The sequence below is a fragment of the Telmatherina bonti genome, assembly GCF_933228915.1.
Source record: "Telmatherina bonti genome assembly, chromosome: 10".
In the NCBI taxonomy this organism is placed as follows: domain Eukaryota; kingdom Metazoa; phylum Chordata; class Actinopteri; order Atheriniformes; family Telmatherinidae; genus Telmatherina; species Telmatherina bonti.
The window spans coordinates 27598734-27670822 of record NC_136628.1 but is presented as its reverse complement, the minus strand read 5'-3'; the positions used below and the strand labels follow the sequence as shown (position 1 = coordinate 27670822).

Sequence of the window (72089 nt, the reverse complement as noted above, 5' to 3'; positions counted from 1 at the left end):
CACCCAAGCATGCTATGTGTTGACAAGCTTTCTGTAATGACTGAGGAAAATATAAATGACAAAAACAACCCCTCTCTGAGGATGGATGACTCATAAGAGAAGAGTGAAGAGCTTCTGACACGTTATGCGTCTTTGTGCTGGATGGTGCCAGTTGAGATGAGCTTGGCCCCAAGGGGAAATTTCTACCTCAAGATCTTTTGGTTCGACTGGAGACAGACATGGAGAAGACTGAGAGAAGAGCACACACGACGAGAATAAAACATACTATTTGGAAAAGTTGCAGGGTTGCTGAAGAAAAAAGCAGCATTCAAGATTCTACCAAATGCAGATTGTCTACGGGACAGAAAATGGATGGATGGATGGATGGATGGAAGGATGCTCTCTACAGTATAATTTGATTCTGACAGCCATTAGTTGGATTGCATCAAAGCAAAATAAAGGAAAACTGTTATACTGTAATGGATTATTGGATCTCACACCAAACACATTTAAAGATGCTGACAATTACACCACATCTTTCTCAAATAATTCTATCAATATTTTAAAGACATTATGAATCTTTGTCTATTGGTTTACATTCTAATTCATGAATTTCTTTTATTTGTGCATGAAGATGCACAAATAAAAGGAACGTCTGTCACATTTAAGCGGTGGTACAGTCTGTGTCCCACTCGCTGCACTTTGCTTTAAAACTTCATACAGACATCGTTTAGATACTTGAAACATCATATTGAGTTGCTCTTTATTTTGACTTTCAGGCCCAATTTTGGATTTATTTGAACTAATCAATCACATTAAGAAGGACATGCTTAAAGTAAGGCATTTAGAAATAATTAAGTAATAAAATTAGAACAGGTATTGTCAAATAACACAATGCACCATAATTCCATTTTCACCTTTTCCCTGTGTACATTTTCTATTTGTGATAGATAGCAGTAGACTTATAGAGTTAAATAGCTTCTGTTGTTTAAAAAAAACACTTTGCAAATGAATTCATCTACTCCTAATTTCATTCATGTTTATCAGAAAAAACAGGTACAGTGATTTAGAAACATGATAAAATATCAACTGAAATACAGGATATTAGATAAAAACACAAAGTGTACAATAGTTTGTACAGTTCTAACAAGTTTCAGAGGACAAGGTTTCTTGTAATTTCTTTAAGTTGTCTACAGGAATAGTTTTTCGGGCCTCTTGAGGGACTTTCCAAAGCTCTCCTCTGGATGCTTCTGCCTTTTGCTAAATTCTCTGTCAAGATGATCTCACACCGCTTCAGTACGGTTAAGGTCTGGGTTCTAAGAGGGATTTATCGCTCCACCTGTCGGCACGGCGTTTCAGTCCAGCTGACATTCCTCAGCCTTTTCCTCCCGTTTCCATTCCTTAAGAATGGCTTCTTGACAGCCGCTCTTCCATGGTGACCATTTCTGACAATGCTTCAGTGAAGAGCAGATGGATTTATAGAAGGGCCAGAATCATCTTTCAGGTCTTGAAACACGCTTTAAAAAAATTTCTCAGGGACATGAATTTCAGATACTGTTCAGATACTTCTTGTAAACATTTTTTTATCTTTTAATTCTGCTACTTCTTTTGTACTCTGGCAGGTGGATCTCAGGAGAAACAGCGTTACCTACAATTGAAGGGTTGGTGACTCGATTGCTGGCTTCCTTTGACTTTATTCAGTATGAATTATCTTGCAATGCCCCCAAATGCATGTTGTCTGACAATTAAAGCTCCTAAATCCGTTAAAGTTCTGTGTGTGAGTGTGATTGGATAAATATGGCACATAAATAATATAAAAAATATACAAATATAAATAATATATAAAGTTAAATGTGTTCACAAAAAACAAAGAAAGTTTCATATACTGTCCAAGTAAATCAAATACTGTCCATGTTTGTCTTTTTGGTTTTTTATGTGTTTTTTCCTGAATACACTGCAAGATATGCCAAGTTTTTGTACAAACAACTCATTTGGAAACACATTGTTGGTGCTACTTTTTTTTGTGTGGATGTGACTAAAATGGGGACAAGTCATGTGTCTAACGAGCAGCAGTAATAAAGAACCCGAAGATACTGACTAAATATTTCATAAGCCAGCTTTAGGAGGGTTTATAAACAAAATAATAAATTCCTTTTTTCACAAAGTTTTTGGGTATAAGCACTAGACTGAGAATAACTTAAACACTGCCAGTTTCTGGCGAGAAATTTAAAGGCTTTTAGCAAGTCTGAAGAACTATTTCTCAATAAAAAAAATAATTTAAATGATTAAAAAAAGATGTCCAACTGCTTGAGACCTAAATATAAACAAATGAGGGGGTGGGCTAAAGCTACTGCATCATGTCTAAAGTGTAGAAACAGCACAGTTGTTAAGTAAACCTAGGACATATGTTATTCGAATTAGCTGTTGAAGTATAAAGACGGAAAAAAAGATTGACATTGATTGAAAATAGACAAGGAGTCATTTGATTAAATTTGCAGACACAATCAGTGTTCTATAACTATATTATAATATAATATGACATTAAGGCAAAGGCATCAATCTGTTTACAATACATTCATTTCTAAGCTATATTAAGAAAGAATAACAATTTTACTCTCTGTGTCGAGGAGCTGAAACTGTCCGTGCTGTTCCTAAATATATCCCTCGTTATTGCTTGAGTCTTTTCACTGAATCCATATTGTGAGAGTATGAGATTAAAACTAATTTAAAAACTTATTTAGCATGGCCACGGTTAAGTCATCTTTGTTTGTCATTCCTGCTACATGCGTTCTGAATAGTTATTACATGTAGCCTTAAGGGAATTTAAAAAGTACACCAATTATCAGTACTTTAGGGGATATTTTAGAGAAAAACTAAAATGAGTTGGAAAATCATTTTACATTGAACAAGCACATCAGCTGTGATCTAAAAAAAAACCAAAAAAACCAAAAAAAACAAACAGAATCGGAGGCCTTTTAACACTTTACTGTGGGTCAGAGAGAACAGAAAGTATTTCTGAGCAATCTTGATGCAGCGGGCAGATCTCAGGTCTTATGTTAAAGTGAGAGTTTAGACACCGTGGACTATAACAAGGTTGCTGCAGCTGCTTATCAGAGCTCAGAGAGGAGATTAAAAGGAACCAACAGCTGCGAGAGTTTCATCTCCTTACTGAATATTATTAAAGGCTACAATAAAGCTGAAGCTGAAGAGAATGTCAGTGAGTGGGAGGGAGTTTTTGTATTATTTCCTAAAGTTGTTTTTTCTGAATTACATCGCAGGATCAAAATTGACTTTGGAGAGTAGTGAAAAATTCTCTGCTGCATTAAACTGTCAGCTGGAATGGCCTCCATTCATCTAATTAAATTTTTTTTATTCTGCACATGTTAATCAAAGCATGCTGCTTTCATGACCTTGGATCAAACTGGGGAAAAAAAAGATAGAAGAAGGAAGTGAAAAACACATCAGTATTCTTCCAAAAAACTGAAAAAAGTCAGTTCTACAGCCACCACTCTGGTACACCGTTCATGTCAAGTTAAAAAATAAGCTTGAACCAACAATTAAAACATCTGCTTGAAAATAACATCACAAACTGCATATAATTGGCTGATCAGTATAAAACTTTATTTGACATGGAATCATATGAGGGTATTGAGCCGAAGGATATTAATGTCTCAAGAGAACAAATGGATTATGTAATGTTATTAAAAACACAGGACTTAATCCAGTATAAAAAAGAGTCATTGGCAGGAAGGAAGGTGCTGCTGTAACCGATGGTAACTTCTGTGTGCATCATGGATATACAAGTCAGAAACAGAGCACTGAATCCAGTTCATTGATGCATCAGGGAATGAGCCCTTGTGTTGAGTTGTTGGAGAATAGCTCCCTCTTCTGGAAATATACTGTTATTGCATTTCAAGGGCTCCAAAAAGTGCCTCACTTAAAAATCCCCAGATATATTTTATTTTATAAGTTACAGTAATGTCAATTCTAAGGTGTAAGGAAAAAATTAATTAAAATAAAATAAAATAAAATAATGAGTTTTTATTTTTTTATTATTATTCTTTTATTGTTATTTTTTTTCACCTGTGTGGGGCAGCTAAAATAATCCTGTGTTATGATGTATGAAACCAATTACTATAATAAAAAGAAAGCTGAGAACACTTGAGTCTGATGCAAGTGTGTTGATAAAGCATTTAGTCCATGAGTGCAGTAGTTTGTAGAGATTAGTCATTAACTTTAAAGCTGGACCCCTTCAGGACAGATCCCATGGTTTAGCTGACCATGAAATCATCCTCCTGATGACACTTTTAGCCACTAAACAAAAAAACTTTTTGAGATTCTTCAAAGGAAAGAGTCAAAGCAGCCATCCAACAAATTCAGAGTTGAACTTTGTTATTCACCAAACAGCATTTACATTCAATTTAATAAATTTTATCAGTAATATACGACAAGTCACAGTTTTAGATATACAATATAATACATGATAAATTGGTAAAAATGTTAAATGAGCAATTCAATAGGCAAAAATAAGAATTGGAATGGCAACTGACCTGGCTTTGGAGCATGAAGATATATTTGATAATACTGCAACAAATTACATGAGATCATATTGCATATTTATGATTTAAACATGGTCTGAGGCATCTGATATCAGAACGGTTCAGTGGGGAAAAAAAAAATGCAAATTTGTCCCAGAAAATTGCAAACTGCAACATTATGGTGTGTGCTGAGGCAGAGATACATATTCTTCATATGACATAGGCTTGTTGCCTTGACAACCGTGCCTGTGTTAGTGTCGTTTCTCACTGTGTCTGAGATATGGCGCTGCTTTAAAAGTGATTACATAAAGAGTCAATTTTTCATTCATTAGGCTCAGAAGCATCAGTGTGGTGCACAGAGAAAAAGAAGCACTTTGTGGACTAAGTGGACTTCTTCTTTCTTACTGTGCAATCATCTGTCTGTGTGTCTCTGGAAAGAAGCCATTCCTAATGCATTTTGTCACCAGTTGCTTAATGGCTAATTATTACACACACAAAACATGTGTAGTATGGCAAAAGACTGGTGCTGAAACCCAGTTATAAAGTCTATGTTGATTTTAATGGAGAGCAGCCGTGTACTCACATGCAACTGCATAATATTAATCCTTGTTAATAAGGACACATAGATCAAATCTAAATACAGTATAATGAAGTAACTCATCTAACACTGAATCATCAGTTACTGATGTTCTTGAAAGGTTTTTATTAGTGTATAGAGCCTGCTACAGCCCATAGCATGTAGTCCATCCCAGATTATGAGTGTATTATCTGGAGGAAAGTACTGCACATAGTAATAAACAAAAGTCTGGGACTCCTGTTTTTGCCTGGCATTCTTTTTTTTTAAAATATATAATTATTTTATTTAATTCTAATAAGCAACAAAAATTAAGTAAAGGAATTAAAAAGAGAACATAAAGTTAATGTCACACTGTCTGAAACTGTGGGTTTTTCGGTTTGCCTGTGCACCATGCCATAATAAACTTGCTAGCTCCAAGTCTGTCTTCCTCGTGCTGAGACTCTGCATTCCAAATTTCAAGATAATGTTTTTATTCTTAAAAAGAGCCTGTAAAATTATACCTTAGTCCATTTTTCTAAACATATCAAAATGAAAAACGTGTGCTTACTGCAAACATATATAAAGAATTGTTTTAACAAGTTGCTAGATTATAGCAATTCTTTATAAATACAGAAACTAATTACAGCCACAAATGAACTGAATGGCAATACTGCTACATATTTGGAAGTCCTGTGTTTTGTCTCAAACTTCACTGTAAAATTAGATATCAGCTCAACACCGGCTAACTACTCAATATATCTTGCATATTGTTACTTTTTGTGAACTTCCAGGAGTTTAATTTCACTCAATGTGTGTCTTCTCAGTCCAAAGACAAAGTTAATGTGCAAAGATCTGATTGGAGCAAGCGCACGTGGGTTAATCTTCTTTTTTGGCATCATGATTCAGTTTATTTTTCTGTAAAACCAAATTTCTTCTCAAAAGTCACCATTCTGACTCTGTTTAGACCAACCACACCAAAGCTAACGAGGCAACAAGAAGAGGCAGATGTATATAGCAGGCATCTCCTCCTGAGATGGTGTTTCTATTTCAACATGGAAGCTGGCATGACCTGGCATACCTTTATATTCACTACAACAAGCTTCCACTGTTAACTCACTGGCCAGCAAAGACATCTGCTACAGTAATGGCTGGCAGGCAATTTCAATTCAATTCAATTCAATTCAACTTTATTTGTATAGCACCACTTCATATCAATGTTGTCACATGACACTTTACATACATGAATCAACATACACATCATTTCAAGCCAATTCATACATATTCTATAATAGAAACCAACTGATTGCATCAAATCATGACTTAAATCCAATCCCCCATCCTGAGCATGCACATGGCGACAGTGGAGAGGAAAAAACTCCCCTTTAACAGGAAGAAAACCTACAGAACGGCTGGCAGGCAATGAGTTGATGTAAACCACATATATGTGAATGGGTTGTGTAGCAATACTTTTTGGAACATGGTATGACTGGGAATGGCTAATATATCAAAGTACTACACTGCCCAACTGTATTGTTTTAGCTGGTGTTCACATATATCATCCCTCCTCCATAAATCCACAGTTCCTGCAAGCTGGACACATTCCAAACTCATGTGTTCAACATAAGACAGGAAGACTGCTGCAGGTGTTAAAACTGCCCAAAGCATTATCGGTACTCGTCAGCCAAATGTCAGAGCCTAAATATTGCTAACCCACTCCCTCCAAACCACATTCAGCTCATGCTTTTTACCACCCAGCAGTGTTCTCCACTCCATCACCATGTGTCAGAGCAGTTTCTCAGCCTGAGTGAATATTACTTCCCAAACAATAACTAATGTTTCTGACTTGACAGTTGATTCATTCGTACAGTCTTTATGTAGGAAGACGTGAAAAGGAAACTAAATCTTCAATTAATCTCGAACAAAAAAACGAGAAGCTAAAGCACACCGAGAATGGCTGTCAAAATAAATCTGACTACCTTGAATATATGGATCAATTTTAACAAATGATAAGGAAGAAAAAGTGAGAAGTATCTTTGACAGTCTTCTGACACCATTCTTGTTTTATTTTGATGGCGACATAAAGAAAGATTGCAAGTAATTAAAGGTCATCTCCAACTTCCAAGGCATGACAACATTTGAAAAGCTGATTGCAGAGAGAGATGGGGCTGGAATGATAATTTATTCTTCTTATTTAACACTCATTTAATCTCTGTCCTTCTCACTTTCCTCTTTTCTCCATCTCACTCAGTCCCCCTCCCTCCCATAGGGAATACTTTACAGTCTTCCTATCCATAGCTCTGTCTTTAATAGGATGAGGGAAATCATGTTAAAGGATTTAAAACCTCTGCAGTGAAACGCTGTAGCTTTGCCAAACTCACTCTCTGTCGTTCAGTTTCTCATTCTACGATTCAAACACTCCTCAAACACTCTCCCCTCACTGAATTACTTAGTGCTGGCTGGCACTGCTCACTCCCACAGATCCCAGCTAATAAAAGAGGTCCAGCAAGGACACCGCAATAAAACCAATGCACAAAAGTAAATTGTCATCTATTTCAGTCTGTAAGTCTTGACACTTTATAAGCAACATATGCCACATCAGAGGTTAATAGATATGTGGAGAGAGAATTAAACACCGGTAAGAAGATTGCTGTGGCAATTTATTGAGAAAGACATAATAAGGAATGATTGTCAGGTTGTGAGGAGAAAGACTTGAGCAGTCTGAGGGTACAGTCTGTGCTGTCCCAGTTTCATCTTTGCATCAGAATTTGCAAAAGATCTTTTAAATCATTTGGGAGGAAAATAACATTTTAACTGAATTGAAATGTGGAACTGATTTTATATTTTAACATACTCCCTTTGAGGGTTGTTATTTCATAGCTATTTAAATGTAATTCAGGAGGGAAAAAGTCATTTGGGTCGCACATCTATCCAGTAAAGCGAATTATATATCATCATTTTCCTCATTAATCGACCGTTTTATTTACAGAGGGAAGAAAAAGACAATGAATAATGGCTACGATAAGCTTATACAGGTCAAGGTGACACACTGAAATTTCTTTTTAAGATCCAACATCTGCAATCAGTTTATGAGGAAAGTCGAAAAAAGCAGCAATCGTCTCAGGGAATAATATGATTAACAAATGTACTGCCATTTAGCACTTTACTGATCTGCTGATCAGTTTGTTTTTAAGACACTGTAATATCGCTTACCCTGAAAACAACTGAACAATATGACACCAGCACATGACATGTTAAAACTTAATGAAAAAAAAAGAATCATTATTAGGGATTCCCAGTCAGGTGGAGACTTGTTATAAAACAAAAGCAAGAGACAGATGTCACATATAGGGTCTATTATGCAAAGCAGATACTAAAAGCATGAAATAAAAGTGAGAACTCTGAAATGATTCACATTCTTATCATAGTCTTTTCCACATAACGGCTGGAACTAAAGGTGACTCAACAAAAGAAGGAAACATATTGATTTGAGAAAATGCCCTTGCTGTGTATTTCAAGGATGCGGCAGACCTGAGAGTCAGTTGCATGTCCTGTACAGCAGGAGGTGCTGGCTCTCCGCACTTGGCTCTCGTCATCTCCCTCTAATCCACAGCGGCTCTGTCAGTGGGAGATAGTCACGGTTTGTGAGTAAGACTATCAAGGATGAGAAGGAAACCAGGATCGAAATGGAAGATTGGAGGATACACTGGGACCGGCACGGCAAATGATGCTTTAGTGAGGTGTTAAGATGAGAAGTGGGGGTACAGGTGTGTAAAAGTGTTGTGAGTACACACACAGATGTGTGTGCATGTGTCACTGTGCGCTCATGTGTGCAAGTTGCAAGTTGGATGGGTGATCCTAAAGGACGCGGTTTGCTTTCGCAGAGTCACTTTTCTTCTCAGTGGCAGCCTCTCCTCTTTCCGTCCTCTTTTTTTTTTTTTTTTTTCCGTCTTCCCTGACTGGCTTCGGACCAAACCTCATTCTAGTGTTACATCCTCTTCCCATGCCCCCTATGTCCAATCTGTCTTCCTCTTTCATCCCTCACTCCTGCTCTGTTTTCCTTCTTATCACGCTGTGAAATACTTCCTTATCCTATTCCGTCCCTGAGGCCTTTGTCTCTTTGAGGTGCAGGTGAAATTAGAGGGTATTATTTCCTACAATCAGCAGAATCTGGTCAACAGCACCCCACCCCCTCCTCTCCCACTTTCCCACCAACCAACCGCCCCTTCTCACATGAATCCCCATCATGACCAGGGGGCCAGATGAAAACAAGCAGTCTTATAGTGGGAAAGCTCCATTTGCACTTTTAACTTTTATGCAGGGGGGAGAACACACCGACCAAAACAAAAAGTGTCACTATTTGAGCATGAGAATGATGCGCAGACCTCGCTCCAGTTTGTTTGATATAATGGTGCAAACGTATGGGAGGGCACAAAAGAGTGGGATGACATACATGGATGAAAAAAAGGAGGATGTAAGTAAATCGCAAAGAAGAGGAGTGGCAGCGATATTATGGAGGAGAATCAAACCTCTTATACACAAGCCTATCTCCACACATTGATGCATGTATGCACACACATAAATGTGCACATCACACATTGAACCAATCTGCCATGGATAAGAAGATTATGCCTCTGAGTTTCCTGGAATGTTCTCTGCTGTACCCCCCCCCCCCCCGTTCACACAAAACACTGTCTCTGTGTACTCACTGTATGCCTCTCTTCCCCATCATGTGGCCTGGACTATATAAGAACGATCCACACTTTCTTCAGTGTCCTGAAAAACGACTACTTAGGGACAGGACTTTGGAGCCCTTCAGTAAAATGCTGTTATTACCCAGAAAGCCGAGAAATCTGTTTTCATACACCGACTTGACTTAATACCTCCAAACAAACAGCTTTTGTTAATTGTGAACAATCTACATCCAAATATTTTATACCTCTTGTGGCTTTTTTTTGGTTTTTCTTTCATGTATCAGAACAGTTTTTTGTGCTTGGGCTGTGTATTGCACAGCACTGACAAGTTTTAGCAAACTACAATCATTTTGGAAAAAGCTTTGTTATGAAGGTGTTCTTTACTTCAGAACTTTGTATTTTCCTTGGCCCATTAATGAAATCTATCCATCTTTCAGTCTGTCCTTGTTCTACCGACATAATATGCTGCAACTCCTCCACATCCACTCATGAAGGTTTTTTTTTTTCTTTCTCTCCTTCATGTCTCTTTGTTGCCTGTGCCCATTAATCTCCATTAAGACACATGAATATTAATAGTTTCAGGAAGAGAAAAGAATAGAGGAAGCTTTGGAGGCTTTAGGGGCAAATCACAACGGTAATGACTGACTGACATTTGGGTTATTTCTTATCTTGAATGCATGTGTGTTAGCACATGTTAGAAATGATAGGGGACAATTCCACATCTGATTAAAATAACTCCATCATTACACTTGTGAAATTTTCCATAATGGATGGTAATGATATAACAGAAAGAAATGGGGGGACAGATGAAATCAAATTTATTTGTAATTTTGTGATTACGACTTTTCTGTTTGTTTTGATGTTTTTTTTTCCTCCATTTATACTTAAAATCGAGGAGATTTGAAAATTGTTAAGTATAATATTTATTTAAGTATAATATTTAATAAGTATGACAATAATAGTATAAGTAAAATAATATAATAAGTATAATATTTCTGCATCTAAAGACATTTAAGTTATATCATGTTAAGACTGAAAGATATTTTACAAATTTTGAATGACATCTGATGAATACCATGAATACCATGAATGAGCTGATAGAGAAAAATGGGATGACAAATAAAAAAAGCAAATGGTAACATCCCTTGTACAGCAAAACAACTGCATGAATCTTTAACAAAGTAATTCTGTGAAGAAAAACTTCCAACAGCCTGGATCTGTCCCTTGTTCTTAAAGCTGATCCTGAATGGCAAATATTCGGGGTTGCTAACTTGCTAAAAGATTTATTTTCTGGCTCTGGCTTGACACGATTAATTAGTATTCTCTTTGACTGTGTTTTTTTTTTTTTTTTCCATTTCAAAAAGGAAGTCTTGGATGCAACATAATTGGCCATGGCTCAGAACCTTTGAAGTAAAATTGCTTGGGTGAAGTCAACCATTGTAAACTGGATTAAGAGTCAAGGGGGTAATAAGTAATCAGTTTTTCACTCTATATCAACTTTTGCTCTTGCTGTTCTTAGACTTCCACTGTCTTTCTGTCTGTTGTGTTTTCTTACCATTTCTTCTTGTGCTTTGCTTCACTGTATTCTGCCTTATTAGAACAGATTTAGCTGGAGAAAATCCCAATCTTTGGTGCAATTTCTCCCCACTACATAAAGTTGGGTCTGCTATATTTAATCATTTATACATAGAGCATGTCATTGTGACATGCTTAGAGGAGAAAAGCGCAGACATAAAAAAAAAAAAAAAAAAAAAGAGGTGAAAAAAGAACAGATTCCTGGTGGTGTGTGACAAATTATTCCTTAAGCCATGATGCAGGAGATGACCTGCAGTCTGAAAACAGGAACAATAATTGTAAGAAAAGGGTTCTCCTTACAAACCATATCTCCCAAAGAATAAAAACAAAACAAAACAAAAAACAAATAAAAAATCAGTACATATGCATGAGCTCAATAAGTAGTGGCTATGAGTAAAAAGAAAAAAAAAAAGAACAGGGCATATAGATATGTATACTTACACATATATTTAGCAATTGGTATAAAGTAGAGGCTGGTAATTATTTTACCATGTAATTTTCAACTATTTCTCATTTCAGATCAAGGCACAATCTTTACTCAAAGTTCACCTTCTGGATCTTAAACTGTTCATAATAAATATGGTTTTTTAACCAAAAGTAGTACATTAAAGACATATATCTCTCTCTCACTCTCTTTTTTTAAAATAAAGATATTTACATCTAAAAAAATGTTTTTACCTAAGGACAGAGTGACTCCGGTGACTAAGAAAGTATGTTTGTTGTTAATTTAACAGACTCTCATGACCTTTTGCAGGCATTTTAGCTGGTATCCTTTTCAGTGAGATCTTGTGTGAGATGTTAGTCAAAAGATGTGCTGGTGGTATTGTTAAAATAAAGAAAGATGCAATATCAAAGCAGTTTAGCTAAAGTATAACATAGTATTGTACTGTATAGTTTAGTATAGTATAGTTTGCACTATAATGTCTTGCTTCAGGAATACATGGAGCAGTTGGTTCATGGGTGGAAATTTGGCACTATTAGGGGGTTTTCAATTTACTGCCATTAAGTAAAGTCTGCAGAAACTGCACATGGACAGTGTTTAAATGTGTTTAAGTTGTCTCAAATAAACACTGACACTGATAACACATGACTCAGGCTTTTATTCTACATACTAAATCCTCCAAATATAATATGTTTGTCTGTGCCTCTGACCACTTATAAGACAGTAAAGTCTTTCAAATTCTAACTGGTATAAATCCTGCTGTAGTGTTAGAAAGTCCTAGGTAGGATTTACAAGAGCTGACCAACAGTAAGATATTGAGAAAGAGGCATGGGAAGAGCTGTTTTTGTGCCTTGGAGTTTATAATTCAAAGTTAGAAGAGGAATATTGAAATAAATCATAGATAATCATTTACTGACGTTAATACTATGTAATTACCTGTTGATGACAGCATAATTTATATAGTGACAAAGATAAATGAATTAAAATAAGAAATGGATGGAGCGTGAGATCAACAGATTGGTGCGGCGTCTGCAGTAATGCGGACTCTGCGCCGGTCTGTCGCGGTGAAGAAGGAGCTCACTGAAAGAACAAGATTTCGTATATAGGCGACTGAAATGAGTTTCCTCCATCGGGTGGTCGGGCTCTCCCTTAGAGGTAGAGTGAGGAGCTCGATGATCCGGGAGGGGCTCAGAGTAGAGCCGCTGCTCCTCCGCATCGAGAGGAACCAGCTGAGGTGACTCAGGCATCTGGTCAGGATGCCTCCTGGACGCCTCCCTGGTGTGGTGTCCCAGGCATGTCCCGCTGGGAGGAGACCCCGGGGAAGACCCAGGACACACTGGAGGGATTATATTTTTCGGCTGGCCTGGGAACACCTCGGGATCCCCCCCTGCAGAGTTGACAGATGTGGCTGAGGGGAGGGAAGTCTGGGCTTCCCTGCTTAGGCTTCTGCCCCCACCACCTGACCCTGGATAAGCGACAGAAGATGGATGGATAGATGGGTCTAGTGTTTCCAAATCCGGCTCCTCAGGACTCCTTCCCTACATGTTTTAGACATGTTCCTCCTCCAAAACACCTGAGTCAGATTATTGTACTTCCACACCAAGTTCTTTGCTGCCTGTTTACAAGCCTTTTTATTTCATTCAGGTCCGTTAAAATAGGGTTACCTATGAAACATGCAGGGCACAGATGTAATCTTTTCTTTTCTTTCTTTATAATGATAAAACAATAATAATAAATAATTAATGAGATATACAATTTTGGTAAATCTTCATCTTCACTTTATTCTTACACTATTTCTCCACTATTTTTAAAAAAACTCAAAATTCATGTTTCGATTAAGCTGAAACTTTTATATTATATGTAAAAACAAAAAAACAAAACTTTATGTCCTATACCACTGAATTGATGCACTGTACTGAACAGCCAGTGAGTGATCTCTCCTTATGACAAACCCAATGATGAATGCACATATTTAACTGGCCCCTAAAAGGCATCAACATAGTCTGACAGAAATAATAATGCATCACACAGTGATTTGATAAGAAAAAAGATGATGCTACAGATGTTCCAGATGGCTAAACATGACATCTCTGAAGGAGTGTATGTAGTCCCTTAATTATGACAAATTGATCATGTTAAGTTTTTTACTCTGTATACATAAAGGATGTATACAAAGTACACAAAAGTATTACTTAGATCAAGTTTGGGGATTTAAATCAGCATTTTCTTTTAAACGAACAGATAACTTTGGTCTGTGTATGTGTGCGCATGTGTAGGTGCCCGTATGTGTGCATAAAAGAACATCTGCACTTTGAACACAGTCATCACGCACCCACTTTTGTCAGTGTGAGACAGAGAGGCATCTGTGGGGATATTGCTGTGCATCCAATGCTGAGAGGAGAAGGTATCATATTCATATTTTAATCACAGGCAGTGTCAGGGCTTCAGTTAAAAGACAAGCTTAATATGGTGACAGATGAGAGTTAGAGGTAAACAAGGATTTGGCTGTCCTCCACGGGAATTGAGAGGACAAAACTGGTGGATTAAACTGCTATTTAGGCCGAAAAGCACCTCGTCCGTTGCTGGAAGAATACAAGGGCTGATCACCAAAAGTATGATTTAAAAAGACCTGTATTTTAATTTACTACACAACCTCAACAAGAAAGTGGGAGTTTTCAGTTCAACAAATGCAAGCCACGTGTCCTGAACCCCGGATTTATAGGAGGCCAAATGCAGCTGGCTAAATGTAGCAAATTTTTCATCATAGGCTGCAGCACAGGTGTTAATTAAGCTGCATTTGATACAACTTGGAGGATCACTTACTTTCCCTGTTGCCTCACAGCATGAAGATGCTGTTTCCACAGAGGTGAGAGCATGACTCTGATGCTGTTAAGCTGTTTTAGCCTAGTAATGGACTGCAAGCCTGCCAAGTTCATGCTGGGATAAGCGCTTGCCCTCTGTGAGGTAAATACAGAGCATGTCTTTGTCTACTTATCATATTATGTGACAAGTGTATTGTCAGAAAACAGGACCAGCTGTGAAAAAAAAAGATCAATCACTTTACAGATGTTATCCATCATCCTGTTTATGAAGTGGGATTTAATTATATAGGAAAGATTGCCACAACTCTCATGCCAAACGCATACATCCTACAAGCACACAGTCAAGTCCAATTTGTGCCCTGCCGTGCATTTTTCTGTACCTAAAGCCGGATTTAAAGTCGGTTCATATTAGATAAACAGCTGGCTCTGACTACTAAATTAAACTTATTTGGCATCACTCCTGTGCACTGCACTTCCCAGTGTAGCACAAGCAAAAGCACATGACTTACAGTTATTTGCACACTGAATAAAACCTGCCACTATTTCCAGATAGGATAAAAAAACAAAACAAAAAAAAAACAAAAAACCATGCAGGCTTCAAACTCATACAAAGCTTCTCTCTAACACAAATGTGAATTTAGATTTACAACATGTCCTCGGTTATTAAGCATTTTATTTTAAAAAATATGAAAAAAACAACAATTTGCTTGCCTGATTGATCAAAGTCCTTCTTAGGTTTCCTCTTGTATGTAATGTAATTCAGCCTCACAGGTGGGGTAGTGCTTGTTCACTGGCTATGTGGATCTGACAGAGCAGTCAAGAATCTATTTTTGCCACTGTCTGAGAATATGTGTGCGGGGCAGTGCATGTCTGCCTATGTTCATATCACAGCAGGGGATTAATTATCATATGGCAGCAATATTGAGGCTGAATAATTTTGCCTCAGTGTGTCTCTCTATTTCATACAAAACTGGTCTGATACTCACAGATTTGCAAATTCCATGAAATCACCTTGGGGTAATGTTATAAAAAAAAAAAGAGACAGGTTGTGTCTAGAATGTTACTGTCTAATGAGAAGGTGTTGCAACTAAATTTCCGACATTGATTTGCAGAAATCCGCAGCATAGTTGTATCGTGTAACCTTAAACATTATCTAACTAACATTAAGATCCCTTGGTATATCCTGTGGCTGGGCCATATGCAGGACGTGACTTATGATAAGTTGATAATAACAAAGATCTGCATGGTTAGCTCACAAAAGCACAAGCCAGCCCCCAGCAAGAGACTTGACTGCAATATCCATTAATCCACTGCAGTTTCCCACTGATTCAAAGGCTGTCTCGGAGCAGAGCTCTACAACATCAAAGAGCACGCTCTTATGAAGGGTAGCAGTGAAATGTGGAGCTCTCAGCTCAGCTATCTACCAAGCTGCAGACGAGTCTTTGCAATTCACGAAGAGACACAATTACAACTGGTTTGATTGAAATGACCTCAGCATTGATGACACGCTAATAGTCAAGATAGCGATTTGCTTCTGTATTCAGTCTTGTCATTTGAGGAAAAGCAACACATTTGTTTTTTGCTGCTTATTGTTGTTTTTTGGTTTTTTTTCAATAGTTGTTTTATGGTTTACAGTCAGGTCATTGCTAAGTTGCTTCAGTAGTTGCTTATCAATACAATACAAGGGACTAGTTATGTTCTACTTGTAAGATTTTTTTATACGTGTAAAAGGCATGTTTTAGATATGTGCTTGAGTTTTTTTTTATTGAATTTTAATCTGTGCACACTGTCAGAGTTATAAACAAATGCACTGCTGAAAGAACAGGGTGTGTGGTACACACACTTCTCCAGTTATTATGTAGGGGTATCCCTCCATTTTTGTATACCCACTTATTCATGTGCAAGCTCACCGGTGAGGCTTTTCCAGCAGTTTCCAGGTGAGAGGCAGAACACAAGTCCAGCGCAGGGCCAATACAGGGAGACAGAGAACCACTCAAGCTTACACTCACTTCAAGGGAGAATTAAGAGTGACAAATTAGCTTAACGTGCATGTCTTTGGACTGTGGAAAGAAGAATAGAGAACTGCGATGCCTATGATTGCCTATGATTATTACATTTATTTATTATTATAACTGCTTTGGCTTTGCAGGGGGCTACATAATATACAGAAAAGAAATGATAACATATAAAAAAGCTGAAGTATCACTGACTACCTGTGATGTATGGAATTTCCTCTGATGAGAAGCAGTCAAACGCCACTTGAGAAATCTGTTTACTATGATGATGATCAACATTTTGCATTTTACAGTATTAACTGTATTAACAGTCTGTTCTTTTTTGTCTATGTCACCTCCCACTATTTATATTCCAATATTTATAAAGAAAATATATTTGAAAGACAAAAATGAGTATCTATTAACTTGCTGATATTGACAACTGAGAAGCAGACGGCTGCTACCTGATTTTATAAGCTGTTTAGTCCACCACATTAGGAAAGGTCGTGTTTGTTTCTTTAGCTTTCAGTTTGTTTATGGCTTTCTGCTGTACCATAATCCCACATATGGTGCCTCACAGAGGTCAGACAGAGAATATCTGCATCTGACTAAAACTGTCCGGTCCACTTAGCCCAGCAACTGCTAAGGCTTTTATGTAAAGCATTAAGTATAAATTCAATTAAAATGAACAAATGAAAAATACTTTCAGATTGCAGTTACTGTATTACATAATGCACTTGTGACAGCCTAGCTCTGCCTGATAATGTGGGAGTAGAACAAATTTATGCCCAGAGGGTTGTTTCCTTTCCATCAGAGCATCTGGCATTGATGCACCTAAGCTATGAAGGCCCAGTCCTTCGTGCGCTCCTCATCTCTCCCAGCTCGGTTTGGTCACAACACTGACGTGCATAAAATTTACACCATTCACCATTCATCCACATTTACATTCTGCACACATTTTTTCCCACATATTACTATTCTTCCAAATAAAACATATTTTGCTGACACTTCTTATGTTATTTCCCCATTTTTCTCACAGTCTTGTGGGAAATATTAATAAATAATGATGGACCACGTGTGACCTAAACTTCCTGTTCTGTAAATCCGCCTGATAAAAATCTGGCAATGATTATATAATTTTAAAAAGGTTTAAGTTGATTTGCTTTGTTGCTGTTGAAATTAAATCAAACTTTATTTCTACAGCACTTTTCATACAGATGCTTGTCAAAGTGCTGAACAACATACAAACAATTGCACACTTATGCAGACACTCATAAAACCACACACACAGCCCAGACATAAAAGCCCACCCTTCCAGACCCTATATACTAGAATAAAAAAAAAACAAAAACTATCAGTTGTGACAAGCCAATAGGTGTGACACATTAGACAGGCTAGATTTTGTTTTTTCCCTATATCTTATATATATATATATATTTATATGTTATGTACACAAAGTCAGTGTATGTACATGTACCTGTATGTGTGTGTATATGTGTATGTGGTGGGGAAAGGGGCTGGGTTTTTTTGAGTGCAAAAAGCAATTTGTGCTTTGGTTTTAACATATGAAAATGCTTTATAAATAAAATTTGATTTCATTTGATAAAAATAGAGTGGAAGGGCACCATTACCTAAATTTTGATTGGCTGTGCTACAACGGAGTATTAGGGCCACAATGAGAAAAAAAATAGTGCTGGATTATTGTTTTTTCCTCTGCTTTACTAGAGAATAAAGTCGACATGACGAGAATAAAGTCGAAATGACAAGAACAAAGTGGAAATGACAAGAATAAAGTAGAAATACAGTTTTGAGATTTAAGTCAAAATGTCGAGAATAAAGTTGAAATGAGAATAAAGTAAAAAAAAAAAAAAAAAAAGACAGAGTGACCGCATGCCGTGTAGGCTACAATGTGTGTGCATGCAACTTCTTGATGTAAAAATGAGTAGGCTACACACAAGGCATTGTGTTTTAAAGCTGTTCAAATTCATATTGAAAACTCGACTTTAATATTAGTACTTCGGTTTTGTTCTCGTCATTTCAACTTCATTCCGGTCATTTCGACTTTATTCTCTAGTGAAGCAGAGGAAAAAATAATAATCTGACACTAATTTTTTTTTTCTCATTGTGGCCCTAATACTCCGCTGTAGGCTGTGCAGAACAGAACCTTGCAACTGAGTAAAATGCAAAGTCACATTTACTAGAGATAATGCAGGGAATCAGCTGTTAGGTGAGTAAAGTTAAGCAGACTTCACAATTAGGCTCAACTACAATATGTTACTTTCCTTTTTCATAGAGAACATGACGCCCCGGCAAATCATCTCTCTTATCTTATTTTAACCCGACATAAGTAAATGTTTGAATTCTTTTGCAAATCACACATTTTTATAATTGTAGGACTAAGTAATGGCAAACCTGTTTTTGTTGTCAACAGTTCTTTAACATGGCAATACTTATTAGATGCTTTCATTTTAGTAATTTGTCAGCATGCCAGCATTTACTCCTTCATGCATACAACCAAAAGCAGCTGAAGTTTGTGGTACAACATCCGTAAACTATTTTTCTTTTCCGTCTACAACGTGGAACAAGCTAAAACAGCACATCCACAGCATTGCACCAGTAGCAACCGCATGTTGGACTGGGTGTTCAACATAATAGTGACGTTATCATTAAAAAATGTCAGAGTTAGACATCAACTCGCCTCCTCCCACCCCCTAACATTGTAGATGGTGAGTTTAAACAACCACAAGTTTAGCTGACCTCAGCATGTAAACACAAACTGACAGAAAGAAATTTAATAGGAAAAGGAACAATCCACAGAAACTTTTTTTGAGAGCAGGTGGGCGGTTTTGTTGCCAGAGGGTAGTTTTGAATGTTATGATCCTAATTCAGCAAAACATCTGTGATGGGAGGTGCCCATCTGATAACCCTGAAGACATCCAGATTTACCACTTCTCCCCCATACAAGCTGACTGCCTTTCACCCTAAGATGAAATAATGTTCGCTGCAATGCACTGTGTGTGTACATATTCATCTGTACCACATGCAGCATGTACTTTAGATATTGTAAAACATACTAAAGTTATTATTCTGATTTAGTTACTGCAAAAATGCAAACAAAGACCAAAAAATTGTGATTTATTATATATATATATATATATATATATATATATATATATATATATATATATATATATATATATATATATATATATATATATATATACACAGCCAATTTAAAACCTCACTTATGTGACCTAATTTTGCTGGCAAAAAAAAAAATTTGTTTCAGTCTTCCTGTTTTCCTGCTTTGATTCTTTCTGAATTCTTTTTACATTCAAAATATTAAATGAAAAAATACTGGAGAATTATCATGGAATCGTGCACTAAAAACTAACGCTGATATACTTTTCTCTTTACTTTTCTTAGCTGTTTGTCAACTGAGAATATTCTTCTGTGGACAACAGCGATAGGTTGAAGCTGGACTTGTCCTTAAATCAAGGTAATTTAAGGCAACACCCCACCCCTTCCTCTCTCTCTCTCTCTCTCTCTCGCTCTCTCTTTAACCCAAACGTTTGATTTCTGTTACTAATCCATGATATAAATGGTCATCCAGATCTGTCATGGACTTATTTATGTTTTCATTCAGTTCCATGGAAATGGAAAATAAAAAACCATGCAGCAGGGAAAATGGGATTGAGCTGTAAAGAGTAGAGATCATCTTTCACTGTTCTGCTCTTTCTCAGTCACAAAGTGTGTTTTCTATCCATCTATCCATCCATCCATCCATCCATCCTTCCTATTGTGTTGTTTAGTGAAAAGTTAAATAAGCAGTCAAATATGCACAAAAATGACAAATTCCAGGTATTTAGATGATTGTTTAATCTTGAGAGGATTCATAACTGCTTGAGTGGGACTTTTAGTGCACCTCCAACATGCATTTAACTACTAAAGTGAATACTTAATCATAAGTATAAAAACTGTTTCTTCCTCAAGAAACTTTGAACTCTTACACACTCTCTTACACATAGGCTAAAGTAATTTAGCTCAAATCATTTTCATGCATTCTGCTGAGAAAGAAAGAAGTGTTAAAAACTCACAATGGTGACACCAAATGGTTCCACGTTTCTGAAAGGCATTAATACCCCAAATCCCAAATCTAAATTATTTCTATATGTTTTTGGGGGAATTTTAGGCAAGCAGTTCATAAAAGTAAATCACCAAGCATCCTGCAGTTGTTAGGTTTCATAGAATAATGCTCAAATCATTTATTTTGTATCACTTCATTACAGTTTAAGTATTGTTAAATACATGAGTTAAAAAAAAAGTTTATTTTCTTAAAATACAACCTTTATTTTTTAACATTGTGTCAAAGAGAATTAGGTATTTTCTAGTCAAGCACAGAAAAAAGAACTCTAGATCAATCTCTTTTGTATAGATAACAACGCAGTTCATTAGGTAACACACCTAATGCTAGCAATCATTATCCAGGAAAGAACATGTCGAGATAAAGCCCCTTAAAAGAGGATATGCCACTAATACCCTGGGCTTGCTTGTAAATTAATATGCATGCAGGGATAGTGTAATGACCCGTGTTTAGCTAAACATCTGCATTTTAATCCTTTTTTGTGTCATTCAGATAATGAGAATCCATCCTGGAACACATGACAGAATTTTCATCAACTATTTCTATATTTTTTACATGTATTGTGTATTCTGCAGCAGTATTTTTCTGCACTGTAAGGAACGGGTGGAGAGAGCAGGATAAGCGAATCTTGCTTATGATCAGATCTGACTTTAAGTACCTGCTGGAAAAATTCAGCAGATGAGCAGAAATGACAACGTTTTGAGCAAGTGAAAAAGTACTGATATGAATAATTGTGGGTGTCAGAGTCCTGGCATAATGGGTGTTTAGTTGTTAGTTTGGCTGTGTTCATATAGTTGAATAACCTTCGGGAGGAATGAGAAGCTGTTTTAGTCTTAATGAGCCAACTCGCTTTCTGGCATGAAAATCCATTACAATGACAGAAACGTTTCGTAACCTTGAGACCGTCTAATAGGCCCAAGAATCCCTACTTAGCTTTCTTTTGGTGAAACTTGGCATGTACTTGAGATTAGAAAAAGTAAAAAGTAGGACAACTTTTGGCAATATGTGTAATGCGATGGCCATTAGGAGATTGAGTCTTAACCCAAAGTAGGAAGACATGTGAGTGACCGAGGACGGTTGGCAAACACTTTGAGAGAATGTCATTAGAAAGGGAGAAAAATAGCTTTCCTGTTTTCACGTCAATACAAACTGCATTATCCTATCTGTTGCTCCTTGTCCTCTGCCCACATCATGCCCTCCACCCTCTACAGAGACTCTGCATCTCCTGTCACCTGTCAATCAAGTGCTGACAGACACCGACCTTGCTCGGCGTTGTTAGAAACAAAGCCAGTTGTCCTTTTCAGATTCCGTCCCCTCCTGGTTTCTCTGGCAATTGGCTTGTAAAAAAAAAAAAAAAAAAAAAAAAAGGTGCCATGCCAAATAAAATTGGATTGATTGGAGGTCGATAAGTAGATTTATTCAGCTCAAGCCCGAGCATTTGCACTATATTGCCTACAGTTTATATCCAACTGCATTTCAGATTCAGTGATAAGCTTTTTTATCAGTCTGTTTTACTCATGTTTTACTCCATTATGTATACACTCATCAGAGTGCAGTGCTTTCATTATATATGTATATGTAGATGTTAAAGTTCCCCTTTGATAGACTAAAGTTTGACCTTGTTAACAAGTGCACAGAATTTTTTTCTTACTATAAAAGACTTTTGAGCAACATCTGCCACCAGTACTAGTACTAGTACATTTACACAAGGTGCAGTTAGGCAACCCACATGCACCATGTGCTGCTTGCTTGGCGGGACTTTAAAGTTAATTTGCAAGCTCAAATAAGATGCTAATATAAGTTATGTGGAGAAGTAAGCAAAAATTCAGAAAACAGGGCTATTTGGTGTGCTTTTCTCTTATTGCAAAGACAGCAGACCTGACATGACTTTTTTAACAGCTATGACAGCACAAAATTAGACTATCTAAGCTTTCATGCCCTACCTAGCGATGTTAAACTACACCTGAAATGAATTTAGTTTATTTAGAGACATTGCAGTGTCACATAAAAATACCAGAGAGGACACAGGTCTGCAGGTGCTTCACAAATTAGACTGAAAAACAGCTGGGTTGTGCCACTAAAGGAATCATAAAGTCTGACAGTATTTCCACCATGTACTTGTGCAACACCACAAAAACCATCAGGCCTGCTGGCCAACCAATAAGTTTTTGGTTTTTTTTTCATTGTTTTTTCTTTCTTTTCCATACTCTTTCAGTCAAGTGGCGAGTCTGTGAGCACGAGGGGCGTAGGCCAGCAGGTACTGAATGGCTGCAGCTCAGTCAGCCATGTGGACAGCTACAGAAAGAAGATAGAAAGTGAACGCATTCCCACTCTGCTACTTCGGCTTACACGTGATATAATTAAGTTCCCGTTTTTTTGTGAACCACTTTGTAGATCAAGCATGAGTTATCCTAGTATTAGAAGTAGACCTTTGCATAGCTTAGTGGACAGGGCAGTGTCATCTACTGATGGCTGGGGAAGTGGGCAGGACCAGATTAGTACATTCATTGCCTCCTATTTGCTAAAGACATGGACACACCCTAAGCCATTTTAAAGCCATGAGAGGTTTATTTGTGGCGAAAGATTTAATTTTTTTTTTCTTTTAGAAACAGGAACAGGAAGTTTTCAGGGGATTAACTGCTGGAGTGGGACTTTAAAGTTTTAAAACCTGCTTTGTAGTCTCTCCTTCTGAAACACAAGATTTTTTCTTTCATCAGCTTAACATTTTTTTACATACTATAAAAAAGCATAAACCTCACAAACCACTTTTAAGTTGAGACATTATCATTTACCATCCATCATCCATTCCCACTTACTTCAATTCAAAGTCTCACCATCAGGCACGAAGCGGGATGTTAGTCGGAAGAGTCCATTGTCCGGTCAACACAAAAACAGACAAGACAAACAACGTGCATGTTTCTGGACTGCAGAAGGGAAATAAGGTGCCCAGAGAGAACTCATGCATAGGAATGTATAGGAAGAACATACAAAGTGAGACATCCATGCAATCCTCCATAACACTTTGTAGCCTTTGTCATTTACAAGCAGCAGCTGTGTGAATGTGCATCAGTCAATTGGTTCTTTGTGACTCTCTGAGAAGTTTGCTTCATCCCAAAACTATAAACGGGATCTTCCCTGCCAGTCATGGCTTCTAAGGAAATACCATGTGAAGAATAAGCTACAAACTGTAGGAATATTATATTTTATGCACATTTTGCTGACAGGTAGAGCTGATAGAACTCAGGACTGATAGAAGATTGAATTCTCAGTTCAACTTAATCTGTCAGCTCATGTTCCTATAAGGGTCAGTGTAAGTCATGATTCATCGCTTTCACTTCATATGTAAAGCTTAAGGAAGCAAACAAGGACATGATTGTGATGGAACCCCTGCAAGAGCAAATGTCAAGGAAAATACTGAATATGAAAAAAAAATGTTTGCAGCAGGGAAGACTGCAAATTACGCTGCTTTTGGGGAAAAATGGATGCGTGATGCATGTGGCAGGAAGGAAGATCAAGCTGATGTTGGAGACAGAGAGTGATCACAATCTGCACTTCAGTCAACCACCCCACCCCCACGGTTTCAGTCGGGCAATCAAAATGATTGAGATTTATTCTTTTAAAGAGACATTTTCCTTCAATAATAGAACTGTTATTCCCATGAAGTGGCTGTTTCCCATCTCTCTTCCACATTTTCATCCCTTCCCCATCCAGGCTCATTCGTACACATCACAGCCTCTACCTCCCCCCTCCCTCCCCGTCTCTCTCTTTCTCATGAATGTCACCTCTACTGATGGTGGCTGCTGGAATTCACACACACATACTCTCACAAGCGCTTGCTGACTTTGGATGGGAGGAGGAAGAGGAGGAGGAGGAGGAGGAGGAGGGAGGGAGGGGGGTTTGGTGAGGACTGTGTGAAAGGAGCATGCCATCCGAAGGCAGAAGAGGAATCTCTGTCTGTCTGTGTCCATGTCTCCGCTCTGTTCCCGGCTTTGTTCTGACAAAGACCGTCACTGTCCCGTCTGCCGTTCCACCTCTGGATTTAAGTCGGCTGGATTACCACTTGGACTTTCCGCTCATTTTTCCACGCTGCCACGATTAAATGGGAGGCAAAGTTGGACCTCCGTGGACTGCACAAATGGTGACAAACAGTTTCCTTTTTCTTGCGCTTTTAAGAGTTTCCTAGCATTCAAGATGATCTCACTTTTTTTCAGGAAAAATGTTTTTATATGTAAAATAATTTGAGTTCCTTCTAATTGGTTTTTTATTTATTTATTGTTCAATAGGTTAGGTTAGTTCTTTTGCAAGACTGTATTTTTAACTTAGCTGGTAAAGGTGCATTTTAAAGGGAGAGATGAGTGAAAAAGAAGATTCACAATATGTCTCCATCTCCAGTCTGTCAAAAGTCAGTTGTTCCAACCTGAAAATGTGAGTGAAAAACGTTTTCTGTGCTCCATTAAATCGGATTTTTATTTTTGGATAGAGTAGAAGCTTTACAGTGGACTACATGTGAACTTCCATCTCTCTAAGATCTTCCTTCTCAAAGGAACCATCAAGCTAAACTCTTGCCTGTTAACCCACTTAGTAGCCTGAGTTCCCCTGTGGGGGCTTCTTTAAAACACCCGTCCTACTCCAGTTTTTTGAGGAAAGCAAAAGTCAAACCAGCAAAGCAGGTACAGGGAAGGAAGACGCCCCCCTCCCAAAGGTGAGAGGGGGGGGAAGATGGCAGCTCTCGCCAGCTCTCTCATCAGACAGAAACGGGCAGTCAAGGACGATCAAGCCAACCGACCGGTAGCCAACAAGCGCAAGCCCTGTCCTAAGAGCAACAAGTCCCTGTGCCAGAAACAGATCCTGGTTCTGATCTCCAAAGTACGACTTTGTGGGGGTCGAAAAGGTAGAAACGACAAAAGACCGGGTAAGTGCCTGCAGCTGTTTTCATCCTGCTTCTTGCTTCTTTTCTCACTCATATTTGGGGATATATGATATTTGGGGAACAAAAAAAAAAAAAAAAAAAAAAAAAAGTTGGAACCAGAAATGTTGCTTTCACCTGAAATGCAAAATTTAAACTCATATTTTAAAGAATCAGCTGAAAAATTTTTGCAGTGGTAATTACAAACTGGATCATTTAATTCATCACATGTTACACAAATTTCACATGCATCAAAGTTATTTTCGTTTGTGCTTTTTTAAATGTACACAGATGTATTTAATGCATCCATTTTTAACCTCAGCAGACAAGAGTAGGAAACCATAGATGCAATGACACTTTTCTTTTACATTTTCCACTTACATGTAAAACTGGTCAATTTCATTTCATTTCAAAGCCCTTAAAATCTGACAACATGTCAGCAGTCATTACATCAACCACTGCTTTATATAGCGACAATAAACCAAGTTGGAATGAATGTTGTGAATATTGGAGCTATGTCACATTTAAATATGTAATTAAACAGACCCACATGAACAATGAGCTATAAAATTAGCTTAAAGTCATAATTGTAGTTTCATCTGTTGACTTATCTCATGTTTGAGGTTCAGCTTCACTCTTCGTGATGTGCTCTCTGGATGCCATCCTGTCAATAACACAAAAGAAAGCATGCAGGAATGATTTCTGTTAGAAAATAGTTTTGTGTTCATAACTTGCACAGTTTTTGGAGAGAAGTGTGTTTTTTCCCCTCCTACATGCAGTATTACATTGATGAACCAAAATAAAACAAAAAACAACTTCATCACCTATTTTTGTACGACTACTAGACTTTTTTTGATTTATTTGATTCAAAATTAAGGAATGTTCTACATTATTCATGCAAAAATAATGAGACAACTATCCTAAAGGGAAATTATGCGAATCACAGAAATGTTACGGAGCAAACAAAGCTCACACAGAGGCAAAGCGATGTGTGTACTGTATTTATTGACTGTGGTCTGTTTGTCTGGCTGCGTCTTTTCTATTTTGCCATTTGAAAGGATAATAAAAACACAAAAAACTGCATGCTAACACGACAGCACAAGCTCCAGCCTCATATGTGACATAACAATAATATGAAACTTGCATTACTTGGAAAAATGGTATTGGAAAAGTATGTTGCATCTGTTCTGGCCTAAACCAGACAATCCCTGTGATTTTTTTTTTTTTATTCTTTTAAATGAACTGGCTGTAAGTTGTTTACATAATGATACCAGATGTTCGGGTGGAAATGCAGCTCCAAGGGGTTAGGTGGGGGGGGGGTGCTGATATAGACTGGAATCAAATGGCTCTAAGCTTACATACAGTTACATATTAACATTATGGTTTCATGAAAATGTCAACATTTGTCTGCTTTATCCTGACATGGCCCCTGTCTTGTTGTTCTATAGTCTGGTAAGCATTTTAAGTTAATAATCTTGAGCAACATTTCATCAATGTTGCAGGGAGAGTTTCTTAATATCGTGGTTACATATGCACTAAACATTTTCATTTGAGAGGCATATTTATGGCATTTTCTACATAAAACGAGTAGAATTTAACAAAAGTGAGTTCACTTCTATATTATTGACTGTCAGACTATAAGCATTGTAATGCCTGAATGTGTTCAGTGATGTTATTGACTGTTAGTTTAACAGATGCAGTAATTGTTTGTGTAATATTTGACATTTTAGTTTAGCAAGTCATCATGTAATTTCAGTAAAATACTATTGGCCAAAACATTTTTTCTTTTTCTTTTTTTCTTTTTTCTTTTTTCTTTTAGCTGAATCCATCTTGACTTAGATTATAAAAAAGAAGACACTAATATTTCTAGAATTGTTTATATACATATATTTTTTCACATGAAATTTTAACATGTGGATGTAGTGATGAGCTGTGTGGGGGATGTGGTTTTGGAAGTCAGTAAATGCAGCATATTCTATATGTTGTTTTGCATCTTCTCTACTATGTTCTGGATCATAATGCAGAATTTGCACAGCATCTCTCTTACCTATCAACATTACAATGATATCTGTCATAAAACCATAAAACTATCACTAAAACCTATGTGATAGTGTCAATATTGATGAAGAAGCTTTTAAAAGAAATCAGGATCCCCCAAAATAAGACAACCACCTTTGTTGCAATCACCAGCTCAATATTTCCAAAAATACGCACCTAAAAAATATAGAAAAAAAAAAGGAAAAACAAAAAAGGTCTCATTTGTGCCACCCTTTTCCTGGTCAGTGCATCTGCCTGGCCCCCCATTGGAACTTTACTTGACTTACCCGGCATAGCTAAGTTTCAACAGCTACTTTCTTTGAGAGGAGAGCTGCCCTGATTTGTATTTGAGATCCAGTTAATAACTGTCTTCAAACATCTAGCAACAATGATTTTGAGAAGATATCACCTCGCTTCCTTTTGCTTTTCACTCATGGGTAGCCGAACCGGATCTATGTTTTATAAATCTGTTCGCTGTGTTATGACTAACAGTTTAGATAGCTGTGTCACCAGCCAATCTCATTATCACAAAAAAAGTATTTTGAAATAAAGACAAACTATAACTAACTGAAATATGCTGCTGTTCTTAGCGGTTTTACTCTTCGGCTTCAAGCGACAGTAACTTGGTCTGATGGACATGAGACTGCTAAATTTTGCTCACTTTAGCTCGTCCTCCTCCCCTTTCGGCTTTCTCCCTGTCGCCACAGGAAAACACCTGCTCCCACCAATCCGGTATGAAAGCCGTATTTGCACATTTTCGTTAGCACATACATACACCAGATGCTCTTCTTGATGCAGCCTCTGTGCCTATATGGGCTTGGGACTGGCCCTCAGGGAACACTGCTTGTGCTGCATCGTGGAGGTCTCAAACCACTGACCTTCAGGCCAGCGGACAACCAGCTCTATCTCCTGAGCCACTGCACATCATCTAGCTAGCGCATTTAAAACCAAGACTTTTGGGTGAATATGTGCTGGTGTGATCCATGAACCTCTGGTTTCAGCTGAACGATAAACAAACTCAACAAGACAGACGACACTTGCAACAGAAGAGGCGATCAGCTAGTTTCATGATTCACGGAACAAGAGGAGAGGGGCTAGGACAGGATGAGGCAGCTGTGCTGTGAGCAACTACAGCAACAACATTTGTGCAAAACTACAGAAAAGTTTGGGGGGGAAAAAATGCAGGAAAAGCAAAGATGTTGAACCCTTTCACCGGGAAAAGTGAGGGCGGTAAAGCACCCTAACCCCCCACGGGTGCGATGCTCATGGGGTTTTACTGACATTGGTTTCAGAAAAGTTCCTGAGGCTATGCTGGAATTTTCCACTTTAAAATCATCTCTTTTTCTTTATTGCAAAACATCTTGGGGCACAACAACTGTAACTACTCACACCAACCTCTTTTTCTCAGGACTGGGATTTCAATTATGTCATGAACAATAAATGGTGAAATGCAGCATCTTTTTCAGCCTCTTTCCCCTTTTCACACCCAGCAGTTTTTTTTATTTTTTTTTATTTTGCTAAATAACCAGATTGGCCGTGAAATTTACCATCAGACATACATTTAAAATACAATTAAAAATCTTTCAGAAATAGAATTGAAGATGCCATTATTTTATATAATTATTGACCCCTTGATGCCTAGTTGTTGAAAATTTGAGACAAACCCCATTTAACCTTGGTTTATTCATTTGTTTGTTTATTTGTTTCATCAAACTGATTTAGTTTATTATTTGACCTTTTTGCTTTTGCACACTTTTAATTTATGTATTTATTTACATATTAATTATGTATCTCTGTTTATTAAGTTACCAAATATGTAATTGTATTTTCTTTTATTCCAGCCTTTTATCTTTTGTTATTTTTTTCACAATTTTTTATTCATGTGTTTACTTTGTTTACATAGAGTTGTAGTTAGTCTTTCAACATTAGCGTTTGGTAGAATTTGTTCTACTTTTATAGCTGCAAGAAAGATTTACCCAATGCAGGATAAACTGCTGGGAATCATCACAATCTTATTATTGCGAGGAACTTTGGAGCCAAATGCTTTTTTCAAAAATAGGTTTGTTTAGAAGTAAAATGGAAGCATTTTGCACATGGTTGCAAATGGTTTAATGGCCACCTTTCAGCATGATGTCATGCAAAGTCAAGTTGGAAAATGTTCCAAGACTTTCTGCTGCTTGTAACTTTCACTGTTGGAGATGATGCCAGATGTAAGTTTAGCCATGTTAAGTGTGTGGACTTGATCTTTACGTTACCTGACTATTGTTAACCTCAGTGTTATCTGATGACACTATAATTACTTTTCATTTATGAAAGACGACAGGGAGTCTTTATGAACTTCAGTGACAATTCGAACCGATTAGTCATCAGACAAAAATTTGGACACATAACCGATTTAATGGGAATTCATTTGTATCAATTGATTTTTTTCTTTACATAAAAAGATTTTTAAAAAAAATTAAACTTTCGGGCATACTGTATTAGTCAAAGGTTCAGACACATTTACTTATTTAAAATGTATTTTATATGTGAACTTTAAAAAGTTCAGTGGATTATAAAAACCTCAGAGATTAGAGATTATGCTTCCATGTTATGCAACACAAGCACATGTCCTGTGTAATATGTATAACTATTTGACATCTGTGCAAGTTAATTCCTTTATGCCAGCAAATATGTTAATACTTCCTCTCTGGAGCAAAACCTTTAAAAATGAGATTTTTCACTACCTGCATTTTTAAGGAAAGTATCGCCTGTCATATTAGCATCATTTCAGGACAGAGAAACTGTATTTTTTACTTGCTAAATTAACAGGCATCTAAAACGATTTACAGGGACAAAACTCTGCTGCATACAGATGTGCTGCAGAATCAAACTAAGATATTCTGACTTTACTTTCCTCTGTCCTCCTTATCGCCCTCCTTGAGGAGTCCTGCAAAATCCCTTTATTAAGGAAGAGACCCTTTGAAGTGGTGGCCCTTTCACTTCAGTGATCTCAGCTGCTGCCTTCTTTTTAGATCAATTCAGCTCATTAACGTATAGTGATTAATCAATAATCCACCTCTTAGTTTGTTCAAGGTTGAATCTGACTTGAAAAGGGAAGGATATTGAACTGGGTGCCCCTGTGTATCACCTTCGGTATCTTGCTTTTAGTTAAATCAAATGAACACATGGTCTAAACATAGAACTGAAGGGGTAAAGAAATACAAAAAGGTACAGAGAAGAAACAAATAAATATTAAAGAAAATTAAATTTAAAAAAAATCTTTTTAAAGTTACATTAATTTTGGTAGAAGGAAAGTGGGAAATTGTTGCTTTTCAAAGACATAAGCGTAAGAACAAAAAGAAAGAAAAATCAGAAACACTATTAGTTAAGTCATTAGAAACTACAGTTTAAAACTATAATGCAAACTCAGACATCTTGGAGCTGCTTGGCATGGTGTGGGGGGGGGTAAGAGTATGTTGTAGAAGTAAGTATCAGAGGGTCTTGTTGACAGTTGGAGCAAATGTAGGCCTTGGCTGGCTGGGTTACAAGGAGAGATCCAGCAGAGGATAGCATTAACCTGACCCCCAGGAGATCAGGGCAGCAAACCCGCTTACTCAACAACACCTGATCAGACAATGCAGTGTTATGTAGCTTCTCATCAGAACTTTACTGACTGTGACAGGGGTCAGAGAGAGAGAGAGAGAGAGAGAGATGGGGAGAAAGAGATGAAGGCAGTTATCTGCGGAGATAAACACAAGCCTAAAGAGAAAAAGTAAAGATGTTACTGATGTCAGAGACGGCTATAGCAAAAGGTTGAAGTGGGTGTCAAGGACAGAATGGAGGCAGCTAAAACGGTAATTAAAATTAAAGGAAGAAAAGTAGAGAGAGATACTGGTGAAAATGAAAAGGAAGGTGGGTGAGAGTGCAACAGCTTGCGGAAAAGCCTGTTTACTTTGAAATAATGCATATGTGCAGGCTTTTTAATTTGCCTCTTTGTGCATGTTGACTGTTTTCATTTCCAGTCACAGTCTGGCTACCGTCAGTGGGAAAATACATGTATTATTAGAGCTGGCCTTTTATTCAGCAACTGTTATCGCTTCTCTACTATCTATCACTTGGATGACCTAGTGACAGATAGATAGATAGTGGTACTGTGTGGTGGACTGTATGGTGCACCACAGTTCCAATAAAAAGTGTGAACACAGCATCGCATTCAAAATGAATAGGTAGTTGTATGTAGATGTTTGCTGGTTCACTGGGATAAACCTGCAAAGTATGATAGGAAGCGATTGCTTCCAACTATCCTACAGACTATAGTTGATCACAATTTTTTAGAAAACTGCTTGACAACTTCAAACTTCTTCCAACTCTGTGTTTAATTTTGCAGTCCTACAGAGCAGCACACACAAATGAGCCAATAAAAGCTGGAGCTGATAGATACAAGTATGACTTAGCCAAGAGAGATTCATAATATAGCGCGACTGAGGCAACATGGGGTGGCTGAAGCTCAGGAGAAAGAGCAGTCGGCTACCAACCACTGTGGATCGATTATAGGCTTTCCCTGACGGCATGAAGTGTCCTTGGACAAGACATTGAACCCCAAGTTGCCTCCTGATGTGTCTGTTGGGGTATAAATATGTGTGAAATATGAAAAAAGCACTTAGAATGTAACAGTGGAAGTGCATGTATGAGTATGTGGATCGGTGAATGTGACGTTTAGAGTATAATTGCTGGTTAAGATACGACTCGAAAAGTGCTTTATAAGTACAGTTCATTTGTCAGACAAACTATTTTACCTGGACATGTCTACTATTTAAGAGATAAAGTATGTGTCTGGCCAGAATTTCAAAATTATCTCAAGTTTTGCTTTATCTCTGTCTCAAATTCGTTACGGCAAATTTGTTTAGTTATTTTTTTTGTTTCACTCCCCACTCTTGTTTAGTTATTATAGTTATCCACTCTCTCAGACACTGAACAACAGGAGAGGGAAGGGGGAGAGGACACAGTATAGATGCCAGAGTATATTGGTGTTTGTGCAAAACTGCAGAGAAATGGTGCATGATTATTCATCCTGATATATCAGGGATAGGCTTCAAATTGCTTATTCAAACTTTTCCTAAATCAATTTAGGACCCGTTCACTTTCTCTGCAGTTTTGCACAAGCGCCTTAAAGAAAATAGATTTATTATGCTTTATCAGAGCTTTCTTCAAAAATGGAAACCTTAATTTATAGAACAAATATATACCATATATAAATATGTGAACACTCTTACCAATGATCTAAAAAGACCAGTAGAATTGTTGTTGGCTAACTAGAAGTGTACCCTGTAGAACAAAATAAGTCACCATGAGGGTTGTTAAAATGAATTATTCTTTTATGTCATGTAGTAGTTCCTGTGTTTTTCCATTTGTTTTTAAACATTTAAAACCACTTGTTGCACTAGTATGTTTATTTTCAACCATTTTCTCACATATTTTGTGTTTTCTTTCAAACCATTTTAATGTACCAGGCCAACTAATTCACCAACAAACATAATGCAAACAAAAAACAACATATATTCTGCTGCAAAGATATTAAACAAGAGGAGATTGTAGGAGTTCTGAAGTGAAATTTTTACACTCCAACTCCCCTCCACATCCTGCCTCAAATGTCTGAAATCTATGAAAAACAAAAAGCACAAATAATTGACTTTTTTCTACACATAGGCCAAGGTCTTTAATGATTCTTTGAGAAGGCAGCAAATGTGGCAGAACTTGAGTCCAAAACAAATGTCCTCAAGGACATGCCTTATCCAGTAAAAACTTGGATTCATCTACCTATTTATTTTGAATGAGAAGCTGTGTTCACACTTTTAACTGGTAATGTATGTTGTGCCATATTGCATCCTGTCCTGTCCTGTCCTGTCCTGTCCTGTCCTGTCCCGTCCCGTCCCGTCCCGTCCCGTCCCATCCTGTCCCATCCCATCCTATTCTATCCTATCCCATCCCATCTCGCCTGTGGGGTATCATCTGTGGCATCGTGAATGTGAATACATACTAATGTGTCCACATTCAAGGCTACTATGGTGTGATGAAAAGCTTAATTACCTTTAAGGACTTTGTGTCCAATGGGCTACTCACGCTAATCATTTGAGTTCTTTGTTGAAGTCAAGGCAAAGCAAGTTCATTTGTATAGTGGACCCCATGCACAAGACAATTCATTGTGCTTTACATAAAACTTTAAAAGCTTTACAGATGGCGTAAGGAAGGTATACGAAGCAGCAACACATAGCAAAAATCATAATTAAATCATGAATGAAAATAATGAAAGCAAGATAATTTAAAAGTTACTGTTTGGCTGAAGGATTTGCCAAAATGTGTCTCTGCATTTTCTAACATTATTACAAACTGGACACCTAGATCTAAAACTCCTGAACAGTTTCTTCTCCAAACCATCTTCAGTTTCTTAAGAAACATACTTGGATACAAGCTTTCCACGTTTTAGTTTAGCCCAAATTTTCAACAATTATGTGAAAACACAACATATGTGCTGCTCATGTATATGTTACTAACCTATTATGCCAAATACTATTACATTCTGATTATGTACACTTCACATACAGAGGTGCTGCTCAAGGAAAAAGTGTTTTGACATTGGAGACCTTGGTTTATATGGGGGGTAAGGTAAGGTTACGTGTCCTGAAAACATATTTTCCTATCAATTTCCGTTTGAAATGGATGGAGTATTTCAGAATCAAAAAGCCGTAAGTCCTGGAAAGTACATAAATGTGTTGAGAGTGCTGTACGTGCGGAATAAATCAGAGGGCTGCCTCTCAGTCTGACTGTGTACAAAACCTCTATATTTAAGTAGCAACCAAACAGGCAAAAGGATTTTCTGCTGACGTCAAATCTCTGCTCACATGTGTAATCCTATTTGCTTTTTATTTTAGACAATTCCTCTAAAATTGGAGGATTTCAAATCAAACTTTTGTTCAGACTCAATATTTAATTAAAGCTGACTCACTGTACATGACTAGTATTCATCAAATTTGCAGAAGTTTTAAAACAAGACCAGACAAACAAAAGATTAGTGGCTGATTGCTGTTGAACTCATCCTACAAAGGTCTTTGGATTTCCAGCTTTGAACAGCTCTTACTTCACCAAGGGGATCTAAAAATAAAAAATCTGGGGCCAAATGTTGTTGATGAAGATGCAAGTACAGCTGTTGGTGTTTAGAAGTGGATGATTTGGTTCATCCTCTAAATTTTGTCCAAGATGTACTCATCAGATTAAAACCACAATGAAACATGGCTGGTTTAATCTTTTCCCAGTTTTTTTTTTTTTTTTTTTTTCTCGGTAAAATCCAACAAAGACAAAAACATTTTGTCATGTATTCATTTTCATTTTGAGGGATTATCTAAGTTTGCATTTACAGACTGGGAGACTAAAATAAAGTCTGAGGACAGGATGGGATAATGTAACTGGAGTTTGAGATTAGGAGTTGTCTAGTGAAAACATGTTCAGCTGCACAAAGCCGGCCGACAAAAGCCTTAAGTCTTATTCAAAATGAGATGGGTGGGTGAGGATGTGTACACAAAGAACATCCTTTTGTTTCTTGTCCTCCTGACGATCCCACCTTAACCTCCTGCTCATACCTGCTAAATTGAATCTCTGGCTGCTTTGATTAAAGCTGACAAAGGTAGATTGAATTTACCTCTAACAAGAGTAAGACAGTGGGGATGGAGGACACCCATAGTGGTGATGATGAGAGGACAAGGAGAGGGAAATGTGAAGGGTGGGCTTTAGGAGACACACTGCAGGAGGGCAGTAGTAATGCAGCAAGAAGCAGAACTGTATGTGCATTAAGGAGCTACTGAGAAAATCAAGCAAAAGTATGTATATTGTCTGTTTACAAACTCACATGCTTGTAAACAAGTGGTTAAATGTGTTATCTTTTATGACCAGTCAATTCTAATTGTGGACAGATGATTGTGTCCAAATTGTCATGGTTAAAAAAAAAAGATCAAAATAATAAGAAAGGGGTTTTTTTTGTTTTGTGCTGCTCTTTATAGGAATTTAAGACCCTTCAAACCAACAGGTTCTCAACTGTAAAAGCTGAAATACCTGCAAGAACTGAGCCGTAAAAGACAACAAGGGAAAAGTTGTGCGGACAGATTTTCTTTTACATTCCTACGAGATGACATTTAGATTTATAAAAGAAGACCCCTCTGGAATGAGACTGATAACGTATGGGACACACCAGAGTATACACTGGCAGCTGTTGGTCCAGCAATCTCTGTGCAGCTGCTTAAAGCTGAATAAAAAGGCAGGAATTGATGGTTGAGGCTTATCAGGTTGAGACTTCTGGTTAAACGCTATCATTTCTGTTTTAAGCTTTATATATTCTTGTGGAAAAAATATACCTACACTCTTAACCCAGATAATAATTGTAATTATTATTTTTAGTTATCATTAATTAGTCTTTCATGTTTTTTAAAAATAGTGTATCATTACTAAATCAAATTAGTTGAATGTACTATTTTGCTAAAACATAGAGTATATTAATCTTGTTAAGCAGAGATAACTTAGGAAGTCATGATTTTGCAACGAAGGGGTGGGGCCTATTCAAATTCAGCCCTGCGGCAAGGTATACCAACAGTTTCAACCGGTTGCAACCAACTCCTATGTTCATGGCGTGAAACCTTGTGGACCGGTAAGTGTAAACACCATTACTTTCTATAGTTGTAGACATGTTTCTACCTAAAAGATAGTCGAGTTACACGTGTGAGCCGACCGTTAACCTTACTTTGGTAAATTTGGGGGTTCTGGCAGCAAAGAATACGAGTGGAGTGGTGAGGGCGAATGTTAAATGAATGCTTTGGTAACATTAGCTTGGCGTTAGCTTGCTACCATTTTCTCTGTTTACAGTTTAACAAAAAGTTTTGGAATTCCTGAACATTTGTGAGTTTTTGGGGAGAAATCAGTGCCTTAATTTTTTTTTAAATATACAGACATATGGATCATTGAAAGTGATTGAATTTATTTGTCAAATTTATTTTCATATACAGTACAGTCAAAAATTAGAACACACTTTCATTTAGAATCTAATGGGAAAATGCATCCAAACTTTGGACTTGTACTGTTTGAACTTTTTTTTAAAGGCTTTCTCTCTTTAAAAATTCATGAGCATCTTTAAGCCTGACAGTTCTCATCATAGATGTTCTTGGTGTGGTAATAGTAGTTAAAAGAATAGTTATAGTTCTCTGCAGAGGTGTTGTATGAGCTACATATCCAAGATCAGTACATTAATTACAGTAAGTGGCATTCAACATGGCTCCAGTTTGGTGAAGCATGGGTACCAGTGTTGGAAACTAAGCAATGTACTACTGTGGACAGTGGTTTAGCAACATTATTTTAGCCACTAAAAAAATCCATATCAGCAAATACATTGTAAATATAGTCACTGCTTTACCTATTGTCAGTCTGACATCTGACATAAAATTTGAAAAAAAATATAAATACATAACTCCATAAGCAAAATCAGTAATCTTACCTTGTAGAACACAAGAGCTCTTCTATTGCTGCCTTTATCAATTTTCATTGTGTGATTATTAGTATGATTTGACTGATTTTGATTGGAGGAAATCACACAACAGCATAAACTAACAGACAGAGGACACGTTTGTGTTCTGTAAACTAAAATGACTCATTTTGCCAGTGTCATTCGGTCGGTGTGAAGATTGATAAAACTTCATTTATTAGTCTGAAAGATCAGACAGCAATGTAAGGTACTAAAAAAATTCTAAATGTGTCTGCTGAAGCTGATACAGATTTATCTAGGTGTCTGTAAATGCAAGTCCCCCTAACCATATCCACAAAAGTATATTGCTCACCTTCCTGCATCCCCTTGCTGCTTCTCCAAACTGGTGAAAGGCTGATGACCATCGACTGTAGTTGATATGCTGACCAGCTTAAAACACCTCTTGCACCACTTTGGAAAAAAAATCTAAACTATTCCTTTAATCTTAATTTGTGTCTCATACTATATTTTATTAGGTACAAGTGGGAAACTGGAACCCCGATTACAGTTCCTTGATTTGAAGAAAACCAAAGAAAAGCATAGTTTGAAATAATTAAAAGAATAAGGTATTGTTCCATGTACCAAAAGCGCATGATGATGCTGGGTAGATGTTCCTTTTTATTATTTTGATCAATTCTTGATGGAAATTTAATGAGAACTGTCTCTATTGTGCTCTTCTAATTTATTAAGGACTGATGTTGATGACTCATTCCACAACATCGACATTGGGATCCTCCTCGTTAAACCTGAAGGTGCCGTGCCTGCATCCTCCTTGCATCTTATTCCAGCCTCAATGAAAATCATCGAGGAACAAGTTGTGATGGACAACATTCAAAACCTGCCAAAACCTATGTGCATTCTTTTTGGACTTGCATACGCAATGCATCTCAACTACCCCAGATCTATGAAGTGCACATTCCAGTTCATTCAACTTACTTCTTGAGCTGGGCCAGTGAACTAAAACCAAAGTTAAAAACATTGAAAAACAAGCTTGCACTAAAAAGAAATGTTGCTTTGTGTTGTTAATGAACAGTCAAGTGCATTGGATTTGGCCACTTTATCAGGTTCACCTGCACAAAGTAATGCAGCAGCTCTGCAACAACTTCCAGTTTTTACTAAAGTTAATAATGTTCATTTTACTATGTTTTGAGAGACATGACTGTCCAGCCACTTGTGTTCAACATGACAAGATGAAAAAATTTATACTCAAGACTGCATTGTAATATCCAGTTGATGTCAGTTTGCTACAGAAACATTCAGCACTTCTAAATGTACAGTCAGTGTTGATGGTAAATGTAATCAGCTGAAGCTGTAAATTCAACCATGTGCGCGCATTAGTGCCATCATGAATCCACATCTACCATACTACTTGGAAGATGTGCTTTATACTACTTTAAGATTTTAAAAACCCGTAGTTCTCTTTTAGAGCAACATAACTTTTCACATATGTTGCAGCGTAGGTTTTATCAATCAATACAGTAAGTTATTGCTTCAGTTGATTACACTTACCAAAACAGAGACTGTAGCTTCTTTTAACACAGTTCAAATGTACTTTTTTTTAAGTTGAACATTTATAAGATTGTATCCTATTTTGTGTTCAGTGTTTCTCAAGGATGCTGATTAAAATAAAATAGTGGAACATTAAAACATTGTTTTTCTTCTCTTCCATGCAAGTTCATGTTGTATTCAATACAATTTGAAGATAAAAAAAGGATAATTACATTAGATGAAATGCTATTATTTATGTTAACAAAAGATTATAAGTAGCTTTAAATAATGTTATATTGGTTATTTTATATATATATTGTTATGTAATTTTAGCTTATTGTAATAATTTATTACAACTAGGAAGAAATTTATGTGAACTAATCAATTGTAGTAAAGACTTTTAAATGTGTTTACAAAGTTGTACTGATGTTCTTTAGTTGACACAATTAAATGTATTTAGTTTCATCATTGTGTAAAAACTAGAATGGTTTAAGGCAACGGGTTTCCACGCAATTTTCTAGTAAAGTCTACTACTTTGGGTTAAGAGTGTAATTTAATTTATAAGGTGTACATATCAAAACATAATTAAAATAACAGAAGTGTCAGGTCTTAAAATGTTAATAAAACCCAAAATGAAAAACAAAAGTGCAGAAGCAGAGTGTTCAAATGCACTTAAATAAAATATGATCATTTCGTGTGAGTATGTCCATAAAAGCAGATGTTTTGTCATTTAAATTGCATTCAAATAGGAATGATTTTAAAGAAACACCTGTTTCTACTCATCACTCAGGGAGGTATCATAAATTAATCTCATAATAATTTAGAGGTAGTCCAGAGACCGTTCCAGGATTATAACATCAATCAACCACTGAACCTTTGTTTGTCTTGTTTACATTATTGTTTGTTTAAAAATGTCTTGCAAGTTTGATAAATGCTCATTTCATACTGACATATTAACATTAACACTGATTTTCAGAGACTAACACATACTTAATATTCTAGCTTCGAACCGAGGGGAACTGTACTTCATTTTACAAATGTTTATGACCGAAGAGAAAAGACCACTACTGTTTTAGATTTAAAGTCAATTCTAATTAAATGTGTGTGGGCCCTTAAACAAAGGCAGAAACACACTTAAAGTGTGAACAGGGGCAAGGGAACAGTGATTAAATCTTAATTTTCAGAAAGTCATACATTTCCTGCAAAGGAAAAAGTCTGTTTTCCTCTCCCAAAAAATACATAAATAATAAAAATCTAAGCTTGTATGTTCTTTTTAAAAGCCTACTTCTTTGTGGATATTTATATCTACACATTTCAGCCCAAACAGGAGAATTTATTTATACCGTATCAACAAAACTTAAGCTTAGAAAATGTTTGGCTTGAAATCTATGGATATCCTCCTCTAGTGAAAAGCAGCCCTTAGAGCATCTGCACTCACACTCACTCTGTGTGAAAATCACACTGGGTAAAGACTATATCGAAGCACATCAGCAAGTAAATCAATGCAAGTTGAAACTCTGAATCTTTTCTTGTCTGTCACTGTGCTGAGTTTACAGGCGTGATCGTGACACTTTCTGACAGAGGTCTGAACCCTACGGGGGTGCAGAGGATGCTTTCTTTTGTTTGCACTGCATATATTAAAGTGGCTATTTGTGTCCTTGCTGGAGGGTCCGTGGGAGGAAAGGAAAGGTGAAATACGAGACTTGGCGGTCACGCTCTTGCACTTTTGTGTTCATGTAGTTCATGTGAAGCCAAAAGTGACATTTAAAGAGAAGAAATTAAATTTCATGCTATAATGTTACCGATGATACAAAGAAGCCCTGGGACCCCTCTCATTCCCCTGAGCTGAGTATGCTGCTAACTGTCACTGATATGTTCCTGTCATAATGCTAATGAAGCACATATGTGATTATTGAATGTGTGTCAGTGAAGCAGTGAGAGTCCTATTTGCTACTGCTCGTGTTTGACATGCTCTTGTCAGCACCATTAATAAGCTGCAATAACTCCACCTCACTTATGTGAACTGCTGCCATTGTCATATTAAATGATTTATGAAGCCTTGAATTCAAATTAGGTCATTGTTGAAGCTCCAAGTGATGCGAAGCACCTCCTCCGCTCCTGTTTTATCCGTAACCTCACCCCATCCTGCAATCCTTCTTCTTCCTCCTCTGCAACATAATTTTTCTGCCTCCTTCAGACTTGTCACGCTGTGCGTCTTTATATCACTCTGTCATTGCCCTTTAGTCTTGCTGTCCTTCTCTCTTTTATTTCTGGACAAACATTCCTCTGAGATGTCAGCTAGTGTAATTTCTCCCTTGCTCCTATCCCCCTTTATCTTTCCATAAGGTTGATAATTACTAGCAGCACTGTAGAGCTCATGGCCCAGTTTAGAAAAGGGAAAAAAAAAGGGAGGAACCACATTTTTCTTTCATATGACACAGAATCAGACCCCTGACAATATATGTATATATATATACATATATATATATATATATATATATATATATATATATATATATATATATATATATATATATATATATATATATATATATATATATATATATATATATATATAAAAAAATATATATATATATATATGTGTGTGTGTGCAAACATTCAGCATGCATATATGCATATGCACACAGAGGGAGAAACTGAAACTGAAAGAGCCTTTGATGAAGAGGTAAAGGCAGCAATATATTCTAACAATACAAGCTGAGGAAAACCCCTCTTGTTTGGTCAAAGCAGAATAAGAAGACGACATGCCCTTGGCTGCTCGGTCATGCAGGCCCCCCATAATTACCTCCAACTTTATCAAGAGCTGGGCTACAGGGACACCAGCCATCTACGCGCTGTGTTCAAAGGCAGATAAATACATTAGTGTAATGATAACCAACACTGAGACATACACGATGCTGATTAGCAATAAAACCCAACCGCTGCTTATTTTTCAGAGCAATTACATTGCAGTGAAGGGTTTAAGTGTCCTTGATGGCAGCCATGAGGCATGAAGTGATTACCTTAGGTTCTTATGTGCACTGACCTCATTTGCACAGAGACACACGTAATTGCTGTGTGAACGGTTGTACCATAGGGCTAGGCGCCATTCTCCCCATGGTGATTTCCAAAATGATCATAAGCACCAAATATAAAGTGATGAGGGGCATCCCTGTGTAAATCCTATAGAGGTTTCTTCTGGGCGGAAAGGAAAGCTCAGTTCAAAAAGACAAAATACTCTTATTACCGGTACTCTTGCTCTTACAAAACTTAACATTGCATAGCTGTGTTTTATTTTGGAAAATCCATATATTTAGTGCACCAATATTAATTTACAAAGCTTGACAATTAAACAAAAAACACAAGCTGAGGAAGTCAAGTGTTGCACTTACATTTTAGTGCATGCATTTGTCTTGGGAATTTTCAATGTCATATAAAAAAAAGTGTTTGCAGTCAAGTCTAGATGCAGTGTCGTTTAAAAGCCACATACCAGACGCTGCTCTTTCTACACACTTGCTTCACTGCTTGTTGGCTGCAAATCATATTTTCCCTCATGTGTGAAGAGGTCACTTGGACACAAGCCTGCTGATGAGTCAACATGTTGTTGGGTGCGCTGACAACAACTGTGTGTGAATGTACATAAACAGACAGGGAGCTCTCTTTGACCCACACCCCACTGACCCGGATCAGCAAATGTTTTCAGTCACTCAAGCCCACACGTGTCCCAGGAGTGATGAATGTAGTCACACACGTCTCCTCTCGAGGGGATATACCCAAGGAAGTGAAAGCTGTTCGCTGTGTTTCTGCCATATTCAGTCAGAATCATGGGAAGCGGACGTGGATTTATCTGGCACAGCTTGGTTTAAAGCAAGTTAGAAGGATTACCTTTATCATGTGATGACACACTTCGATCCTGACAGGTGAGAGGTCTCCCAATGAGACTTTGAATTGTTGTGATATGTGTTGACTCTTACAATCATCCGGAACACTGTATCAGTCAGATCAACTTTCACATCAAGAATTATTCAGGAACATGACAAATTTTCAAGGTGTTTACAGTCGAGCTTGTGGAACATCAGGTCAGATCTGTGGCGGCTCCACATTTAAGCTTTGAGGACAAAAAGGCTTGCTTTCGATAGGAATGCATTCATCCCCATTGAAAGCATCAATGCTGCAGCATTGACAAGCATTTAATGCTGGGCACACATTTTATTTATGGCTTTTAATTGAAATGGGAAAATCATAAAGTAGCATTCAGTTTGAAACAACTTTCTTAAGTTAATATTAAAAGGTACCTATACTAGCAGCAACAACTCGCAGATTAAAACAAACTGCTTTAATCAACTTAAACTCCCTGTAAAACAACCGACAACTCTCTTAATCTTATTAAAAAAAAATCTTATAAAAAAAAACTAATTATTTCAGAAAGTCATGATCATAAGGAATTATGTTCCAACACATTATGTAAAATATATCTTAATGATATTTCTTCAGGCTGTTGTAGCTTCTTGTCCTCTGGGAGGGAGTGATATAGTTCCTGCAGTGGTTCTGATTATACTGCAGCCCCCAATGTACTGAAGAAACAAATGGTGATAATTGTGATTGGGAAAGATTTAATTGGTTTGTTTTCGCAGGTGTATCCATGTTTCAAAAACATGTTTAAGCAAACAACTTTGGTTGCAAAATGGAATTTGCTTGAAAAGTTTAACTACTAGTAACACACTGGTATCGGAGACATGAGATAAATATGATACTGCACATTGTACACTTTCCATCTCTATGTATTTAGTGAGTTTTGAGTTTTTGAAACAGAACTACCCAAGAAAATGAGTACCCCTAAATTTTACTTGGATGTTTGTCCCCACTGCAATACACTCTATATACTCTGCTTCAATATTAAATATCTTCATAAAGCTTTGTTATTTGAATACAAGCATTCCCTAACATACCAAGATCACCACACATGACCTTTGAGTCAGTTATCGTTTTCTCCGGTTCCGCCTGCGATGCAGCAGAGGCTGTGTGCATGTCTTCATGATGCAAACGCACGATTTTTGCTCATGTAAACAACTTTGTGTGCCTCGCTAATCCAACCAGAGGTAGACTGCTGTCACAGTGCGTCACTATCTGTCAGTGTGCTCCTCTAGGGCTTATAATGGGGAAAACGTAGACTCGCCTAATAATGTCTACACTCTCTACTTTGGCTTGGACGCCAGCCATTGAATTTTTTAAGGGTTTTACACCATTTTTAACTCATTTCAAATGAGCTTTTTTCATACGGTGCCAGTTCACAATTAATCAATCTTAAGGCACTTTTAAAGATACAGTCAAATTCCTTGCATCAATTTATGACTTAATTAAAGAAATATGTCATCCACATTAGTCCAGTTCATAATTATTATGTACATAAAAGCCTCATTGTAAAATAATTGACAAGCTAAGGTAACCAATGGATTGTATATGTCTTTCATCCTTACCATGGGTTGGCTGCTAACAGTAAAAAGGGAAAGTTCCTTTTTAACAGGAAAGAAATCCTGACCTGGTAAAGGTGGCCTACAGGACAGAGGGCTCAATAAAGACCACCTAAGCTAGGGATACTTGCTGGGAAAGAGAAGCATTGTTACAATAATGACAACAGTTGTATTCATATATGAAAAGTAAAGGATAAACACAGAAAAGTATAGGTAGTAGTTCAGTGCATCATTCCTCGGCATTCTAAACCTGTGGTATCATATATGCAAGGGGTGATGAAGGGCCACCCAACCCAACACCCAACATCCAGCCATACTGGAAGCTTCAGAAGATGTCTGCAATATCCACACCAGAAAAAGGGGCCTAACAACTGAAGTCTCTGCCTCCTTTTCTACTTTAAGTCCAAAAAAACCATGAGTACAGTGAAAATATGGAAAGAAAGAAAATATGGAAAGAAATCTTTAAGCTACATTGAAGTCTGATCATGAGGAGCTTTGTAGGTGTATCATTTTATAATCTGTTCAGGATTTAGCAGGGAGACAATTAGGATAAGCTAAAGTTGGAGAAATATGATTTCTCCTGCTGATACTAAAATAAAAAGTCCTCAGAACCCTCGCTGTAGGAGGCTTTTCAAAGCAATTTTGGTAACGCCCAATAAAACATAATTTCAGTAGTCCAATCCTAACATAACAAATGCATGTGTAACTCTCAGCCTCTGTGATTACTGGTGAGATCTATAGGCTGTTCTGAATTGTGAATCATTCAATCAATAAAGCGTGCTCATTGAAAAACTTGCAAAATAGACATTTTAACCTCAAAGTCATCTTCCGTTATGGAACAAGATCTCTGTTTTTTTGTTTAAACATTTAGTTTCGTTAATAAAATGAATGGAAACTAAGTGATCACAAATAGTAACTTGCCCTAATCTAATCTGGCAAATAATAATATTAATAATAAAAATAAGAAGACGAAAAAGGAGGCTGTTTGAAACGTTCATGCATTATCCTAGCTGCTCAATCCAATGAAGGGTCGCGCGGAAGCTGGAGCCTATCCCAGCAGTCTTTGGGCGAAAGGCAGGGTACAACCTGGACAGCTCGCCAGTCCATCGCAGGGCCACACAGAGACAAACAACCACTCATGCTCACAGTGATCGGGAGGAAGCCGGAGTACCCAGAGAGGACCTACGCATTCACGGGGAGAACATGCAAACTCCACACAGAAAGGTCACTGCTCAAACCTCGCCCCAGCCAAGCATCGAACCAGCGACCTTCTTGCTGTGAGGCCGCAGTCCTAACCACTGAAACAAAATTATGAAAAACCTCGAAATCACAGAAATACAGCTAAATATCCTCATATGACCAAATTGGAATTAAAACATTAAAACACAAATAATTAAATAAAAAAGCTACCTTGGTTTCTACAGTTAATTTCAAACCATTATGCACTATACTTACCAGTTCTGGGTTATGCTTACTCAAATCTTGTTCCAGTTTTTTAGTCCAGTTGTAGTGTTCCTATTGTGCTTCCAGACAAAAGTGACATTACATAAACGAACTGGAGTTTAGCAGCTTAATGCATTTCAGTTAATCCCAATATGTAGATAGAGATGTACTCTATCAACCAAATCAATACAGAAACATTAATCTAGCAAAAAAAAACTTCCTGAGCAGTGTGGTTGAGATGGAGACTGAAATACAAGTTAATGGCTTAAATTTTGCCTTTATTCTCACACTTGGTTGACTTGTTTTTTTTACTTTAGTTTTCTCATGCTGGAGAAATTGATGAAAATGTTGGCTGTTTCATAAATTAGGAGCCACGGCTGTAAAGCTCTGCAGCCTCTACTTTTCTACTTTTGCCTGCATGTAGGCTTGTCCAAGAATACCTGATTCAGAATTCAGTGCTCTGGATAGAGTTTGAGACTATAAAAGTTCAGAAAGGAAAAGTCTTTAAAACAGTAATAAATTTTTAAATTGGATCATGTAATGGACTGTCAGCCAGTGTAGAGAAGCAGTGCAGGTGTGGTGTGATCATGCTGCTTCTTTCCAGTCAAAAGGCAGGCTGCTGCGTTGTGTACAGCTTGCTGGAAATGACGTGATGACTGATCAACACCAACATATCAAGGATAAAAATTCTCTAAATGAGAAGTAAAAAGGAAAAAGCATTACATTAAAACTAAGTATTGAGTAAATGTGGCTGTCAAATTTAAAGGAAAAATCAAAGATCACACCAAGATTTCTTACAACTGGGTGATTATGACAATGTAATGGGGCAATGGCACTGCCATAACCATCAGAGCCATGCTAAAGACTTAAAATGATTCAGACTTTGCATGCGTGTGTTAGTGTGTGTGTTTGTGTGTGTGTGTGTGTGTCAAAGCAAAGGATTGCACAATACAATAAGCTGCATGAATGCAAACATACATATCAACATGCAATAAAATCTTTTTATTTTTAATAAAAGCAATATGTTTGTTTTTACAGTTCTTATTTGCGTAGTTTATTCCCATATTAGTAAGTTTTAATCTATTTATATTAAAGAAATTTCTTTATAAATATATTTTGTTGTTTCTACATTTTGTATGGTTACCTTTTTCCATTCTTTTTTTATATTTCATTCACTTATTATTTCTTCTATTCCTGCTGCAACAAACCACATAAGAATATTGTGCACATTAGAATGACAGGACATCTTGCCTAACAACACAGTGCTAAAATAAAGAAATAAATACATTAAAAATAAAAAAAGCACACTGGCTCCTTTACAGTGTGTATTTAATACACAGCATAACTGCAAAATAATAAGAGCTGTATGTGGACATGTAAAGATACAAACAAAATTACAACAATGAAAAAACCACAGGTTAGATGTTTTGTGAATATCTATGCAGGAGAGACTGTAACACTGTAAAGCCTGTGGGCTCATGTCCAGTATTGCAAATTTGCATCAGGAAACTTTAGACCTTTGTTTATTTTAATATCATGTAGTTATTCTATTTTATATTTATTTCCTTTCATTTAATCATTCATTCATTTTCCAAACCGCTTATTCCAATTCAGGGTCGCGGGGAAGCTGGAGCCCATCCCAGCCGGCCCTGGGCGACAGGCAGGGTACACCCTGGACAGCTCGCCAGTCCATCGCAGGGCCACACAGAGAGACGAACAACCACACTCACGCTCACACTCACTCCTAGGGGCAATTTAGAGTAACCAATTAACCTATCATGCATGTCTTTGGATGGTGGGAGGAAGCCGGAGTACCCGGAGAGAACCCACACATACACGGGGAGAACATGCAAACTCCACACAGAAAGGCCACTGACCAAACCAGCCATGGATCGAACCAGTGACCTTCTTGCTGTGAGGCCACAGTGCTAACCACTGCGCCACCGTGCAGCCCTCATTTAATCAGATTTATTTATTTATTTATTTATTTATGTACTTTTAATGACTATATAATCATTCTTCTTTTTTTTTTTTAAATCAATTTATTTAGACTTAAATTGAACTGCAATGGACTGGCAAACTTATTATGGAATTATTATTTAAATAAATTCATGCTGTGTTGTGTTTTTCTTGTTTTATCAAGGTTAGCCAGGAGCTACACTCTTTTCTCAGTTGGTAACTAAATGTAAAAACTGATCTTAGACTGCACTTTGACTTCTTACCCGTTTTACTTCTGGCCAATAATCCAGCATCTCGCTAAGAAAAACCTCTTTGCTTGTGAAATTCTAAAACCTGCTCATCAGTTCAAAGCTGTGGTCAGCGAATATTGATATATATTTTTTATTGCTTAATCTGCTGTATTTTTCTCTCATTAATAATTGAATGTCTCTTTTCCTCACACATGTACATTGACTTAAAGGGCAAAATAATGAACATATGTAAAGTTTTTGCTGGAAGTGAGCTTTTGTTTTGTTGGATCAGAGGTAACTTTGTTTGAGATCAGGAGTCACATCCTGTTAATTGACACACTACTTTAGTGCTCCTTATGGTCGAGCACTGGAATTTTGATTGCAGCCACATTGCACAAACTGTATATTGAATTTTCACCTTTACTAAATGTAATTCAACAGTGAAAGCAAGCAGCCATCCCTCTTAATGAAATGACACTGTCATCTCAGTCTGTCTGTGTCCCTGCTGTCCCTTTACTCACTCCTCTCCTCCCTGATCCTCCAATTTCCCTTTCTGTCCTACTCTCTCATCTCTCTCTTTTTGGATTTGTGGACACAAGTAATGAATGGCCCCCATGCTCTGATTGGACGATATATCGTGTCATTAGGTGGAATAATAGCCAGCCTAACTCAAAGGAAATGGAATTAGAAAAGGGAAAGAGAGAAATAGACAGTGTGAGAATAGACCCGCTGAACTGTTTTGACAAGCACCTTTGAAGGAGAACTGATGGCAAGTGCTGCAGATGCATGCATGTAAAAATGGGAGTAGGTCACAGTTTCACTGATGTTTCAACCCTGGCACATTTCCTCTGAGAGAAAGTGCTGCAGATCTCATCCTTGTCTTCCCTGCCACTCTCTGGCTCTCTGTGCTGGCCCAAGGAAGACAGGCAGATTGCGCAGTACCGTAGGTCATTCCCTGGGGAGTGTGTGTGAGAGTATGGAAGGAGTTTAGTGGAGATGGCCCACAGTTTTCCAGAGGATCCATTCTAAGCTTCTACATCAGTGTTTCATCTTCCTTATTTGAGCGACAGTGAAACAGTCTGGTCAAATCACTGACTGGACTAAATGACACTTGCATGCAGTTTGAACTCTATCAAGGGACTTGGATGCTTGCTTATCTTGCTTAACAGATTATGTTGTTCTGTTACATGACCAAATGATAATCTGCAGGGATTTTCTCCGTCTCTCCACCCTCTCTTCCAACACCCACCATGCATGTAAATGCATTTTATTCTTAGAAAGTCAAAAGAAATTCACTGATTTGAGTTTTTGGTTTATGCACAACAAACCCAGAGTATTGCATTTGGACACCGTCATCTGTCTACATAACCAGAAGTGACCTGATTTGGTCAAGACAGTGAAGCTACAAAGACACCATAATAACATGTGGAAACTTTAACTCACTGTCTGTAAGAGCCTGCATCCAAAAGCTTAAGTACTGCACGAACAGGAACTCCTATCATTTATGCAAACAGTGTAAGTAGACGCATTTGACATTTTAAGTCTACACTTGGACTAAGTGTCTGATCTGTTACATATTCTTTGCATTAAATGTGTCAGACTGAAACGACAGCTTGCACATCCTTTGATGAACTAGTTTATTAACCTTAACCCTCTCCAGCAAAAAGTTTTACATATTTGTTTCCTTTCACAAAAATATACATCATTAAATGTCTGTACAATCATTAATAGAAATGTGTGGAGTATTTATAGGTCTAGATGAATAGATGACTTCACAGTTTATTACAGTAATGTTAAAGACAAAAATGAACCTAAATGATCTTGAAAAAGTTCACAGGTACGTTACTTTTTTTTTCTCTAAGTAAATTTAGGAAAATAAGTATATGCGGCTGTTTCATGTGTGTGCTTGTGTGTGAAGCAAGACTGAAATAAATCACAAAAGCTGATAATATACAATTTTATTGTTAAAGAAGAAAAAATATTGTTGAGCCTAGTGCTTCTATTTTTAAGCCAAGCGTATCTTCCACTGTCATTTTTATTTTCTTGGAAATGCACAAAGGCATTCCCCATGTTAAAGGATGGAAACCCTCCAACCCACACATGAATAAATTACTGCTACATTTCTGGCCTCTCTGTGCTGACTGGAATCTTTTAATCTTTTATAAATCACCTATTTAGATAGCTTTTTATCAGATAATACTTTTCACAGTAAAACTGGTCATCTTGATATTATGTGTGCTCATTACACATTATATTGTTAAATCCTGAGTAAAAAAAAAAACACCAGTTTTCACCTTAATTTGTATGCAAATTATTTAGATGACTAACTGATGTTACAGAGACTTCTCTTTATACGCCTCATAGACATGGCTCTGAAAGGGAACGTGCAACAAACCAACATCAAACCACCATCAAAACAAACCCCCTCTGTTAAAAATAACATGTAAGTGTCTTTGAAAGTATCAAAAGTGTTTTACCCCCACATTATTTTCTTGCATGAAAAGTCAGGGAAGGTAATAAATCCAACTAAAGTATACTTGTGTACTAATGACATAGGGATTTATACAGTGACGCTGTCTTCTAAATCCAACTCCAAATCTGAGACCATGGTCCTCAGCTGGAATAGGGTGGTTTGCCCTCTCCGGGTCAGGAATTAGGTCCTGCCTCAAGTGGAGGAGTTTAAATATCTCGGGGTCTTGTTCATGAGTGAGGGAAGGATGGAGCGCGAGATCGACAGACGGATCGGTGCGGCGTCTGCAGTAATGCGGACTCTGCGCCAGTCTGTCGTGGTGAAGAATTAGCTGAGCCAGAAGGCGAAGCTCTCGATTTACCAGTCGATCTACGTTCCTACCCTATGGTCATGAGCTGTGGGTCGTGACCTAAAGAATGAAATCACGTATACAGGCGGCTGAAATGAGTTTCCTCCGCAGGGTGGCCGGGCTCTCCCTTAGAGATAGGGTGAGGAGCTCGGTCATCCGGGAGGGGCTCAGAGTAGAGCCGCTGCTCCTCCGCATCGAGAGGAACCAGTTGAGGTGGCTCGGGCATCTTGTTAGGATGCCTCCTGGACGCCTCCCTGGTGAGGTGTTCCAGGCATGTCCCTCTGGGAGGAGACCCCGGGGAAGACCCAGGACACGCTGGAGGGATTATATCTCTCGGCTGGCCTGGGAACGGCCTTGGCAAATGTGGCTGGGGAGAGGGAAGTCTGGGCTTCCCTGCTTAGGCTGCTGCCCCCGCGACCCGACCCCGGATAAGCGGCACTGTTTTCTATTGGTAGACAGAAATTAAATTCTATAATACACATTTTTCTCTTATTCTCCTGGGATTTGAGTAAACACATCCTGTACATTGTGCAGTTTCACTATTTCTAACAAACAAACTCACCAATAAATCTTGTATGGATTATAAAATTGATATTCAGAGTAGAAATATGCTCATGGGACAGTCTATTTGCTGCCTCAAAACAAGACTCAAAACAAGTTGGTTAAATGGCCCAAATGTTTTAATACTGTCAAGCCATGCTGCTGTAGTACATGCACACAGGGGGTTTGGGAATGGTATTGTTGAAAAGAACAAGGCTTTATGTGACAGAGGAGTCTAGGTGGCAACAGATGTTGCTCCAAAATTTTTCCTTTGCTATGTGGGCCAGTTTCGTTCAGTTCAGTCTTAAATTAGCTCGGGGTCAGGAAAGGTGAGGACATTTCTGCATCTTGCTTTAGGATGTGCGTCTTGGTACATGCCACAGAAAAGTTTCAGACTGGATCTTTTTTTGATGCACTGACATAAGTTATCTGACAGCGGCTTTTTAAGATGTTCTGCTGAGAGCATGCAGTCATTTCCATATGCAGAACCACCCAGTGAGCCAAAGATCATAAACATTCAAAAGTCTGCATAACTTAGTATCTGGTGTGCAGCATCTGGAATCCTCTGGCATTTCTCCAGTCTACATCATGCAATATAATGTATGCTGTGCTTAGATAATTAAATCTGCTTTAATTTAAGTTTTGTTTTGTTTTTTTTATCATTAAATTGTTCAAACCCCCCACCTGTGTCTCCACAATACCGTCTATGCTCTTCACTAATAAATTAAACATATGCCCTTTTCAAATTGTATAATTCAGATTACACAACTCCTTTTGCATCAGCAAATGTCTAAGATCATGTTGGTTTTCTGCCTGATCCCCCACCCCCCTACCCCCTCATGCAGAGCCCCAGCTGAAAGGCATCGTTACCCGGCTGTACAGCCAGCATGGATTCTACCTGCAGATGCAACCTGATGGCAGCGTTGGTAGTACAAAGGATGAAAGCAGCTCATTTTGTGAGTGTGTTTGACTTGATTTTTCACCTGCATTATTCTTTATTTGACCCTGTTTGTTCACTTTGAACAGATTGAGCACAGATATTGAATGGACAAAAATCAAAAGTGGGTGACATCTGCACTGTTCACCAGCATATAAATAATGAACTGAACTATTCACACTGTCATGTGGAATCAAATGTCCAATTCTGGGAGATAATGTTGCATCTTGTGCATGGAACTAAACAGAGTCATGGTAGTCTGAGTTAGAGGGCCTGAGGCTGACAAATTCAGGAAAAAGTTAGGATTTCATCAGCTCACCTGTCAAATTTGTCTTAATTTGCACTGTTATTTTTATGTTTGAGTAGGAAGGACCATCATGCCCAACTGGCTGTCAAACTTTAGTGTTTCCTCACGATTACAACAATGATTAAATCACAAAATCTGACTCTAATTGAATCTGCAACTCATGTAAAAGTTATTTACTAAATCAGCACAGACAGTGGCACTGCCACTGCTGAGATGATATAAATCCAACTTGACCTTTTGCAAAGACAAAGTATTTTTTAGACGAGCCTGTCTCTATATCCAAATCAGTATCATTACTTGTGCTGCTAGCAAAGCATTTCTAATGTTTTTAATTCAGATAACAACAGTTTAATCAACCTAAATATTGCATTCGTCCAAATTTACTGTTCTTGCTGTAACCTGCAGCCGAAATGACAGAACATCTCAGTTATTACCCACATTTAGAGCAAAGCACACTGAAGGTGACATGGTGTAGTGTTTCCACAAACATGAACTCTAAGAGGTCGTAGCATTTGGGCTAATGTGAGCCACACCGGTGACACTGAAGCCATTCAGCCTGCAACAGTAAAGCAAAATGTGTTGCTACAACATACTGCAGTTTAACTTGACAATCATCTGACTTTTTTTTCTTACTTCTCCCTCTCTTTGTCATGCTCTCTTTTCTCCCCTACTTTATTCCCTTATTTAGCGCAGTTCAACTTAATTCCCGTGGGACTGCGGATTGTGGCAATTCAAGGAACAAAAACAGGGCTGTACCTCGCCATGAATAGCGAAGGATATCTTTATACCTCGGTAAGCACCCCCTACAGATCAGTCTAATATAGAAAAGAAATCACATTAGCTCACATATTTATTCCAAAAATGTCAGGAAAGAAAAGCATAGATATGTTTGTTCTTGCTTTTGATTATATCATTAAAACCATCATCAGATTTAACAAATTGATTGTCTTGTCTGAATGTCATGTTCTTGCTGTAAAAGCTTGGATGTTATGACTGATGTGAACTATACATTCTTCTAGACAAAGCAATCCCCAAATGTTGTTTGCATGAGGAACTTTTACAATAGGCAGGTGGTTTAAATATTGTGTCAGATACTGTAAGTGTGATTCATGTTTATCACTGTACTTGCTCTCACATATTTCTTAAAAAGAAGTCATTGCCTGTCCATGTCACTAACACAGCATTAAAGAGTGACAACACCAATCTAGGCTTTATCATGTGCTGTCACTTTGGATTTAGAGGTTCAGCCGACTGCCAGTTAGACTTCAGTTTAATGTCTCTTCTTTGAGGATAATGTGAATGATATGGATGAAGTATTACTGGTTTTGGAGTAGTTATGCCGCCTGTATATATGTATATGCAAAGTGTGCATAATTTAGGAGAAACATAAAGAATTTTAGGGACTAAGACAAAAAAAAAAAAAAAAAGCATGTAGTCAAGGCAGTACCTTGACCAGTTATTGAGACCATTTTAGGCCAAAACACTTAACATCACGCAATAAGTATACGGAGCAGATTTTGACAACTGGTGAATCAGGATGGATGGTTCCGGGTGGGAGACTTCCGGGTTAGCGTGCAACCAACATGGACGTTTAGCCAGAGGCTCCGATAGTGATTGCATAAAAACCCCCCAAATTCAAGACAAAACGGGACTATTTTACAAGCTATATTGGAATGATAGGGGGTACAAAGACTAGAAGTCAATCAAAGCGTAAAAAACGACAAGAAGGGAAGAAAATGGAAGAAGCGCAACACCACGAGGAAAATGTTAGCGTGGTGCTACAAGCTATCCAAACGGAATTGCGTGAATTCCGCAATGAAAACAAAGAAGACCTTCAAAAAATTAAGCAGGAAATCAAAGAAGACTTGAGAGCTGAGTTGAAAGAAATAAAGAAGGAAATCTATCAAACGATATCTGCAAACTCTGAAAAAATCAACACACTCGAAAACAAGCTAACGGAGGCTGAAGCACGGATAACTGAGACAGAAATATTGACCATAGCCATGAAGGATGCCCTCCTCAAAGTTATGGAAAACCACAAAGTTGTACAAGGAAAGCTGACGGATCTGGAAGGGAGATCTAGGAGGAACAATATCCGCTTGTACGGGATTCCTGAGGGAAAGGAGGGTGACTCGGTGCTACAGTTTGTGGACAAGATGCTAAAGACGGCACTTTCGCTTCCTGCAGACATGAGCTTGCACATCCAGCGAGCCCATAGAGCATTAACACAAAAACCGGGTCCAAATGCTCCATCGAGATCAATAATAATAAGCTTTCAGGATTACGTTACTAAAGAGAGTATACTGAAAAAGGCATGGGCAGGCAAAGTAATGTATGATGATCGGCGCTTATTTTTTGACCATGACTATGCTACAGAAGTGGTGCAGAAGCGCAGGGAATATGTAACCATTAAGCGTGCTCTAAAGGAGAAAGATGTCCGGTTTCAAACACCGTTGGATAAAATACGCATTCATTGGGACTCGGGTGTGCGTACATATGGCAGCGCAAGGGAGGCTGCCTTGGAGATGAGGCGGAGAGGATTCTCGGTGCCGCTGCCAAACTCTAACCCGGCGGAGATGAACAGGGAGCTGGAGAGTCTATTCCAGACAACGGCACGACAAAGCACTTAGGATTAACGGGACGAATGAAAAGGAGTATGCCAACCAAGACGTGGAAGACGAAAGCTACCTTTATTTGACATTTTGTTGTAAAGAAGGTCAGGAAAAGTACGGAGAACTTTTGATGTAAGCAACGGACTTCTTCTGTATCATAAAGTATGCTATCGGGCAACGTTGGACTCTTGAATGTGTGAAACTGCGTGTCTCACCTTCAGAGAGGAGCCCTCTACGAAGAGAAAAACTCCTCAGCCTGCCAACGGGGACTCGGGGTGCCAAGGACTTGCCCCAGACTGGAAGTCAGGTTTTCGTTTTTGCTTTATGTTTTATTTTACTACTCTGTTGCAATATAGTTGGCCATATGTTCAGGCCCGGTTCTTATCTTGTCTGGGAGATTTAAATACATACTTAAATCGCCTTTATGCCGTATAATAATATAAAGTTTGTGTCACTAAATGTAAATGGGCTAAATAATCCAGTTAAAAGAAGTAAGGTTATGACTAAGTTGAAAAAAGAAAAAGCCCAGGTAACTTTTTTGCAAGAGACCCACTTATCTTCACAAGAACACGAAAAATTGAAAAAATTAGGTTATAGAAACACATACTATAGTTCTTACAGAGAAAGTCCAAAAAGGGGAGTAGCAATTGTTATAGCAAATATGGTCCAATTCGAATGTTATAAAGAGGTGACAGATAATGAGGGCAGATATGTGTTAATTAAAGGAAAACTGGAAAACAAACTTGTTACCTTGGTTAACATATATGCTCCCCCTCAGAGTAAGAAGAATTTTTATAAAGAGGTGTTTAACATAGTTACTCAGGAATCTGAGGGCCTCTTGATTTGTGGAGGAGATTTCAACGTTGTGCTGAACCAGAACATGGATACAACTAGCACCAAAAATGGCAATAAACGTATAACTAGATTAATGAATACACTAATAAATGAAGTTGGATTGGTAGATATATGGAGAGAGCTTTACCCTCAAGGGAAGGACTACACGCATTATTCTGTCCCTCATGCTGTCTATTCTAGAATTGATTATTTCCTAATTAATATTGAAGAAATTCATAATGTTACAGAATGTAAGATTGATGTTTCAGATGTTTCGGACCACAACATGATTAGTCTTAAAATTAACCTGGACGCTAGGAAATTGAACACTGCATGGAGACTTAACTTGAGTATATTAAATAGAGAAGACAACATTAAACAAATTAAAGACGAAATTAAAAGGTATGTCGAAGAAAATGATACAGGAGATGTGAATCCTGCTATCCTCTGGGATGCATTGAAGGCTGTTTTGAGAGGTAAATTAATAGCTCACACAACTGCACAAAAACGCGCCAGGATGGCTGTGTATAAAAATTCAATTGAAAAACTTAAATGCCTGGAGGAAGAACACAAACAAACTGGAAATGAGTCAATATTAAAACAAATGGTTGAAACTAGACAGAAAATTGACGAAATTCTTCGAGGAGAAATTGAGAAAAAAGCAAGATTCCTAAAACAAAATTATTATGAAGCAGGACCCAAAGCAACTAAAATTTTGGCAAGGCGACTGCATAAACAACAAGAATCAGTGACTATTAAAAAAATTAGAGATGCAGTCAGTAACCAGTTGTACTGCAAACCAGACCGAATAGAGAAAGAGTTTGAAAAATACTATACAAAATTGTACTCTCAACCTTCAGCTGCAAATAGGGACATAATCAGACAATTTCTCAATTCACTTGACCTACCTTCTATTGGGGAAGCTCAAAATAAACTAATTATGTCGCAGATCACAGATAAAGAACTTGAAGCGGCAATCAGTAAACAAAAATCAAATAAATCCCCAGGCAGTGATGGATTTCAGTCTGAATTCTATAAAGTTTTTAAGGAGGAGCTCAAACCCTTACTTTTGTCATGTTTTAACTGGACCCTAAAACAAGGAATGGCCCCTCCGTCATGGAGGGAGTCAATTATCACATTATTACCCAAAGAAGGAAGAGATAAAGAAGAATGTAAAAATTATAGACCTATATCCCTTCTAAATGTGGACTATAAAATATATACCTCAATTATATGTAAAAGATTTGAGACATTTTGGCCAGATTTAATTGAGGTCGATCAGACTGGTTTCATTAGGGGGCGCCAAACACAAGATAACATAAGGAGAGTACTTCATGTTATTGATAATGCTAAACATACAGGTATTAGTACAGTAATAGTTAGTTTGGATCAAGAAAAAGCATTTGACAGTGTGAGCTGGGTGTATTTATATGAAGTGTTGGCACGCTTTGGATTCAAGGATGATTCAATTCAATGTATAAGGACGCTATATCATGAGCCTACAGCCAGAATCAAAGTTAATGGCAGTTTAACTAATAGAATCTCCCTCGAAAGAGGGAATAGGCAGGGTTGTGTGCTCTCCCCTTTGCTCTTTGCATTGTATGTTGAGCCACTTGCACAAGCGGTAAGGGAAAGTCCGATCCTACAGGGAGTTACGGTAGCAGGGGAACAACATCGTATAGGACTCTTTGCGGATGATGTTATTATCTTTCTCCAAGATCCAGAGTCCTGTCTTCCAAATCTAATGAGTTTATTTCATGCATATGAACATTACTCTGGCTACAAAATAAATATAAGTAAGACACAAATCTTGTCGTTCAACTACTTGCCCTCTCAGGAAATTAGAGACAAATATAAAATAAAGTGGAATTCCAAATCTATTAAATATTTAGGTATAAACTTAACTGACTCAATTCCAACCATGTATGACTTAAATTATAATAAAGCAGAAGAGGACATTAAAAAAGACTTTAATAAATGGTCAACATTGCCACTAGATTTTAGTTCCCGAATACAAATAATTAAAATGAATGTTCTCCCCAGATTGTTATATTTGTTTCAGTCCCTTCCGCTTTCTGTCCCTCAAAGTAAATTCAAAACATGGGACAGAATGATTTCGAGATTTATATGGAATGGAAAAAAGCCACGAACAAAATATAGCATTTTACAACTCCCAAAAAACAAAGGGGGAACGGCCCTACCCAACTTAAAAGAGTATTTTTTAGCAGCTCAACTGAGACCACTTGTTTGCTGGTGTAGACCGGACTATGAATCTAGATGGAAAGATATTGAAAAAGAAGTTTCAGGCTATAAAATTCAAATATTTTTATCTGATAAACTGCTCATGACATCTCTTAAAAGTAAAATGAATCCAATTGTAAAATTCACACTTGAAACGTGGCACTCTGTTATAGAAAAATATAAATTAAAAGAGCAGGTTCTTTTACTGAAATGGTATAGATTTGATACTAAATTCAAACCAGGACAACTTGATGAAGCATTTCAACAATGGGAAATAAAGGGAATTACGGCAGTCTTTACTCTGTTGAAAGAGGGCAAGTTCATGAGCTTTCAAGAACTTAAAACAAAGTACAATTTAGATAAGAAAGACTTTTTTAGATACTTACAAGTCAGAGATTACTATATGAAAGAAGTTAAACCAAAACTTATAGACACTATGCATATTATTATAAGGGTAATGATAGATTCATATTTGCAAAAAAAATTAAAAGCCATCTCAGCCCTTTATAACTCCTTGAGGGAAAGCAGGCAGGAAACGACAATGTATCTTAAAAAAAAATGGGAAACAGAATTGGAAGTTGAAATAACAGAGGACGAATGGTTCCAAATGTGTGAAATTCAGCACAGTACTACAAATTCATTGATATGGAGGGAATTCTGCTGGAAGAATTTGACACGATTTTTTATTACTCCTAAAATCAAAAGCAGACAGACACATACTCCACAAGAGTGTTGGAGGTTGTGCGGAGAAATTGAGGCTAGTCACGCACATATCTTTTGGAGTTGCACTAAAATCACTAGATATTGGGAAGAGTTAGGAACAGCTCTGACAAAAATTTTGGGTTACAGCATTCCAAATACTTGTCTTGTGTTGTACCTTGGTAACATAGTACATTTTGTTAAGAAGGAAGACATGTTTATTACGAAGGTGGTCTTGGCGGCAAGCAAGAAGGCAATAACAAAAAGATGGCTGAAGCCTGATCCTCCTGTCCAGGAAGACTGGATCAAGATTGTGGAAGGAATATCGATAATGGAAAAAATGACACATAATCTTCGATTGAAAGGATCTAAATACGACAAGCAGTGGGAAAAATGGATCTCATTTGTAAGTGACACACAAGACGTAGTAAACTACTAAATGGAAATATCGGTGTAATGTGAAAGATAACAAAAATACCCAGACAGATGCTCTATTGTTGTCAATTGTGTTTTTGCAAGTTTCTATTTCGTTATTTAATTTCTTGTATGAGGTTTTTTTTTTCTTGTGATTTTTGTTGTTTGTGTGTTTGCATAAAAACCAATAAAAAACAAAGTTGGAAAAAAAGGACGGATGGTTCCATCAGCACCCTGGATAGCAATGTTATCAGTATGTTGTCCAACATTTCTCATGATGACACTGATACAAGTGATTTGCATCAACTTCACTAAACCATGGAGACATGGATGATGATGTATGGTGATTAGAAAATGTTGACAATGTACACTCTACATGCAGCCACAGTTTGATTTCCATTTCTGCAAAAGTGTTTTAAATGTGTCAGCGTCTGTGCATGTGGGCGTTAAACCTCCAATTATGGCATGAATCTACACCATTTCCTATAATCTTCAGAGTATCTGATTAGCATGTGTTAGATGTTGGTGCCTGGTTTGTGTGAAAAGAAAAAAGCAGGGATTTCCTCTGAAACAGTCAATATCTGTACTGTATCCCACATTGACCACTTTATATGAAATTCCCCCATATCTCTCTCTCTCTCTCTCTCTCTCTCTCTCTCTCTCTTTTCTCTCTCTCATACACACACAGAGACACAGAGTTAGAACAATGGATTTATACATGCTGAACAACAGCCATCTTCTTTTGAATTATTCATGTTTGTTTTCATAATGTTTTAATATTCTATTTGTTGCAACTAATATACAGATTTTTCTGATCTGAATAACGGCCAGACATTAGATGAAAGTGGCACGGATGAGCTTGTAATAGTCACCATCTAGATCAGGGGCATGAAGGCAACTCTCGTCCTTGAGTGCCACAGTTCAACAAATGTTAGGAGTTTCCCTGCTCCAATACGCCTGATTCATATCAATGGCTAATTAGCAGACTTGTGCAGAGTTTGATGTCAAGCTCTGCACAAGTCTGCTAATTCAGTCTGATGTGTGCCAGGTGTGTTGCAGCAGAGAAACTCCTAACATTTGCAGGACTGTGGCACTCGAGGACCGGAGTTGCCTGCCCCTGATCTAGGGTTTAGTTGTTTCTTCATACTGGTGTTAATCTTGTTTGAATTTCCGTTTTAGTCTCACTGTGTTTTTTTGTTTTTTTGTTTGGTTTTTTTTGTTTTTTTTTACAATGTTTCTTTTGCCACATTGATTGATTGACTTGGTTCATTTATCTGTTTATCAAAGTGGTGTTGGTGTCTTGGTACCATGTTTAGAGTTTGTCTAATTCCATGTATTATTTCTTATTTCTTGGTTTTATTTTACTTATTTCCCCACACTTCTCTTGGAACTTTGTCATCCCCTCAGAATTTATTCCTCTTGGTTCTTATTTATTCTTTCTAAAATCCTCTTCAGTGCTACAGTATTCCTGAGCACTTTGTTACTCTTGATATTGCTCGGATTTTGTTCAAGACACGTCCAGGCTTTGTGACAGTTTTGGATCTTGTGCTTTGTGGAGTATCTGCTTTTGCAGTGCATTTGTTTTTTCTTTTACAAAAATACAAGTTATTTGCTTCTTTTATCTTGACCCTCATGAATCCTCCATTTGGATCCCCCTTTCATCTCTAACAGACAAAGTAATTCTTGCCTTTTATTGATGGTTAATTTATTGTTTAACTTGCTTTTCTGAATAATCAAATAGATGCGTTTTCATGCAGCCTGCCCTCAATTATATGTGTTGCTCAGAATGGCTCTTGCAAACGATCAAATCAATTGATTCGGTCAGTAAGGTATTAGGCCATCCCTGCCTCGGTACCTTTAGTGGACAATAATAAATGTCCTGTTTCACTCCCATGTTATAATCTGTGTGCTCTGAAAAACTCCTCATGAACAGAGAGACTTTAAGTATTACTGAAAGTACTTAAAGTAAATTACTTAAAGTATTACTTAAGAGGGACTTAGAAGAGGTTTTGTGTTGACAGAGATTAGTGTGACCATTGACAAGTCAGTGTTCAGTTGCTGTTTCTATTATGTGCGGTTTAAAGGAGAACTCCAATCCAGACACACATGGAAAAGCAGGTACAAGAAACAATAAGCCAGCTTTAATGGGAAGTTGATGCAACTTACAGTAATCCAAATGAACCCAATCTCTGAGTAAGCTTTAGGAAAAGTCCAAAATGTAAAAGATGGGACAAGAAAAACTAATCCAACCTCTCAGGTTAAAGAAGAGAAGTACAACAGGCTAAAACACCATGGTGAATGGGAGCAAGGAATTAGACAAAGACAAAGGTGGAGAGTAGAAGCCACTAAGAGGCAAAAGTGATTATGAGTAAACAAGCAAAGTCACGTGATGAGAGGAAATGGGAAATCAGGAGAGCATAGAAAATAATTTAAAAAAATCTTGAAAGACACAGATGCAAAAAATTAAAGATAAATAAATTATTATTTTGTACCATTTAAAGTTTGTACATGTGCAGATACAAATTTAATCAATCACTAGTTTATCACCAATATGTTGTTCACCTTCACACTTGTGCTCCAGTTGAACTGACGAGGTAACTAAACAATAAAGTCCCAGAAGAAAGTGTGAGCATGTACATAGGAAGCCTGTGAGGTCAAAGTTTTTATGTATCTTTATCACTGCCCCAATGAAGGACTGGGGTTCAAAGCTTAAAAAAAATACCCTCAAATCTCTTAAATTGGATGACATACAACAGCCTTTAATTCATAAATGAAATGCTCAAAAGATAATAGCATTACAAATACTGTTGTGTCCTTTATGTCGTTTGGAAAGAAGAGGGGAGGAGTTAATTAGATATGTTTGAATGAAAGTTAAAGGGCTTCAGAGGTTTTTGATGCAGAAAACTGTTCTTTCCATCCTTTTCATGGGAGAATTTCATTGAGATGCAGGGCAACACCAGCTGCTGCATATTACGGCTTTCATCACAGCAGAGAGAGAGAGAAAATGTGGATATTAGAGAAGGAAGCAGAGAGAATAATTGACCTGAGAAAGACAAAAGAGACGAAGCACAGAACGGTACAGACAGAGAGAGACATTTCGCAGAGCAGCCAATTAAGAGCTTGTGGAAGTAAAAAAAAAAAAAAACTGTTTCTGATAGATTCATTATCTATCTCTATATCATTTAAGACTATTGAAAATTTGTACAGTTTGCTAAGATATAAAGTAGGTAAATGATACACAATAAGTGACTTGTTTCTAAAATTACAGTGCAGGAATTTTGGTTATGCTGCATAAATGTCAGCTACTATCAGCTTCGAACAGCAATGTATCGACAGGTGCCTTCAGCTGTCAAACAGCACTGTAGACCCACAAGTCTCTCCACATTATCATCCAGTCTGCTGTTGTCATGCAAGCATCACACTTACCATAAAACATTGAGGCAAATCATACATATGTGGTGTTGCACCGTAATAACAGCAAGTCTCATCTTCTGTCATCTCCTCTTAATAAGCACATCTGTGCTTCACTCACTTATGTAACATGGCGTGTCATTGTGCATTTACATCTAGTTGTACAACAACATCAACAGCATGCACTTCTGGTGGCTTCCCACTCTACAAACACTCACACAGCACGGGTTGTGTGCATGTGTTTGTGTAACAGAGGACTGTTGTGAATGAGCTTTACGTTTCACGTGTCATGTGAGCGGGTGGCTGCAGCGGTAATGCAGCGCAATGGGAATGTGGTGGTATTACTGCAGCTGGGCAGATTTCACAGCAACTCAAAGATTGCTCCCCGGAGCTGATGGGATGGTCAATGGATGCAGAAAGCCTGTGACCCCTGCTGTCTGCATAAGGGACTGCATATAATTGTGTATCACAACACTGAAACATGTTTTTAATTTCAGCAGTAGGAGCTACATTTTTCTGGGGCATTAGTTCTGATTTCATGCTGGTACGTGCATGATGAAATGAAAGTAAACAAGATATAGAACATTAGTCACAGTCACAACTTTCATTCCCGTTCATTATACACTAATTAGGACAAGATGTTGCTCTGATTTAGGGAACTCTGCTCCTGTAAGTGGGTATTCTGGGTACTTCAGTCGTCTATGTTTGGAGGCATGTGCACTTCCAGTGTTGTGTGGTATGGAGACCAAAGCTTCCTGAAGCAGAATAGATGTAATCAGACACAAAGGATGAAGAGGGACATAGTGTGTGTGGGCAGAGTGGGTCAGAATGACAGTCTGCATCATAAAAAGGTTTATCCTCTCTTATAGATTTTCTGCACGCATCCTACATATTACCTTTCTCGTTTGCCACCATTCAAATTCATTTTTGGCTTGAGCCGCAGTCAAGGAAATAAAGTTGCCCACTCAGATCTTTCAACAAATCGCAGCTGAAGGATTTTTTTTAAAAAAATATTATTTAGGCTAATTCTCATTTACTTAGATTAAAATATTTCCTCATCCTCCGTCTAGAAAAATATGCAAGACATTATATCCAATAATTTGTTGATGCTGGTAAATTTGGCAATTTGTATGTTGTCTTTCCTATGTCCAAAGATATTTCATCTCTCTTTAAACTGAGGGTGAGTTCTTTCATGAAACAAGTTTAAGAGAAATTATTATAAAAGGTACACAGAATGACTTGGGAGAGGGGTTATCAGAGGTTGAGCTGAAGGGTGTTTCACTTGAGTGATGGCTTCCTCTTTCAACAGCGACATGACTGTCAGATCCTGAGGTGCTTGCAACTTAAGCTCTTTTTTTGGACCAGTGTTCCTGCTTTTGGGCCAAAGATGAAAGCAAGTGTCTCCCTTTCTCTCTTTTCTTGATCTACTTTATTACTAAGCAACCTCACCGTCCTCTCAGAGTGATCCTCTGCTCTCCTTCCTGTCTCTCCTGCCTTTGTCTCCTGCACTTCCCACCCGTCTTTCTCTCTGGCTTGATTAATAATGAATGAAGCGGATCATCTATCGATCCCATCCTCTGTGTTAGCACTGCAGGAGATATCAAACCTGTTAGCGGATCTTAAAATAGCTTTGCAATGTGGGGGTAATGCTGATGTTTGTTGAGTTTTAAGGGTAGGGGGTTATTTTTAATCCGGTGGGAAGACAGTGGTAAAATTGGCCTGGAGAGGGCACAAACGCCTTCTCAGCTAAACAATGATGATTCCCTGTGTAGGTGATGATCTGTGGTAAGTGTGAAACCAGGGGTCTCCCACACCTTCGCAAACTCATTCTGGCCCTTTACTAAAGCTCGTCTTTGCCAGGCAGTGATTCTTTGGCCCTCTTCTGTCGTCCCAAGTCTTAGGGAAATTCTGCACTCAGCTATTTCTGCCCTGCTGCTCTCACTTAATCAATCCAGCAGATTGCCTTTGCTCCCTGACAGGGGAAGGACCCTGTCGAGGCCCTGATGGAGACTAAGGGAGATGTATATCTGTCGCTATTGGTTAATATCACCAGTCAACATTATGCAGGGCTCAGTAGTCTTTATGTTGGGGACAGAGAGGGAGGGGAACTACTGTTGGAACATGATCATTTACAATGACTGGCTAAAGTGCTGGATTTGATCCAAGCTTTGCTAATTTGATTTTTCTGTTCAGATTTAAGCAGTCAGAGACAACTGATGGAACATGAGAGTGGCTGTGTTTTCCAAGATTGATTTGATTTGTGTTAAACTTAATTTTTGGGTGGCAGTTTGGTGCAGTGTCAGGGCATGGATACTGTGTTAGGTGATGAATCTAAGCTAGTCACGCATGTGACCATGGACGTTGTTTCTGTGTGTCAGTCCGATTATGGACTGGGAACCTTTGAGAGTGTAAACTTCCTGTTGAACAACTGCACCTTGTACAGAATCCAGTTCCCATCATCCTGAACAGAAGAAAAAAAGGTATATAAACAATGGCTGGAAAAGAATCTAGCCAATGTAGTTTCCTGACTTTTTTTTAGTTTGTGATTGCCTAATCAAATGCCAAGATCAGTTTTTAAATAAAACAATGTGTTTTAATACAAAAGATGATTTTCTGAAATGTTTGTGACATACTTAAATTAAAACAATCACAGAAAGACACTAGAATGGCACATGTTTTCACTATGAAGTAAAACTACTATTTAAACTACTATTTAACTATATTTTTTCTGCAAGTCTGAATAAGTGCGGTTGTACATGTTGATCTGTCTTTCTTGTCCTCTCCACCCCAACCAGTCGAGGCAGATGGCTGCCCTCCCTGAGCCGGGTTCTGTCAGAGGTTTTTTCTTCCATTTAAAAGGGAGGTTTTTTTCTTCCCACTGTCGCCTCATGCATGCTCAGGATGGGGGATTGGATTGAAGTCATGATTTGATGCAATCAGTTGGTTTCTATTGTAGGCTATCTATGAATTGGCTTGAAATGATGTGTATGTAAAATGCCCTGTGACAACATTGTTGTGAAGTGGCGCGATACAAATAAAGCCAAATTGAATTAAAGTGATCAATTTAAGGGCATGAAGTGACCCAGTTACTTCTTTTAGCCCATGTTTGCCCCCTTTGGGATTGGTAGAGCTCAACAATCCTTGAAGAAGAACACTGCCATATGTGAAAGCTTACAGCCAATCATATTAGAGCTCTCACTAGCACACACAGCAAGCCAAACTTCCACGCACCAAATTCACTGCAAAATATTTGATTCGCAGTTTTACTCTCAAATACTAACAATTGCACCTGTGGTTTCACTACACAGCTAGCATTCATTTCTATGTGTCCCAATCTCCTCACAAATCTTGTGTTTAATTAGTTTAAGTTATTAAAACAACACTCCACAGCGTGCTATAAAAGTGTTGCTAGCTATTTAATATGCCAGTTACAAATTGTAATTCCTCTGGCATGCCTTCTCTTTGCAATTTTGCAAAGAGAAAGTCTTTCAGTCTGTGGTTTGTCTAGTTATGCTGCTTTTTTCCCTCCTTTTCACACTCTGCATTTTCATATCCTACCATATCTTTCCATTTTAGTCACATAAAAACTAATTCATTCATGTTCTTTCAAAGATACATAGCAAGAAACACATAACCATCATGGAGGTGCAGTGTGATTTCTTCTGTATGAAGACAATTTACATCTCTAACATTTTAAACAGTAAATGCTATGTATTCAATAAATTAATTAGTGCAAAGAAAAAACCATTATTTTCAATCCTTTTTTGAATATGATATCCCCATAATGTCTTTAACATCTTTTGAGAAAGTAAGTGAAGAGAAATTGGGTCATGATGGTAGCCAGTACAGTTATATGGATGTCTCTTCTCTTAACTAGCAATGAACGCTTCTCTAACACACACGAACGAAACGGCTCAATTCCCTCATCCACACGTCATTCAGCTCTGCAGAGGCCTGGTAACAAGACATTCAGTTGATTCAGGTGTAATGGAGAAGGGTTGCATCTAAAAGTTGTTGAATATTAGATCACAAGGACCGGACATGTGCACCCCTGACCTAAACCAAAACCCAGAGACCATAAGAATCTCACCTCGAGTGGTTTTCCAGCTCTATATTTTACTGCAAAACTTACTGGAGTTACGCTTCTATCTAACAAGCTAGACTTCCAGCTGGCCTAATGTTGACTAAGTTGAAATACTATTGCCATGTACCAGACTGATCAGGGTACTGAACGGAATTTGTTATGATTTTCTTTTTATGAAACTAAAATAAGCATGCTGTCTAATGTCAGAAATAGTAAATTTTATATACTGTATTATGTATGAATACACAATGAACCCGTAATTGTAATATGTCAGTGCTTTGGTACGTTTTTCTTTAGTCCCCATCTCTGCTTTTTTTCCTTTGATAATATGCTTAGCAGAGATATTAATATGTTTAATCTGCATCCTTTTCTTGCTTTTCTCAAAGGACCACAACATTCATGGTTTCAAATAAACACAAGTAAATATATAATTCTATCTATCGCTCCCCTCGGGAGACAATCACCTAATTAATGTACATTACTGTGAGGGCTAATGCACTGTTTTCAACTCTGTGAGTTTTCAACTCTGTTACATGCAATGGAGTTCATCTTCAAAGAGAATTTTTTGCCATTTTCTAATGAAATTTGTTCTTTTCTTTCTTTTTTTTTCTTTATGTGCTTTGTTTGCTAATACATTTCCCCTTCTCAATGTTTCCTTTCAGGAGCACTTCACTCCCGAGTGTAAGTTCAAGGAGAGTGTGTTTGAGAACTACTATGTTACATACTCATCCATGATCTACCGCCAGACCCAGTCTGGTCGTTCTTGGTATATTGGTATCAACCGTGATGGTCAGATCATGAAGGGCAACCGTGTAAAGAAGACCAAGGGAGCTGCACATTTCCTACCTAAAGTTATTGAGGGTTTGTGTCTCATTTGTGTCTGCTGTTGTTTTTTTCTCTCTTAATAATTTTATCAGTTCTTTAGTCACTAATTAACTGTTTTTGTGTCATGCAGTTGCAATGTACAAGGAACCATCGCTACACGAGCTTGCCAGCGAGCCAGTAAGTCCTCCTCGGAAGACAGTGAAGACATCAGATTCCCCAACTCTACAGAATGGACAGAAAGAAGCTCCCAAGGCTGAGGCCTCATAGCACAGGAGACTGAGGGTGGGACAAAGTGCAGCAATGACTCTCAGAACACAGTTGCCCATTATGCACTGTTGGTGGCAGAGGGAATGGCCCTCAATGGCCACCAAAGTCCATATGTGTGCTGCAAGATGCTGAGGAAAACCTGGTCAGAAGTCCATTAACAGCCAAGAAGATCCAAAAGAGGAGTCCCCCCTCACCTGAAACCCCCAAAACTCCAAGGCTTGACCCAGAACTACCCCATGTTGGTCACTCCCTCTGCCACCTGTGATTTCTTAATGCACAGGTTCCATAGTTTTCCTGCCTGACTTCAGCTTCTCTGTCTCCCTGAAAGTTTCGTTTTGTTCTCACATGCCTACCCGATGTTTGCTCTGTTGTACTAAATATTCATCACTCGCACATTCCCACTGCTGACTCTGCATCGTAATCTTCACCTATGGGCCCCTGCTGAGCCCCAAGGTTGGTGACGGTGTGGCTCAGCCGGCTTTCCACCAGAGTCAGCTAAAGCTCAAAGTGAGATGAAACAGTTCAGAGAGGGAAGTAATCTGCAGCCAGAATGCTCAATGTGAGTGTATGTGAAAGCACGACAGGAGCAAAAAGCATCTAAAAGTAGTTAAAAACATTAAAACTTAAACAGTCTATGTTTTTTGTTTATGGTCTATGTTATTTGTGTTCCTCATTATGCCACAATAAGAAATGGATTTAATGACCGACCAGAGGAGGCTCTGTTTATAAGAATATTATTACGGTAATAATAACTCTAAGCAGGTGATCAAATCAACAGTAGGTGAAGTTGGTGAAAACAATTCTGCTTATGGTGATCCTAATGCTTTTAATCCGATTTTGGAGATAAACATTTCATGAATTTAATGCACAAAATAAAATTAAATCATATTTCTGAACCATGAAGAACATAAATTAGTAAAATGGCACCATTGGTTCAAAATGGACAAGTAGTAGCTATATCTCCAAACAAACCAAAAGGTAATTGTCAAAGCGCAAATGTTTGAAAGTATCTGAATGAGTGAAAATGTGAGAAAGACTTTCCTACCATCCTGTGATCTGTACCACATGATCACTAAATTATTGCACTAGCTAGTTAAAAGCTAAAAATCAAGAGCTGGGACACAAGTTAAATCCAGGGTGGATCTGAGTTCAGACACCTGAAAAGAAGCAGCAAAGTATACTTCAGTCAGCATCTGCTGTCAGCATAAAACCAGGTTTGAAGCCCAACATCAAAGCCAGAAAGTCTCTGAGCTGGAGCACTTGTTATTCTGAAGATGTCTGGCAGCTTATCCACTCACTAGCTTTATCAAATCACCTTGGAAGAATTGCCCTCAAAAATGGAGTTGTCTGAGTGAATGTTTTGGTCTGACTGCGCTTTAACCCCTGTCAGTCGTTGTCTGTGGACGGATCGTAAAAGTCTGTGTGTGAATGAGTGCTTTTACAGAGGATGGATAGAGGAACCGCAGGTGACCTCTTCTGTGTCCTTCAGATGGAGCTCTGCGTCCTTGATTATATCTGTAAAAAGGTGATACCTCAGCAATTTCTTTAATCATTCTTACCAACTTTGGCATGTTGTGCACATATTAAAACAGCATGGAAAAGGATGTCTGAGCAACAACAGAGAGCAAAAAAATGGTTAATGAATTTAGTATTTTGTTTAAATGCAATCAGTCAGTGTTTTGATTTTACTCAGGCTATGACTCAGAAATATTCACTGACCGGATGAAAGCTGAGGCTTGTGAATGGAAACTGTCAGGGTATGTCAGTGCTGGCTGCTGTTGGGTACTGCCTGCTCTGGTGAGCCACTGAGGGGAAGAAAAAAAAAAAAACATGTCACCACAATGTTCCATCAAAGTGAGTGTGCACCGATACCACCAACAAACACAGACAGCAGTAATTCCATTGCTTTTTTTTTTCAGAAAGAGCAATGCAAGGATAAGAAGGAAAGCTGGGAAGATGCTCCAAAGTCGAGGAACCTGTGTCTAATTCGTATGGTAAAGTAAACGTGACGATGTGTTACAGGATGTGAAACAGAGCTGTTACGAATGTGTTCAAATGAGGGTGCAAGCAAGTCTGAAACTGTGAGTGGAATTGTAAAGAGGTCGCCACGTGAGCGTAGTTATTTAGGAAGTGTGAAGGATTAGCAGGTGTATTCTTGAGGAAGGTTGATAAGGAATTTATGCAGGAAAAAAAACAAACGGAAGAGTTTTGGCAGTGTTTGCAGCATGTGGATATGATAATGAATGTGAGACAAAGAGGCATGTAAGGCACTGCACGCTATTTATGAAGTGGGGTGGGTGATGGAGGGTTTGTGGAGGAAATTAGTTGGAGGGCTTTGCTTCTTCCTTTTTTTTTTCCATTAAGTCTTTTTAATTTTCTGGGATTTTCCAGGGGGAATATCACACAGTACATATTTGGATATTTTATCCTACTGGCAATTTCTGTTCTATAGACCTACAAATCTCTATTTTTAAAGCACCAATGCTGTGTCTCCCTGGGGAAGTGAGTATACTCAATCTCATTTCTAACAGTGCATAACTAACTACTGTATGATATAAAAATGTTTGCACTGCAGGTGACAAGGAAGGCTGTACAGTTGCTCATAGGCCCCTTCTATGTAAAAAAAAAAAAAGCATTTCACTGACTGAATAACAACCAAAGACTCGTCAGTCATAGATCAAACTACTTATTGTGCTAAAAAAAAAAGAAGAAGAGAAAAAAAGAATGATTGATCAAATCTTCGCTTGAAACCAGCAACTTGTGGAGTATTACGCTTCATCTAAGCGAGTAAGTTCATTTCTAGAATGAACTCTCATCTTGATTTGAATACAACTGTGTTTCTTTCAAGCATGAAACATCAGTAAGATTCCTCCACAGCCCCACAGAGGGAGCCAATCCTTGCTTTTGGAGTCGTGAAGAATGTCACAGCAAGTTGTCCAGAGAGGATACTGCAGGTAGACTGACAAGAACAGGAAATGTTATGTCATCTGAAGTGTGTGTGTGGGTGGGTGGGGGGGTATAAAAAGAAGTTGTAGTATGTCAGACAGGAAGATCGTAACAGAAAAGTTACCAGAGTCACCAGAGGCAAGTGAGTGACATGGGAAGAAGCAACTGGAAAGCATAAAGTCGACCTTTGCCACTGAAGTTAGAAAAAAACAAGTAAGAAAAGGTTTCAGTTTTTGTCTGCAAGAAAAGATTTATTGGCTGTCAGGTCTTACGAAGCTTAAGCTGAAATGAAAACATGAAAAACAACACTCAGTCGGTGAACATTGTGTGGCACCACGCGCATTAAGAAGTCAGCATCTTCATCCAAAACAGATCTCCTTAACAGCTTTATCTACACCCCATTAACTGCGGTCACATACTCACAGTGTACTTTTAAGATTGTGTGTGTGTGTGTGTGTGTGTGTGTGTGTGTGTGTGTGTGTGTGTGTGTGTGTGTGTGTGTGTGTGTGTGTGTGTGTGTGCACATTTGTGTGTGTGCAGGTCCATGGCTAAACGTAAGGGAAAAGAAGACAGAGAGGCGAGGCGAAAAGGAAAGGGCACGAGAGTGAAGCAATGATCGATAGGCTGAATAAATCACAAACAGCTGCCCTGCGATGGCTGCAAAAATTTCCCAAAGGTCCGCCACAGAAAATCATGAACAAAATCCATTTGTTAGTGATGAACTCCGAAGGCTTGTCTTTGATTTTTACACGTCTAGAAGAGAGTTTTCCTCTTTTCTTGAGTCTTCTCAAAAAGTTCAGAAGTATACATGAAAGTCTGCAGAATAAATAACAAAGCTCAGTTGGATCACTAACAGCACCACCCTCAAAGACAAAGACTAAAATGCTAAAGGACTGGAAGCACGTTGCACCTTACAAGAAAAGGGCATTGCCTAAAACATTTTAAATTTATTTCAGGGCCTTGAATGGTTGACCAAGTCAGCAGGACTAACAGGCGGTAGTGAGAATCACACAGCAGCTAATCCCTGAAAAATGTTTGAAAATCCAAAGCTATACTGCACTGAACAACAACCACCAACATCCAGGAAAATCTGCCTTCTGAAAAATGCCAAGTTTTTATTTGAAGTCCATTAAAAAGAACCAATAATCCATAGCAATCCTGTGCAGAACTATGCATCTTTTCTTGTCAACATTTTGTTGTCGTCTTCATTTATCTCTGCTGTGAATTATGTGGTAAAGTCCAACAAACTATGACTCAGTTCCACATCAGACACAAACTAATGCTGCAGTCGTGTTTTGGTCAATACATCACTGCTAATTCTGTTGTGCCACTATGTT

The 72089-nt window shown here is 37.9% G+C and overlaps 1 protein-coding gene across 1 annotated transcript; it reads left to right on the top strand.

Moving 5' to 3' along the window:
- Nucleotides 1-25460: 25460 nt before the first annotated feature.
- On the top strand, nucleotides 25461-67806 carry fgf11b (fibroblast growth factor 11b; the record flags this gene model as incomplete). The annotated part of the gene is made up of 5 exons (XM_079248305.1): nucleotides 25461-25653; nucleotides 52021-52131; nucleotides 53108-53211; nucleotides 67377-67575; nucleotides 67670-67806. The coding sequence occupies 5 exons, from the start codon at nucleotides 25461-25463 to the stop codon at nucleotides 67804-67806; spliced, it is 744 nt and encodes a 247-aa protein (XP_079104431.1).
- Nucleotides 67807-72089: the final 4283 nt, after the last annotated feature.